The sequence below is a fragment of the Chrysemys picta genome, chromosome 5, assembly GCF_011386835.1.
Source record: "Chrysemys picta bellii isolate R12L10 chromosome 5, ASM1138683v2, whole genome shotgun sequence".
NCBI lineage: Eukaryota > Metazoa > Chordata > Testudines > Emydidae > Chrysemys > Chrysemys picta.
In genome coordinates this window covers 138,552,095-138,613,042 of record NC_088795.1, presented here as the reverse complement: position 1 = coordinate 138,613,042, position 60,948 = coordinate 138,552,095, and the positions used below count along the sequence as shown (strand labels likewise).

At 49.5% G+C, this 60,948-nt stretch overlaps 2 long non-coding RNA genes across 2 annotated transcripts; one reads left to right on the top strand and one right to left on the bottom strand.

Moving 5' to 3' along the window:
• Window positions 1-305: 305 nt before the first annotated feature.
• On the bottom strand, window positions 306-36,787 carry LOC135983828 (uncharacterized). The gene is made up of 3 exons (XR_010601657.1): window positions 36,188-36,787; window positions 3,637-3,735; window positions 306-1,569 (listed from the first exon to the last, which is right to left on the bottom strand). It is a non-coding gene; the product is annotated as an uncharacterized LOC135983828 (long non-coding RNA).
• On the top strand, window positions 8,714-32,739 carry LOC135983827 (uncharacterized). The gene is made up of 2 exons (XR_010601656.1): window positions 8,714-9,809; window positions 32,267-32,739. It is a non-coding gene; the product is annotated as an uncharacterized LOC135983827 (long non-coding RNA).
• Window positions 36,788-60,948: the final 24,161 nt, after the last annotated feature.

Sequence of the window (60,948 nt, the reverse complement as noted above, 5' to 3'; positions counted from 1 at the left end):
TTTAAAGAGCAGCTAGCAAAAGAAACAACAACTAACAGGGGAAAAAAATTAAGTACATCAGAAGCAGGAAGCCTTCCAAACAATCAGTGGGGCCCCTGGATGATGGAGATGCTAAAGGAGCATTCAGGGAAGATAAGGCCGTTGCAGAGAAGCTAAATGAATTCTTTTAAAAAAACCAACAAGGAGTCCGGTGGCACCTTAAAGACTAACACATTTATTTGGGCATAAGCTTTTGTGGGTAAAAAAAACACTTCTTCGGATGTTTTTACCCATGAAAGCTTATGCCCAAATAAATCTGTTAGTTTTTAAGGTGACACCAGACTCCTTGTTGTTTTTGTGGATACAGACTAACACGGCTACCCCTAATACATGAATTCTTTGTATCAGTCTTCACTGCAGAGAATGTGAGGGAGATTCCAACGTCTAAGCCATTCATTTTTGGGGACAAATCTGAGGAACTGTCCCAGACTGAGGTGTCATTAGAGAGGAGGTTGTGGAACAAATTGATACATTAAACCGTAATAAACCACCAGGACCAGATGGTATTCACCCAAGAGTTCTGAAGAAACTCAAATGTGAAATTGCAGAACTACTAACTGTGGTATGTAACCTATCATTTAAATCAGCTTCTGTACCAGATGGTGGGAGGATAGCTAATGTGACACCAATTTTAAATAAAGCCTCCAGGGGTGACCCTGGCAATTACAGGCCAGTAAGCCTAACTTCAGTACTAGGCAAATTGGTTGAAACTATAGTAAAGAACAGAATTATCACACACACAGATGAATATGGTATTTTGGGGAAGAGTCAACATGGTTTTTGTAAAGGGAAATCATGCCTCACCAATCTGCTAAAATTCTTTGTGGGGGTCAACCAGCATGTGGACAAGGGGGATCCAGTGGATATAGTGTACTTAGATTTTCAAAAAGCCTTTGAAAAGGTCCCTCACCAAAGGCTCTTAAGCAGAGTAAGCAGTCATGGGGTAAGAGGGAAGGTTCTCTCATGGATCAGTAACTGGTTAAAAGGTAGGAAACAAAGGGTAGGAATAAATGGTCAGTTTTCAGAACGGAGAGAGGGAAATAGTGGTGTCCCCCAGGGGTCTGTACTGGGCCCAGTCCTTTTTAACATATTCATAAACGATCTGGAAAAAGGGGTAAACAGTGAGGTGGCAAAATTTGCAGATGATACAAAACTACTCAAGATCGTTAAGTTCAAAGCAGACTGCAAAGAGCTACAAAAGGATCTCTCAAAACTGGGTGACTGGGCAACAAAATGGCAGATGAAATTCAATGTTGATAAATGCAAAGTAATGCACATTGGAAAACATAATCCCAACTATACATATAAAATGATGGGGTCTAAATTAGCTGTTGCCACTCAAGAAAGAGATCTTGGAGTCATTGTGGGTAGTTCTCTGAAATCATCCACTCAATGTGCAGCGGCAGTCAAAAAAGCGAACAGAATGTTGGGAATCATTAGGAAAGGCATAGACAAAATATCATATTGCCTCTATATAAATCCATGGTTCGCCCACATCTTGAACGCTGCGTACAGATCTGGTTGCCCCATCTGAAAAAAAGATATATTGGAATTGGGAAAGGTACAGAAAAGGACAACACATTCCATATGAGAACAGATTAATAAGACTGGGACTTTTCAGCTTGGAAAAGAGATGACTAAGGGGAGGATATGATAGAGGTCTATAAAATCATGACTGGTGTGGAGAAATAAGGAAGTGTTATTTACTCCTCATAACACAAGAAGTAGGTGTCACCAAATAAAATTAATAGGCAGCACATTTAAAAACAAACAAAAGGAAGTATATCTTCACAAAACACACAGCCAACCTGTGGAACTCTTTGCCAGAGGATGTTGTGAAGGCCAAGACTATAACAGGGTTCAAAAAAGCTTAAAGAAGAACAGGAGTACTTGTGGCACCTTAGAGACTAACAAATTTATTAGAGCATAAGCTTTCGTGGACTACAGCCCTCTTCTTCGGATGCATATAGAATGGAACACCATTCTATATGCATCCGAAGAAGAGGGCTGTAGTCCACGAAAGCTTATGCTCTAATAAATTTGTTAGTCTCTAAGGTGCCACAAGTACTCCTGTTCTTCTTTTTGCGGATACAGACTAACACGGCTGCTACTCTGAAACCTGTCAAAAAAGCTTAAGTTCACGAAGGAAAGGTCCATCAATGGCTATTAGCAAGGATGGACAATGATGCAAAACCATGCTTTGAAGTGTCTCCAGCCTCTGTTTGCCAGAAGCTGGGAATGGGCTACAGGGGATGGATCACTTGTGATTCCCTGTTCTGTTCATCCCCTCTGGGGCACCTGGCATTGGCCACTGTCAGAAAACAGGATACTGGGCTAGATGGACCATTGATCTTATGTACCCTCAGAGACAGGCAGTTGTAAAACACAGAACATCTGGCCAGGCAGGGCTTCAAAATACTTACTGAAGCTGTAGCTGCAGTATTAAGTGGTGGATTGGTGCAAGGCTGTTGCAACTTTATTTGATCTCAGTTTATAAGCAAATACATACCCCAAAAAATTCCCATTAAAGGTACGTTGAGGTTGCAAAGCCACGTACTCAAATGTTTGGAAATGCCAGAATAAAGGTTTCCATGCAATCTTAATTCAGGCTCCTGCTGCCTATGCACTGTGATTAAGGATACGATTTATTCACGGAAGTCACAGATTCTGTGACTTTACTCTACCTCCGTGACTTCTTTGGCTTTTGCTGTCAGCGGCTGTGGCCAAGGCAGGAGGCGGGGCTGTACCCCCACCCATGGCAGTATTATTCCTCCCTCCCCTTTCCCCTCCCCCTCCCCAGTTATTTTTAGTAAAAGTCACAGAGAGGTCACAGGCTCCGTGAATTTCTGTTTATTACCCGTGACTTTTACTAAAAATAACCATGACAAAATTGTAACCTTAACTATGATACATTCTGTATGCGATCATGTAATTACTATTTTTTCCACTTATTATTTTGTCATTTCCTAGATTTTTTTAAACTGAAAAAACCAGCTATTCCAGCATGTGGAATCATCTTGACCCCAAATGAGTCATCAGCAGGATTGGAGCCGTTAGATTCATAGCACGGACCTCTGCAGCTAACAGAGTACCTGACAACAGGCCAATACCCTCTCTTGTGGGCCAGCCACTGCAAGTGGATGGAACGTTCGCTTTCCCCCACGGGTTTCACAGCTAGCCAGCAGAGAAACACTGAGACATGGGAATCGTGGGTTCTATTCCAGGTTGTGGAAGGGAGTGTGTCCTACTGATTACAGACCCTTCTTTCACCCCACATCTCCAGCCTTGCCTGCCCTTTCAGCCCCTGCCACAGTTCCTGAGGTTTCAGAGTAGCAGCCGTGTTAGTCTGTATCCGCAAAAAGAACAGGAGTACTTGTGGCACCTTAGAGACTAACAAATTTATTAGAGCATAAGCTTTCGTGGACTACAGCATATGCATCCGAAGAAGTGGGCTGTAGTCCACGAAAGCTTATGCTCTAATAAATTTGTTAGTCTCTAAGGTGCCACAAGTACTCCTGTTCTTTTTACAGTTCCTGAGGTAACTGCACCTCTGACCCTGAGGGAACGACATTTATGTGTCAGGTCTCTAGAGGTTACCTTTTCCAGGGTGGAGTCCCACAATTCTCTTCCTCGAAGCCAAGGATTTAGGCTCTGATCACCTCAGTAGATCACCCAATAGTTCAGCGCAGGCAGCCTCTTCCCTCAGGGGCAAGGACAAGGTTAACCAGTGACCAGACAGTTTCCACAAAGTATTGTTTATACATAATAAAAGCATGACAGAGAAAACAGATCTCAAAAACAATCATAGAATATCGGGTGTGGAAGGGACCTCAGGAGGTCACCTAGTCCAACCCCCTGCTCAAAGCAGGACCAATCCCCAACAACTTAACTGCATGTCCAGCTCCCCAGGTGGCACCCACCTTCCACATGCAGACCCTGATGGATTTCAAAGCACTTCAGAACCTCTTGCAGGGCCTGCCCTGATCACAGTCTCGTTGCAATTTTTGGATTGGGAGTGAGCGTCCTCCCTCCCTATAACAGGCTAGTCACTTTATACAGCTTTCAGTTCTTTCTTTGCTAGGCCTCTTGAATCAGGTCAGACCAATCTATGCAATTTCCCCATTCTCCAGACCTGTTACCTGCCTAGGGATTTGCATGAATAACGCCCTAGTGATTTCAGTTCCAGCAGGAAACACCTGTCATATCCCTCCCACCCCCCGAGCCGGAAAACAATCCCTAGCCATGCAGATTCAATTCTGTTCTGTATAGGTTCTCATACCACACTCACTGTAATATCTGAGCACCTCCCAGTCATGCATTAAGCAGGGAGACATATACATGTAACAATGCTAACGTTGATACCATAGTCTTTGAATATTCCATGTGTCCATTGAACTTGTCACAAACCCCTTCCCCCTTCCTCAGAGCTGATATCTGCCCATATGCCTCCCCCCCTAGCATGCTTCTGCTTCCCTTATCCCACCCCTCCCCCCAGCTTATCTTCAGTCCTAATCATAGGCACCGACTCCAGGGCTGGAGCACCCACCGAAAAAAAAATGGTGGGTGCTGAGCACCCACTGGCAGCACCCTATCAGCGTTGACCATAGATCAGCTGTTCCGCGGTGTGCAGGAGGCACTGGGAGAAGGGGGGGTAGCGAGGGCAAGGGGACGGGAAGAGGCAGGGTGGGGACGGCGCAGGGGTGGGAAGAGGTGGGGTGGGGCCTTGGGGGAAGGGGTGGAGTGGGGGCAGAGCCTGGGGAGGAGCACCCCCTGGCACATTAGGAAGTCAGTGCCAATGCTCCTATTCCCCAGCCCCCACCTCCCACACCTCCACATTCCAGCCAGCCAGTGTTCTTGGGACAGCACAGGAGAAACGGTCTCACTGCTCTCAGTTCCTGCGCCTGGTGATAAAGCAAACTCTGGATGCGTGGTGCCCTCAGCAGGTAGGAGCTGCCAGGGATTGGAGCATGCTCAGTGCAGACGGAAGCTTCAGAGAATTTAGCTGTCAAATTCTAACAAGTCTATACTGAGCATGCGCAAAATGAGATTTTTTTCAGACACTTATAACTTGGCCAAATTCGGGTGGATTGTCACAAGACTCGTCCCTGACACCAGGGCAGCTCCTCTGCCAAATTTAAACTCCTTACTCCAAAGCATGGAGATGCTAGAGCTTCTCCATGAAACATAGGGCAGGGATCTCCAGAATCATCACATCCAGTCCCCTGTTATCGCAGGCAAGCCCCTCGTATCATCCCGGCCAGAAATTTATCAAGCTCCCTCTTAAAACTAGTTGGGTTGTTTGTCCCCACTGCTCCTATTTTGATGCTGTTGTGGAGTCTCCCTCTTCTGATGGTGAGAAACCTTCTAATTTCCAGCCTCAATTTCCTCCTGGCTCGTTTATCCCCATTTATTCCTACGCCCAGGAACTTGAGTAGCTCTTCTCCCTCCCTGGTGTTTATGCCACTGATGTAGTTGAAAAGAGCCTTTTATTATATTTTATTTTATTGTTAGGCTAAACAAGCCAAGCTCTTTTAGTCTCCTCTCCTGAACATCCTAGCAGCCCTTCTCTGCATCTGGTCCACTTCAATTTTGCCTTTCTTGAACATGGGTGACCAGAATTGTACACAGTATACCAGATGGAGTCTTACCAGTGCCTTGGATAATGGTATTCCTACTTCCCTAGCTCTACTAGAAATACCTTGTTTGATACGTCCTAGGTTGTACAACTAAACATTTAGCCCGATTTTTTAACATAGACAAAACAGTGTATTTTTCCCTAAGCTTGTTCTGGAATTGTTAAAGTGTGTTGGCTGAAACTCTAATAAAATAAAACAAAATAAATAAATGCATAAATCAGTCTGATCCAGACACCCACCATGGAAAATTTCAGCCCAAATATTTAAAATTTGGAAAAGTTAAAAGCAACTGAAAACAGGGTCTTAGAATGGGAAATGTTCGGCAACCTTAACTATAGGGACCACTACCAGCTCCACCTATACTAGAAATTGCCCATGGCAATTATTTATGTGACCCCAATTGCACAGCATAGCTCTGTCCTTTCTACGGTTGGACCACAGACAGGTTTATGAGTCTGCAACTGGCTTTGAGCCAACAGAGCTGTGTCTTGCCGAGGCAGCGAGACGTACATTTTTTGATCAGAAGATCCAGAATCCAACCCTGGTGCCGCTGACCCAGCCAGGGGTGCTGTGGAACATTTCAGATTACAAAAGCAAAATGCAATACAATCAGCTTACCCCTCCCACATAGTCAGACCCTAACTAAATCTGGTCAGAGTGCTACCATCTCGGCACCTCCCTTTGGGTAAGTCGAGGCTGGAGCTGGAGGGGTAATTCCCGCTCAGGTAGCCATACCCATGTGAGCTTTGATTGAGCTAATGCGCTAAAAAGAGCAGGGTAGCCGTGGCTGCATGGGTGGGAGATGGGCTAGCTGCCCTGAGTACAATCCTGTCTGGACCCCTAGGTGTGACTGGGGATGGCTAGCCTGTCTCACCACTCACACTGTCACCGCTACACGTCTGGCTTTTAGCATGCTGGCTCAATCAAAGCTAGTAAGGGCATGGCTATTTGACCTGGAAATCAACCTCCAGCCCCGGCGTAGGCATACCCTTCGATTCCCGCTGACACACGAATTCTACCCTCCATCTCCCTCCAGGTACTTTTATGACCCCAATCATTCTAGTCTCCGAGTGCCTGTATCTCCCTGGGGTGGGGAGGTGCTTAAGGCACCAACAGGACCTCCTCCTAAAGGAATGTTTGATCCAACCCCTTTGAAGAAGGACAAGTAGATATCAGAGATAAGTAGCAATGAATTCTCAAAGGGCTGCACCCGGGAGGCAGTGTACACTTACCCAGGCTCAGAGTGCTCTGTTGAAGGGGCCCCGCAGATGCCCCGCAGATGTTACTATGCCCCAAAGGCAAAGTGGGGGGAAGTTACTCCAGGCATGTAGCAGAAACTTAGCTGAGTTTTGGCCATTTTATCAGATCTACTTGGAAACTCGAACTGTCACCTGATTTTTTTGAAGCTGGGCTCGAGCCCCCGTGTATGTGTATGGGATTGAGATCAGAGAGCAATCTGTGTGCGTTAAGAAATAGCCTTGAGACTACAGAGGGGTAGCCGTGTTAGTCTGGATCTGTAAAAAGCAACAGAGTCCTGTAGCACCTTTAAGACTAGCAGATGTATTGGAGCATAAGCTTTCGTGGGTGAATGCTCCAATACATCTGTTAGTCTTAAAGGTGCCACAGGACTCTCTGTTCCTTGATACTACAGTGTGTCAAAGTCATCTCCTGTCTGCCTGATACCTCTCATCACTTAGATTCTCCCGTAGTCACATTCCCCAGATTGTCTCGCAGGAGATGATTCTAAGCAAACGTTTCCATTTCTTTTTAATATTCACACCTCTCAGCTTTCTCCTTTCCCCCTACTCAGCTTTCGAATTGGTGATGAGAACTTCTTGCCGTTTTGTGTAGTTGTTCCCTGAGGTCACAGAGCACATATTTTGGCGGGGGGGGGGGGGAGTGGAAACGCGCCTTTGTGTACACCCTTAAAACAAAGCACCCGCATATTTGCAGGACGGAGACCATCAGATGTACAGCACTTCTAAGTTCACCACTACAGAATTGTTTTCAATGGCTTGATTTTCAGCATTGCTTTCCCACATGTGGGGGCTAGGGAGGAAGAGAGAATTTAAGGCTAATTTAAATTAAATTAGGAGTAGGAACCATCCTTTGCCGTATTCTTGCAACATCACCATAAAAGAGTAGGAACAATATTGGAAAACAGTTTTGATTAGTTTATATACAGCATATGAAACCTGACAAATATTCTACGCTCCCTACTGATGAATGCAGTTTTCTCAGTTTGCTACAGAAGAACTTTAAAATGGAAAGGCACACGCTTTTGACAGTTTTGCTTGAATTTAGGCAACTAGAAGAAGATGCATGCAAATTTTCTAGATGTATTTTTGTCAAAGGATGTTGGCAGGTAGGATGATAGCCGTGTGGCCTAATGGACAGAGCACTGGCCTGGGACTCAGGAGACCTGGGTTGTATCTCTGGCTGTCCCACTGTACTGCTGGGTGGCCTTGGGCAAGTAACTTTGCTGCCGCGTGCCTCAGTTTCCCCATCTGTAAAATGGGGATAAAAGACACTGACCTCTTCTGTAAAGTGCTCTGCGATCTACTGATGAGAAGTGCTATATGAGAGCTAGGCGTTATTATAATGATTAAAGGAAGTTTGCAGTGGAGGAATGACAATGTCTAAACACTGACTGTATGACAGGGTTGCTTGTGATGGTAGGAGGCAGGGCTCAGCAACCCTGGGACTCATTTCTGGTTTTTGTCTTATGTTCCTAAAAGCTCATGCTTCAGGATCTCAGCTGCCACCTGCAGGGGTCAGGAAGGGATATTTTCCACCCAATGTATTAATCTCCTTGAAGCATCAGCTGTGGCCAGGGCTGGAGATGGGACATTGGGCGGGGAGGGCCAGGGCTCTCAGGTAGCACAACAATCTACCTCCAGTGGGCTGTACTACTTTGGTCTCATTTCAGCTGGGGATACACAGGAGGTCAGACAGGGGCACTGGAACAGGGGGAGCCAGAGGGTCACGGCCCCATCACGTTTTACTGGCTGTAAGTGTGAGCAACGGGCGGCGGGGCCTCGGGGTGTAGTGGGGCCATGTCAAACCAAACTCATGTCCTTTGACAGGGGAACAAGCCTTGCGGTTGCGGGGTGTGTGATGGGTGCACTCATCTCCTGAGTGCCTCCTAGTGGCTGGGGTGTGGTACTGCACCCTTGTCCTGGTGCCCCCTGTAGGTTGCCAGCTTCGCTAGGCAGGTCTTCAGTGGCCCAGCCCTCAATCAAAAATGGACAAACCCCGGCCAGGGTAGCAAAACTATGGCCTTCACCAGGGTTTTCAGCCCTGTTTCTGGGTCCTTTAAACCTAGCTCCTTTTCTTGGTCTTTTAAACTAGCCGTGTCCCCTTTCTGGGGCTTAGCCCAGTCCAGCACTGGCTGGAGGGAGACCCAGGCCCACCCACAACTCTGGGTCCCAACTCAGGGACCCTATAAACAGCAGCCATGTACTGCTGCCTCCAGTTCGCTGCTGCTGTTCCCTGGGCCTTTCCCCACGTAGCCTCCTTATCTTCGCCCCTCAAGTCCCAGCCAAGAACTGACCTGTTCATGCCCCTGCAGCTCTTTTTATCTGCATCAGCTAGGCTCTGATTGGCTGTTTCCATGAGGCCTGTCTAGGCAGGCCTGGAGGACCCACCTTTGCTGCACCTTCCTGGGGCAGGCTTTGGTAAGACCACAGGGTCTCTAGCCCAGGGCCATGAAAGGCCTGGTGCACCCTGTTACAGGAGGGAAGCCGTAGATGTGATAAATCTCGACTTTAGTAGGGCCCTTGATACAGTCTCACATGACCTTCTCATAAACAAACCAGGGAAATCTAGCCTAGATTAACCTACTATAAGGCGGGTGCACAACTGGTTGGAAAGCATACTCAGAGAGAGTTATCAGAGGTTCACAGACAAGCAGAAAGGGCATTTCGAGTGGGGCCCCGCAGGGAGCTGTCCTGGGTCTGGTTTTATTTGATATCTTCATAAATGGCTTGGATAACGGCACAGAGCGTACATTTACAAAGTTTGCGGACGATACCAAGCTGGGAGGGGTTGCAAGCGCTGTGGAGGACAGGATTAGAATTTAAAATGATCTTGACACACTGGAGGAATGGGCTGAAATAAACAGGATGAAAACCAGTAAGTACAAATGCAAAGTACTCCACTTCGGAAGGAATAATCAGTCGCACACATACCAAATGGGAAATGACTGCCTAGGAAGGAGTACTGCGGAAAGATATCGGGGGGGGGGGGGGTCATAGTGGATCACAAGCTAAATATGAGTCAACAGTGTAACGCTGCTGCAAAAAAAGCAAACATCATTCTGGGATGTATTAGCAGGAGTGTTGTAAGCAAGACACGAGAAGTAATTCTTCCACTCTACTCCACGCTGACAAGGCCTCAACTGGAATATTGTGTCCAGTTCTGGGCTCCACACTTTGGGAAAGATGCGAACAAATTTAAGAAAGTCCAGAAGAAAGCAACAAAAATGATTAAAGGTCTAGAAAACATGACCTGTGATGAAAAGTTAAAAAAAAAACTGGGTTTGTTTAGTCTAGAGAAGACTGAGAGGGGACATGATGACAGTTTTCAAGTATGTAAAAGGTTGTTACAAGAAGGAAGGAGAAAAATTGTTCTTATTCACTGAGGATAGGACAAGAAGCAATGGGGTTAAACTGCAGTAAGGGAGATTTAGGTTGGACATTAGGAAAACATTTCTTAACTGTCAGGGTGGTTAGGCACCGGAATAAATTACTAGGGAGGTTGTGGGACCACTATCATCAGAGGTTTTTAGGACTGGAAAAGACAAACACTTGTCAGGGATGGTCTAGATAATACTTAGTCCTGCCTCAGCGCAGGGGACTGGACTAGATGATCTCTTGAGGTCCCTTCCAGCCCTACATTTCTATGATTCCTGGATTCTCCTTACTCTTTCACACTGCATGCCTTGGTTTATTATGAATCAAGGAGGAGTTTTTGTGTGTGTGCAGATAGCAAAGACATGAAAAAATGCTTAAATGTTTGCACACAAATGACCTTAGCTAAAGTGTACGTGTGGGACCCTGAAAATCAAGTGTTGCAAATGCACATTTTAGAGATAAAACCTTTTTCATGCCTCTGCTGCTAATGCATGCTGGCAAAAGAAAAATCCCCTCCACTGCAGTTCGCTGGGTGCAATCTATGGCCCGTGTTACACTGGAAGTCAGACTAGATCATCAGAATAGTCCCTTCCGGTCCTCAAATCTAGAGATGAGATTTTCACTCTCACTGGAGCCCCTATAGGCCATTGTGGGGCCAGAAAAGTCCTGTGATGGATCTGCAAAGCAGGAGGCTACAACTCCTCTCATCCCCCTTCCCCACTGCACTTCCCTTTACCTGGCCAGGTAAGGGAAAAGATCCTGACTCCCATCCTGAACCAGCAATGACCAGGCTCTCCTTGGGAGTGGGAGCCGCATGGCAGCAGGGAGCTGGAGAGAAGCCTCAGGAACGGTGGCCAGAACCACATGTGGAACCGGCTGCGACTGCCGGTCATCACAGCTGAGCGCAGGTCTTAGCCATGTGTCTGAGCGATTACTGGGACCCACCAGGGCTAGCGCTGCCTACAAGGCCTAGCTGCTAAAGCCCCTACAGGGCTTGCCTCCAAGTCACAGTACCCCGGCGAGCTCCAGGGCACCCACAATAATGACAGCCCCTTTAGCCAGACAGAGGGGAATCCCGCCCCATTGCAGGTATTGCATAGGATAGCTGGGGGTGCAGGGGCCTGCCACAGGCCCATAGCTCCGGGTGGTATGGGGATTCTGAGCAGCACTGCCACACAGCAATCTTGGGACCCCTCTCCTCCTCAGCCCGGTTGCCTAGGGTATGCCGAGGTTGTTTTGGCATTCAAAGCACTGCTGAATCGGGATGGTGCACAGGGGGCTTAAAACCACCTTTGCCTCCACCCCCGAGACGCCCTGATCCAGTTTACCCCCATCCCACAGCCGACAGAGCCCAACTCCCTACCAAACGCAGACATGTCTGATCCCCTTCTGAATTACCTTAAGCTCTTGGGCTTAGTGTCTAGTGGCAATGAGTGCCGCAGGTTTTATAGATTTCGTAGGCTTTAAGATCAGAGGGGACCATTTTGATCATCTGCTCTGACTTCCTGCATAACCCAGGCCATAAAAACATACTCAGTAATTTCTGCATCAAGCCGATAACTTGAACTAGAGCATCATCGTTTAGAGAGACAGACACCAAGTGGCGGAGAATCCACTAAGTCCTTAGACAGGTTCTTCCAAAGGTTAATTATCCTCAGTGTTAACAATGTGCACTTGATTTCGAGTCTGAATTAGCTTAGCTTCAGTGTCCACCCACTGGCTCGTGTTATGTCTTTCCCTCAGCCCTTACTTCCTCCTGGGTCGCTGACACAACGGGCAGTCCGGATTCTCCATTGTTACTGTCGCTCACTAGTTGTAGAGCTTCTTCCCAGGTGATGCCAGTGCATTCAATCTTCTCTGTCACGGTCTTCTGCCCCTTCTTCCTTGGCCTTCCTTGCTTTCTCTTTCCTCCCTCAGGTATCAAATCCGATGCTTGTTTAGTCCAGATGGAGCCTGCTTGCTTTCACAATACACTAAAAAGCTGTCTACAATCAGAAATCTCTTTCCCCAGTTTAGGTTAGACAGAAGTGCCCAAATTCCCTTCTCTGTCCCTTTCATTAGTTTGTATACCTCTGTCACATCTCCTCTTATTCTCCTCCTCCCTAAATTAAACATCCCATCTTTTCAATCTCACTCACTACTTACACAGCCTCCTCCTAGATAGCTTCTGGAAGCAGCGAGAGGTCTGTAGCAAACCCCCTGCTACAGCCATAATCTCTATTCTCGTTATCTCTGGGCATATCTATATTATCTTCATTAATCATTTATATAGCTCCATACATTTACATAGAGTTCTGCATACAGCGTCAAGCAGAGAGAGAGAGAAGCACTCATGCAGGTAATTTTGTATGACGTTAGTCATTTAGGCCAGGGGACACATTTTTCAAAGGAGATTTAGCTCCTTGCCTGAGTTGGCACCTGAACTCATTTGCAGGGATGGGTGCTGGCATCTCGATGTCTGTTTGATTTGTGGGCACAGTGAGGTGGATGTTTAAATTGTCGCCTTTCTACCTGCCGGGAGCTCACAAAGGACTGCAGGCACAACCTAGGAGATTGTCGTTAGCAGAAATTTGGTCTCTAATCTGTGTCTGTTTTATTGCGGGGGGAAAACCCAAAGCATGAATGGAAAGAATCAATATTATGACTCAGCAAACCAGCGGGTTGGAGCTAAGGAGTTCCTCGTCCCAGGTCCAGAGCATGATTTTCCAGGCTGTTCCTCTGTCCTCCCCCGTCCACTTTAGTGTTAGCTGTGAATTTCGCTCTGAGGCTGTTTATTCCCTCTTTTCTGATCATGAATGAAGGAGGCCAGGGCTAACACAGCCTCCTCGCTACCGCCCATTGAATCACCTGTATTCTAGTCCCAGTTCTGCTATTGCCATAAGGGGGTGCAGCATTGAGTTATACTGGCTAACACCAGGGGAGGAGCTGGGCTCAGAAAAATGTTGAGAGCAGGGCCTGTGTCGTCTTCCGTGCCTTGTGCAGCACGAAGCTTATGGCTAGCACTTAAACGGCACCAGCCCCTTAGCAGGGATCTAGTATTGCCTAGTCATTAAGGCCTTGGGGCTAGGACTCCTGGGTTTCTCTGACACTGCCCTGCTCTGTGACTTGAGACAGACACTTTCCTTTGTGGTGTCTCCCTTTCCCTGGTTAACATTTTACCACTTCACAAGGGGGGAGGGGAGGGTTATTGGGTGGTTGCAAAGCATTGAGAAATCCTCCAACAGGTTCTAACTAAGAGCAAAGTGTTGCTATGTGTCTGGGCAAGGGAATGGTCCGCATGGCCTTCCTCAGGCCTGTGGCGGGGAGGGTATTTCCCCTCCAATGGGCTGTGCCGCTGACATTGTGGTTTGGGTTCCACCCAGATGTGGTGTTGGAGGGGGCGGGGGAAGGACAAAAACAGGAAGCCTGGGGGTTCGGTGATAGGCGCTCGTTTTTATGCCCGACAGAGCAAATGCGTACAACCCAACGCACTCCTGTTACCAGATGGCACATACGTGACCGCGCTTCTGCTTAGCAAGAGTGACACTGAGCCAGGCTCAGACAACAGGGCCTCCTTTGTTTCCTCCTCCCTGCTTAGAGGTGGGAGTGGAAAAGAGGGCGAGCGTGGGGGGTGGGCTGGGGAAGTATCAGCTCAGATAGTGCCCGGGTGCTCAGCACGGAATAATGCTGTGTGAAATTAACCCACGAAGGCGGCAGACCTGCGTCCCCCACCACTGCCACCGCACCCCGCAGATTACTGAGGTGGGTTGGAAGCCCCTAGCCCAGGACTTTTATCATGCCTCAGCTCTGCAAAATCCAAACAACAAACCAAACATCCAACCAGAACTCAAACAACTCACAACTCCCCCGCCCCACGCACACACCCAATCACTAACGGCTCAGGGGCCTACTGTCAAAGCATGGGGAAATAGTGCAGCTTTGGCATAGGCCCTGTGTGTGAACATAGGGAGGGGACCCCTATTCTTAGGAAGAGACAGGTCACAGCAATGCGGGATTCGATTATTAGAAATATAGACCGTTGCATTTGTGGAGAGCAGGAGAACCGCATGGTGAATTGCCTGCTGGGGGTGATGGTTGCAGAGCTTTTGAGACATCTAGACCAGTGGTTCTCAACCAGGGGTACACGTACCTCTAGGGGTATGCAGAGGTCTTCCGGGGGCACATCAACTCATCTAGATATTTACCTAGTTTTACAACAGGCTACAGAAAAAGCACTGGTGAAATCAGTACAAACTAAAATTTCATACAGACAGTGACTTGTTTATACTCCTCTATATACTATACACTGAAATGTAAGTACAATATTTATATTCCAATTGGTTTATTTTATAACTATATGGTAAAAATGAGAAAGTCAGCAATATTCAGTAAGAGTGCGGCTGTGACATTTTTGTATTTTTAGGTCTGATTTTGTAAGCAAGTCGTTTTTAAGTGAAGTAAAATGTGGGGGGTACAGAAGACAAATCAAACTCCTGAAAGGGGTACAGTCGTCTGGAAATAGGATGACCAGATGTCCCGTTTTTAAAGGGACAGTCCTGTTTTCGGGTGACTTTTTCTTATATAGGCGCCTATTGCCCCCCACCACCTGTCCGTTTTTTCACAGTTGCTATCTGGTCACCCTATCTGGAAAGGTTGAGAGTCACTGATCTAAACAGCCTGATGTGCAAAACTGGCTGGATAACCGTACTCAGAGAGTTGTTATTAATGGTTCCCAAACCTGCTGGAAAGGCGTAACGAGTGGGGTACCGCAGGGGTCTGTTTTGGGACCGGCTCTGTTCAATATCTTCATCAACGACTTAGATATTGGCATAGAAAGTACGCTTATTAAGTTTGCGGATGATACCAAACTGGGAGGGATTGCAACTACTTTGGAGGACAGGGTCATAATTCAAAATGATCTGGACAAATTGGAGAAATGGTCTGAGTTAAACAGGATGAAGTTTAACAAAGACAAATGCAAAGTGCTCCACTTAGGAAGGAAAAATCAATTTCACACATACAGAATGGGAAAAGACTGTCTAGGAAGGAGTACGGCAGAAAGGGATCTAGGGGTTATAGTGGACCACAAGCTAAATATGAGTCAACAGTGTGATGCTGTTGCAAAAAAAGCAAACATGATTCTGGGATGTATTAACAGGTGTGTTGTGAGCAAGACACGAGAAGTCATTCTTCCGCTCTACTCTGCTCTGGTTAGGCCTCAGCTGGAGTATTGTGTCCAGTTCTGGGCGCCGCATTTTAAAAAAAGATGTGGAGAAATTGGAAAGGGTCCAAAGAAGAGCAACAAGAATGATTAAAGGTCTTGAGAACATGACCTATGAAGGAAGGCTGAAAGAATTGGGTTTGTTTAGTTTGGAAAAGAGAAGACTGAGAGGGGACATGATAGCAGTTTTCAGGTATCTAAAAGGGTGTCATAAGGAGGAGGGAGAGAACTTGTTCACCTTAGCCTCTAAGGATAGAACCAGAAACAATGGGTTTAAACTGCAGCAAGGGAGGTCTAGGTTGGACATTAGGAAAAAGTTCCTAACTGTCAGGGTGGTTAAACACTGGAATAAATTGCCTAGGGAGGTTGTGGAATCTCCGTCTCTGGAGATATTTAAGAGTAGGTTAGATAAATGTCTATCAGGGATGGTCTAGACAGTATTTGGTCCTGCCATGCGGGCAGGAGACTGGACTCGATGACCTCTCGAGGTCCCTTCCAGTCCTAGAATCTATGAATCTATGAATCTATGTGCAATGCTGGGGAGGAGCCAGTGGTTGCAATACATGTAGGTACCAATGACATAGGGAAAGGTAGGAGAGAGGTCCTGGTTTAGGCTGCTAGGTAAGAGATTAAAGTCCAGGACCTCCATGGTAGCAGCCTCTGAAATGCTCCCAGTTCCACGCCCAGGACCTGTTATACAGGCAGGGTCTCACTGTGTGAATGAGACTATGGTTTAGGGAGGAGGGATTTAGGTTTATTAGGAACTGGGGAACCTTTTAGGAAAGGAGGAGCCTATACAGGAAGGATGGGCTCCACCTAAACCAAAACGGAACCAGATTGCGGTCATGTATAATTTAAAAAGTCATCGAAGAATTTTTAAACTAAGGGCTGGGGGAAAGCTGACAGGTTTGGAGGAGCACACAGTTTGGACAAAGACATCCCTTGGGGAAGGATCTAGTCACAGGGATTATATCCTAATAAAGAGGAGAGGATAGACGTTGATAAAGTGCAGTTAGGAATTGAAGAGAAACAGTCAATTACATCACATGAAGGCAGAGAACTAAATATTGACAAATTTGATAAGTTCTTGTATACAAACACTAGAAATCTAAATACTACCCTGAGTGAACTTGAGTGCCTGGTATTAAATAGGGATAAGACTATAACAGGAATCACAGAAATTGGGTGGAATGATGGTAATCCATGGGACACAGTAATACCAGGGTATAAAATATATAGGAATGACAGAGTAGGTTGTGCTGGTGGGGGAGTAGCACTGTGAAACAAAGTCTAGAATCCAATACAGTAAAAATCTTCAATGACTCAAACTGTCCCATAGAATCTCTAGGGATAGAAATTCCATACTTGATGAATAAGAGGATAGCAGTAGGAATAAACTACTGACCACATGACAAGGATGGTGAGGGTGATTGTGAAATGCTCAGGCAGATTAGAGAGGCTATAAAAACAGAAAACCCAATAATAATGGGGGATTTCGACTATCCCCATATTGACTGGGAATGTGTCACCTCAGGACGGGATGCAGAGCTAACATTTCTAGACACCATTAATGACGGCTTCTTGGAGCAGCTAGTCCTGGGACCCACAAGGGGAGAGCAATTCTTGATTTACTCCTAAGTGGAGCACAGGGGGTGAAGATAGCTGAACCAGTTGATAATAGCAATCATGATGTAATTAAAGAGTGTGTGTGTGTGTGTGTGTGTGTGTGTGTGTGTGTGTGTGTGTGTGTGTGTGTGTGTGTGTGTGTGAGAGAGAGAGATCAAAGAAACTCACCCCAGTAACTTCAAAAAGGGGAACTACACAAAAATGAGGAAGCTAGTTAAAGAGAAATTCAAAGGAACAGTCACAAGAGTGAAAAGCCTGCAAAATGTGAGGAAACTTTTCAAAAGCACCATAATAGAGGTTCAAACTAAATATATACCCACCCCACCCCCGCAAAAAAAAAAAACTGTTTAAGAGGAGCTAAAAATGTCACCATGGCTAAACAGAGGCAAAAAGGCATCTTTTAAAAATTGGGCGTGAAATCCAACTGAGGAAAATAGAAAGGGGCATAAACTCTGGCAAGTCAAGTGTGAAAGTACAATTGGGCAGGCCAAAATGGAATTTGAAGAGCAACTAGCAAACGATACAACAACTAACAGGAAAATATATTTTGTAAGTACATCAGAAGCAGGAAGCCTGCCAAGCACTCAGGTGCAGGGGCAGGGGCTTAATTTGTAATGAAAGAGGTCCTGGGGCTCAAGCAATTTTTTTATTGTCATAACTGACGAGGCAAGGCCAGATGTGCTGCCAAGCCTAGAGCACTTGAGTGGGGCCCTTGGACAATCGAGGTGCTAAAGGAGCACTCAAGGAAGACAAGGCCATTGCAGAGAAGCTAGATAAATTCTTTGCATCCGTCTTCACTGCAGAGGAGGTGAGGGAGATTTCCTCACCTGAGCCATTCTTTTTAGGTGACGGATCTGAGGAACTGTCCCACAACCTCAGCCTGGACCAGTCCACACAAGAGATCCACTTCCTGGACACTACAGTACAAATAAGTGATGATCACATAAACACCACCCTATACCGGAAACCTACTGACCGCTATACGTACCTACATGCCTCCAGCTTCCATCCAAGACACATCACACGATCCATTGTCTACAGCCAAGCCCTAAGATACAACCGAATTTGCTCCAACCCCTCAGACAGAGACAAACACCTACAAGATCTTTATCAAGCATTCGTAAAACTACAATACCCACCTGGGGAAGTGAGGAAACAGATTGACAGAGCAAGACGGGTACCCAGAAATCACCTACTACAGGACAGGCCCAACAAGGACAATAACAGAACACCACTGGCCATCACATACAGCCCCCAGCTAAAACCTCTCCAGCGCATTATCCATGATCTACAACCTATCCTGGAAAATGATCCCTCACTCTCACAGACCTTGGGAGGCAGGCCAGTCCTCGCTTACAGACAACCCCACAACCTGAAGCAAATACTCACCAGCAACTACACACCACACCACAGAAACACCAACCCAGGAACCTATCCCTGTAGCAAACCTCGTTGCCTACTCTGTCCCCATATCTACTCTGGCGACAGCATCAGAGGACCCAACCACATCAGCCACACCATCAGGGGCTCATTCACCTGCACATCCACTAATGTCATATATGCCATCATGTGCCAGCAATGCCCCTCTGCCATGTACATTGGCCAAATCGGACAGTCCCTCCACAAAAGAATAAATGGACACAAATCGGACATCAGGAATGGTAACATACACAAGCCAGTAAGTGAACACTTCAATCTCCCTGGTCATTCTATTACAGATTTAAAAGTCACTGTCATTGAACAAAAAAACTTCAGAAACAGACTTCAAAGAGAAACAGCAGAACTAAAATTCATTTGCAAATTCAATACCATTAATCTGGGCTTGAATAGGGATTGGGAGTGGCTGGCTCACTACAGAAGCAGCTTTTCCTCTCCTGGAATTGACACCTCCTCATCTATTATTGGGAGTGGACTACATCCACCCTGATTGAATTGGCCCTGTCAACACTGGTTCTCCACTTGTGAAGTAACTCCCTGCTCTCCATGTGTCAGTATATAATGCCTGCATCTGTAGCTTTCACTCTATGCATCTGAAGAAGTGAGGTTTTTACTCACGAAAGCTTATGCCCAAATAAATCTGTTAGTCTTTAAGGTGCCACCAGACTCCTTGTTGTTTTTGTAGATACAGACTAACACGGCTACCCCCTGATACTTGTCCCACATTGAGGTGTCAATAGAGGAGGTTAAATTAAACAGTAATACATCACTGGGATCAGCTGGCATTCACCCAAGAGTTCTCAAAGAACTCAAATACGAAATTGCCAAACTACTAACTGTGTTGTTTCAGAGTGGTAGCCGTGTTAGTCTGTATCAGCAAAAACAACGAGGAGTCCTTGTGGCACCTTAGAGACTAACACATTTATTTGGGCATAAGCTTTCGTGGGCTAGAACCCACTTCATCGGATGCATGAAGTGAAAAATACAGGAGCAGGTATAAATACACGAAAGGATGGGGGTTGCTTTACCAAGTGTGAGGTCAGTCTAATGAGATAAATCGATTAACAGCAGGATACCAAGGGAGGAAAAATGTAAAGCAACCCCCATCCTTTCATATATTTATACCTGCTCCTATATTTTTCACTTCATGCATCCGATGAAGTGGGTTCTGTTGTGGAAAAATGACCACGCGTTGTGTTTGAATCAGAATCGCCTGAGGCCTTTTTATTTTCATGCATGCATGGGGGGTACCAGTAAACTAGCAATCCCCCTGATTACAGAATCTTGCACAGCTTATATAGCATAAAACTACAATAGACTTAACTAATGTTCAGGTCTGAACCAAAGTTCAGGCCCGAGACAACTAAAGTTTAGGCCCTAGCAAACTTTTTCCTCCACAGTTCTAACCCACGAAAGCTTATGCCCAAATACATGTGTTAGTCTCTAAGGTGCCACAAGGACTCTTCGTTGTTTTAACTGTGTTGTGTAACCTATCACTTAAAGAAGGCTCTGTACCAGATGACTGGAGGATAGCTAGTGTAATGCTGATTTTTTTAAAAGGCTCCAGGGGTGACCCTGGCAATTACAGGCCAGTAAGCCTAACTTCAATACCAGGCAAATTGATTAAAACTATAGTAAAGAACAGAATTACCAGACACATAGATGAACACGGTATGTTGAGGAAGAGTCGAGACAGCTTTGGTAAAGGAAAATCATGCCTCACCAATCTATTACAATTCTTGGAGGATATCAACAAGCTTGTGGACAAGGGTGATCCGGTGGAGGTACCGGTAGTGTACTTGGGCTTTCAGAAAGTCTTTGACAAAGTCCCTTGCCTAAGGCTCTTAAGCAAAGTAAGCAGTCCAGTCCTCTCATGGATCTGGTTAAAAGATAGGAAACAAAGGATAGGAATAAATGGTCAGTTTTCACAATGGAGAGAGGTAAATAGCGGTGTCCTCCAAGGATTTGTACTAAGACCAGCGTTGTTCAACATATTCATAAATGATCTGAAAAAAGGGGTATACAGTGAGGTGACAAACTTTGCAGATGACAAAAATTATTCAAGATACTTAAGTCCAAAGCTGACTGCAAAGAGTTACAAAAGGATCTCATAAAACTGGGTGACTGGACAACAAAATGGCAGATGAAATTCAATGTTGATAAATGCAAAGTAATGCACATTGGAAAACATAATCCCAACTATACATATAAAATTATGAGGTCTATACCATACTATAGCCATTACCACTCAAGAAAGAGAACTTGGAGTCATTGTGGATAGTTCTCTGAAAACATCCGCTCGATGTGCAGCGGCAGTCAAAAAGCTAACAATGTTAGGAACCATTAGGAAAGGCATAGATAATAAGACAGTAAATATCATAATGCCACTATATAAAACCCTGGTATCCCCACACCTTGAATACTGCGTGCAATTCTGGTCGTCCCATCTTGAGAAAGATATATTAGAATTGGAAAAAGTACAGAGAAGGGCAACAAAATGATTAAGGGTATGGAACAGCTTCCATATGAGGAGAGATTAAAAAGATGGGACCGTTCAGCATAGGAAAGAGACGACTGAGGGGAGATATGCTAGAAGTCTGTGAAAATCATGAATGGTGTAGAGAAAATGTTCTTTACCCCTTCGCATCACACAAGAATCAGGGGTCACCCCAGGCTATTAATAGGCAGCAGGTGAAAACACAAACGTAAGGAAGTACTTCTTCATAGAACACACATTCAACCTGTGGAACTCATTGCTGGGGGATGTTGTGAAGGCCAAAAGTATAACTGGGCTTAAACAAGAATAGGTCCCTCAAAGGCTAATAGCCAAGATGGTCAGGGACACAACCACAATCTTTGGGTGTCCCTGAGCCTTTGATTTCTAGAAGCAGGGACTGGATGACAGGGTATAGATCACTCGATAAATTGCTCTGTTCTGTTCATTCCATCTGAAGCATCCGGCATGGGCCACTGCTGGAAAACAGCAACAACAGACTAGATGATCATGATGGTCCCTTCTGACCTTAAAGTCTATGAGGATACTGGGCTAGATGGACCATTGGTCTGACCCATTAGGTTCTTAATAGATCCCAGTTCAGGCAGAGCAGGCAGGAAATGAGCCCCAGAGATTAAAGCCCAGATCCACAAAAGGTATATATAGGTGCCCAAATCCCATTGACATCATTGGGATTTAGGCGCCTAAACCCTTTTGAGGACCTGGGCCTAGAACCCTTCTGCACCAGCCCAGTCAAGAGGCTTTCGGCTCAAGTGCTGATCTCAGGAGGCGTCACCCACCTATGACTGACCGGCTGATTCCAAAATCCTCTCTCCGTATTCTGACTCTCCTCTGGTGCAAAGGGCACCGCCAGGTTAAGCGGAGCAGAGGACAGTGACATTGGGGAGGTGGAAATGACCCAGAACGGTACCTCCGTCCAGTTTAGAGCAGCTGGTAAAGACCTTGACGTCTCTGACTCACAGGGCCGGCTCTGGCTTTTTGGTAGGGCCCCCCCCACCCAAAAAAACCAACCTGCGGTGTGGCCAGAGCCAGAGTGCAGAGGGAGGGAGAGAGAAGGAGGGCGGCCAGGGATTCAGCGGGGCGCTGCCACGCGGTCCCTCCCGCCCCGCTGCCTGCCAGGAGGGCTCTGCGCCGCTCCGGTTGGCTGGGAGGGAAGGACGCAGGCTCCCCTGCCGGGCTTGCCGCAGGGCGCTCCCATCCTCCGCGCCGTCACCCCCTACAGGGCGGCCGGAGCATAACACACACACACACACACACACACACACACACACAAAAAGCGGCCATGCCGCCCTAGGATTGGGCAGAATGCCGCCTCCTACAAGCTGCCGCCCCAAGCACCAGCTTGCTCGGCTGGTGCCTGGAGCCGGCCCTGCTGACTCAAAGCAAGGGACACCGTGGTCTGTTCATTGGCGAGATGATGGATCTGCTGTGGCCGAGCAGGATTTAATAATGAACAAAATCACTTAGCAGCAGCGATCAGACCCCTACGGCCTGATCTGTGAAAGTTACATGCTAGTAAAGCAGTGTGTGTGTGTGTGTGTGTGCGCGCTTGTGCTTAGTCACCACCTTGGCTTGAACCCGACACCATCAGCGACCAAAGCAGGCTCTGCTACTGTTTGAACTAGGGGAGGGGAGCGCTTGGCTTGTAGCCTCACCACTGATTGCAAGCAACAGGCTGGTTAGCGAACCGCCTGGGGGTAGATCTCACCCTGGCTGAGTGTGGGTCTTTGGCCCCCTCTAGTGGCTAGTCCCCATAAGGGATTAAGAGTCTACTACAGCTGCCAGCGATTACTGCTTTTGCTCAAGCAGAAGAGGCTTGTGCTTTGGGTGTATAACTCCAGCCCCAGCTGAGAGTGGTTATACTGGCAAAGGGTTGGGGGAAGGTGCACTGGGGTGACGGTCAAGCCATCCCTTTTCTGGAGCTGCAGGAAGGGAAGCAGAGACACTCAGTCGCCTTGAGGAGAGTCAATGGGGGGAAGCTGCAGGGAGAGGGCAACCCTCTGAGCTGTGATTTGGCCAGGATATCGGCCTTAACATTCGTCTGAGCCCAGATCCTCCCCTGGTAGAGATCAACGCTGCACCCACTTACGCCACGGCTTTACACGATCCTTATTTTACACTATACTTCCAGACTCTTGCCGCCTCCTCCTCTATGCCAGTCGATTCCCAGGCAGCCTGGGCAAAACCACTACTGCTTTAACCACCAGCCAACACGCCGAAGAGTCAGGCCTCCTGGCTATGCCACAACTCTCGCTCTATAACCTTAAGTAAGGCTCTTGCCTGTGTTTACTGCATGACTCCCCAGCAGAACCTCTCTTACCCCACATTCATCCTGGCCTCCACTCAGAGAAGAGGACTTAGGAACCAGCGCCAACGTTCGGGATTTATGGGAGTTTCTCTGAGAATTATGGGAGTTTCCTGTCTTCCCCCCACAGTCCCCATCAAAATCTCCCACAATCCACTGCCTCCAGGGAATTACAATGGGATAGGAAACTGTTGTATCGATCTCAAAGCTCAAAAGAGTTAACAGTGTTATAAACGCTTTCACTCTCCAGCACTAAAGAGTGTTATAAAGGTTTGGGGGCAACGGGTTTCCAGAGACCTTGGTTTACTCGATTTCTCGGCCAACACCCAAATGCATTCATTCTAAAATCAAAAGTTTATTGATCAAACACAAGAAAGAACAAGAAATGAAAACAAACATTTATACTGAAACTGAAATTGAGTGATAGGGCAAAACAATCAATCAAAACCTTTAATGTCTCCCTCCTTCTGGAGGCATATCGGTCTCCGATTTTCAGAACCACCTTTCTTTGATTAAAAGGAAAGGGTTGATTTTCCTTTCAGTCCTAATGTGGAAAGGGTATCCACTTCCCCTGTTTGTAACAAACAAACAGACAGACAGACACCAGGTGGAGGAGAGAGAGGCTAGAACCGATGGGAGAAATACGCTTTTTGCTGATGGATGGCAGGTCAGTCACGAATGGATACTTTGGCTGGCAGGTTGAACACAGCCTCTGTTGCTTGAACCCAGGTTCACAATCCCATCAGGGCAGTCATCTGGTTGGGTCTTTTTTCCTTAGACAGGGCAGGGCTGTGGTCCTCTCACTGCGCTGATGCAATGCAGGGTTTGATGAACAGCGGAGAGAATAAGAGAGGATAGAAGGAGGGAAGTGAGGAGGGGGGAAGCAACACAAAAGGAAGGGGACAGAAGAGGATTTTACATAACTCTGCAGGGCTGGCAGTTCGGTTTCCTCACTGATGGGCCGAGGACTGGATGTCACGACATGATTTTCAGGACTCACAAATGAAAAACAAAGTTCTTTGAACAAGAGCAAGGCTCACTGGCCTTCTTCTTAGGCAGAAAGTCTCCTAGTCTGGTCTGCTTCTTCTGGCGTGGGGTCAGGGAAGATGAGAGGAGGGGGGAGACAAGGTGGATGGGAGATGAGAGGTTTTTTTCCAGTCTCTTTTGAAGAAACCCAAAAAGGGGGGAAAATGGGTGCCATAGTTCATCCTCCTCATAATTTGATCCACTCATTATGCCTACTATCCATCACCCCAATTTCAGTCCATTGACTTCTAGTTTACCAGCCATGCTTTAAACAGTCCTTGAATCATCTCAGCAGGCCTTTTTTGTTTGGGCCAATCCAGTTCCTTTGTCTGGTTTTCTTCCACCTCTTTATAACATTTCATCATTGAAAGCAACTCGACGCGTTTCCCTCTGTTCATTCCCAGGCGGGCAGAAGGCTAGAGCCACATTCTAGGACCTTGCACGGACTTTTAGGTCTGGTAATCCCAACGGTGCACCGAGGGCAGTGCAAGGGGAAGACCATACAGAGCACAGTGCTGCAATCCAAACAGCGCGGCTGGTGCAGACACACTGCACGGTTGGTGCTACACATCCCAGCAGGCGTTCAGGTGCTGGGAGGGGCCATGCAGATCTCAAGGTGGAACGAGATCTTTCGGAGACAGTAAGAACCGAGCTGAAGCATCTCCTCCAGCCAGACCTGAGCCCCGCTTTCCCCCTTTGTCTGGGGCTGCAGAAAGCACTTTCCATTTCTCTGGGTTTCCTTTTCATTTGTCTTTGAACTCCGACTCACTTGCCACCCAGATGGCTTAAGTGAGTCGGCTCCGTGGCGTGCCCCGGGATACTCCGATGGGAAGGGGCTGTAACCTGCAAGCAAACAGGCTCCCCGTTGCCAGAACTAAAAGGCTCCTGCCCATTTCCAACCCACGACGAGACCCCTGCACATGTACTCAGAGGCTAAGCCGGGGAGTGTATTTACCAGGAGCACACACCCCAGCACAGAGTCTAGGCACTAAATTTAGGGCCAGTTTACTGGTACTGACGCTTTCGCTGTTGATACCTGGCTGGCTGGCTGACCTCCCCCTCAGCTAATGGTTCTTACTGCAACTGTAATGCTGATGACTCACCAGTGGGCAGGATCGAACCTGGGAACCTGTGAAACTAAATGCATGAGTGAAAAACCACATGGCTCTTAACTAAGGCTGTAGCAGACTCATTAATCTCTATATGGTCAAGGTGCCACGGGTGGGGGGCAGAGTGCCACATCGAGCTGGCGTGGGTTACACAACGCCCTCCCTTCCTCCTCTGACAGGAACTCCATAATGACTTGTACCGCTTGGCAGCCCCAGCCACAGGACCCCCATGGTGCTAGGCGCTGTACAAACATGGAACAAAGAGACAGCCCCTGCCCCAAGGGGCTTCCAATCCAAGTATCCAGCCGCCGCTGCCCATTTCTCATTCCACTGGGCTGCCCCAAATCCCGTAGCATGCCCGCTGGGGTCTGGGGGCGTGACGGGTGGGAGCACGTGCAACACAAGGGCAGGCAGGAAGGGCAGGCTTGTCTCAGAGGTGCCCCTCGTTCAGCCCCTTCAGCCCCACGCTGGGCGGAGGTTGTTGGTTTTATGAAGTTGACAGAAGTTTTGTTGCTGGCGTTAAGGAATGGCCCTGGCGTTAGAAGGGGAGTCTTGGGTGATTATTTATTATTCGTACGGGGGGAGGGCTTAGGAGCCCCCATTATGGACCAGGACCCATTGTGCCAGGCACTGGACAAACAGAACCAAAAGACAGACCCCACCCCACAGAGCTGTCAGTCCAAGTGCAGCGAACTCCCCCTTATCCCGGGTGGAGTAACGTGGATTTTATTCCCATAATTGGGAGTCTGGATAATCAAGAAGGAAGGAGCCCTTCAGCCATCCAGCTTCCCCCATGGGCAGGGGCTCATAGCTCCTCCTAGCGGTCCTGGCCGGGGGTCTCTGTTCTGTCCCGCTCACTCACTCCCCTGACGGGGGGCTGCAGAGGGCTGACACCCAATCCCGGCATGGCACAAGGTGTGGGGCAGAGCAGGGACCCTCATCAGGACTGTGCTTGGCCCTGCCTGGACCACGGCCCTCCTGCCACCTTGTGCCTATGGGAATTGGGTGTCAGCGGCCCTGCAGCAGCGCAGGGATCCCTCTACAGCCCGCTGTCGCAGCCCTGCTCGCTCCCATGACAGCAGGGCTGCAGAGGGATCCCTGCCCTGTCCCAAGAGCCATTTTGCAGCAGGGCAGCCTCCCCTGCGGCCAGGGGCTCATCTTCCTGACCAGGGGTCTCCGCTCTAGTCTCCAACCCTCCGTGTTATCCCAGTTCCTTCCTTGTCCCCCGTGTATCTCATGCTGGGGGCTAAGGAAGCGACTGGGATAATTCAGAGGTTTGGCTCACAGGGTTTTGGCTAAACGGGCGGATACGGTGTAAGACGAGAGACAACAGGTGGGTACTGACAGCTGAACAGGGAAGACCAAGGAAACGGCCGGCAGAAGACAGATTAGCGGCGGAAGGGCCCCCAGAAATGCCTCTCAGGAATCCTACCTTACGTCAGCCCAGGCCTATAGAACAGAGACTGCAAAGCAAAACAGAGCCTACTCTGCCAGCCATCCCTCAGGCAGGCCCTGGAGGGGGCCCGGGCCCTGTTCAGTACAAGCCAGCGGGTGCGTTAGCTGGGCAGGGAAACAAAGTGTCCTTGAGAATCTCTTCCGCGGGCAGCAGCCTTGGGGTTAGAGATGAAGCCGAAGGAGTCGCGCCGCCTGGCAGGAAAGAGTCTGTGTTTCCAGTAAGCAAGAGTGAGATGAGCTGGTGTTTTGGTTTTGCTTGCAACAAGTGGAGCCAGCCTGTTTGCCTGGCTCTGATCTGGGCAGAGAGTGTGGAAGTCGCGAGGGGCGCGGCCGTGCAGAGCGGGGGCACAGGACAGGAGTGTGTCTGGGAATAGTTCTCCAGCCTCTGCCCAGCTGGGCTTAGGCCCAGGTGGTTTATGTTTTTAACATTTACTTTTGTTTCTTCTATATAACGCAGATTTATGGTAAGGGTACTACACTGAAAACTGACAGCTAACCTACACTGGTAGCTTCCGATCTCATTGCCAAGTAGAAAGAACACTATTATAGATGCCATCACCTGGGATACGGCGGACTGGTCTGATCACCCCATCTCAGAAAGGCCAGAGCAGAGACATTTGGGTTTGTCTACATGGGGAAATGTACCAGTCTAACTATACCTGTAGTGGTACAATTATACTGATATAGTTAGACTGACAAATTTCCCTGTGTAGACAATCGAGTTCGTAGATAGGTGTTGAGAATGACTAGGGGTCAGGAAAAGTCTCACGTGAAGAGAGATTGAAAGGACTAAGACAAATAGAGGGGACATGGTAAAAGAATACGGGATAATGAATAGTCCAGAGAAGGTTGATCAGGAATGTCTGTTCACCCCATCTCCTAACACAAGAGCATGTAAATTGAAAGGTGGCAAATTCAAAATGGATACAAGGACATTCTTTTTCATCCTATGCACAGTTAGTCTGTGGAACTCCTTGCCACAAGATAATGGAGGCCAAGAATTTAGCAGGATTTTTAAAAGGATTGGCCATTTATGTGGATAACAAGCACATCCAGAGTTAGCACAGTAAAACGAGAGTTCTGGCAGGGAGGTAAATCCTTCTGCTTCAGAAAACAGGCTAACTATTAGGGGTTTGGAGGAACGTTCCCTGCGGTCTGGCTATCCCAGAACTTCCCTCTGTGGAGTTTCTTGTACCTTCCTCTGAAAGATCGGGTACTGGCTAATGTCAGAGACAGGATACTGCAGTCGATAAGACGTCTGGTCTGATCTAGTCTGGCCTTTTGTATATAACACCAATCATACCTGGCTCTTCTACAGTGCTTTGCACCAGTAGATCTCAAAGCAATTTACTAAAGAGGTCAGCATCATTCTCTCCATTTTAGATGGAGAAACGGAGGCACGGGGAGCTGAAGCGACTTTCCCAAGGTCACCCAGCAGGCCAGGGGCAGAGCTTGGAGTAGAACCCAGGTCTAATTCTGGGGCTTTCACTGCAATGCGACTATAATAGTTACACTTGCGTAGTAGGAGAACGTACTGAATTGCAAGAGTAAGGGAGAGTCAGGGCAGTACGTAGTTGACAGAATCAGAACTTTGTGATTCTACCCTGTTATTGGGGGGCATTTCTTCCCCCTGTTCGGCTTGTGTTCTGGATTTAAATAAAGTCATAAGAAATGCTAAAAACATGAGCTGCAAAGACCTTCTAGCTTTTCTAGGCCCTACACCAGCGAATGCTTATGCACATGGGTGTAGCCTTATTTAACTCCATCAGCGGCATTACTCATATGCTAATAGATAACGTGCCTGGAGAGGGGGATGTAGGGAGATTTTTTGTCAGGTCCGCCCTTTCACCAGGTCAGTGGCCCCCTGCTCCTGCCTTCATCAGTCTCCCCTGCTTGCCCCTTCAACACCTTTGCCAGGCCATAGGCTCCCCTTCTTCCTGGTTACAGGCCCCTACCTACTTCCGCCTTGAAATCACAAGCTGGCCAGCTCCTGGCACCATTTGCCTCAGTTTCCCCAGCTTGGGTACCCCCCTGTGCACCTGGAGAGGGGAGGAAAGAGATGCATCTGGCGACTATGGGAGGTTGTGCTTTTAAAGAAAATGATTTAATGGGCAGGCCTGTGCTCCATTCGCCCAAATTACCCCCTGCCACTCAGCACACGCCTAAAGTGTTCACAGGATGGAGGCCCTCATCAATTTCCCTGCAAGTTTAGCTTTCACGCTCCCCCTAGGAGAAGGATGGGGTATTAAACTGATATTACTGTGTCTTAGGAAGCTGTTAAGAAGAAATACACCTGTTTAACAATTCAATATTGATGTGTCTCTTCCCAGTAAGATAGAATAAACCCTGTGTGCCTCAAAGTCAAAGAGCCAGCAGGGGCCGAATACAGGCCTTGGCCCCAGTCCCACTTAGCACATGCAAAGGATCAGGGCATTAGATAACACGGGATTGTCAGAGACTTGGCAAGAGAATGTTTTTTCTTTTGTTGGGAACATAGAGTCCAGCAGTTTCAACACAGCCTCCAGTCTGCCTGTGTGTCATTTGGTACGTACTGCCAGCCTTGAGTGCTCAACTGTCAGGAGTCAGGCCTCAACATACCACAGAGAAACAAACTCAAACAAACAAACTTAAACAAAACACAAAAACAACCCCCCACCCCAAGCGATTGACTTAAAAAACTCATGAGATTTTTTTTTTTAAATTAGGTTCTTTTTCTTTGCCTCCTCATTTCTGAGCCTTAGTGGTCACTCAGGTCATGGTTTAGAGCTTTTCTTTGCAAATGTGAGGGCTGGGAACTTCCTTAAAAAAAAAAAGGGGGGGGGGGGCGAGATTCTCACATAATCATAAGACTCCAGGAACTGAGGCTTCAACAACAAAAACCCCCACACAAAGTATTGTGGGACTTGCCATATTTTGAGAGTTGTCAGCTCTGGTTTAATTAACATGTGGTGGGAACACTGTTTCATATGTTGACGACTCTGGAGTCTAATGATGATCATTTAAATGACAACATTAATTCTAGCATTCTCACCTCCTTCTTCCAATGCCAAGGCTTGGCAGGGCTGAAGTTGGTTGCTTGGCTTGAGTAAGTGCCTAGACTGCCAACCACCTCAAGTCTAGGCAGCACCCTCCTATTTGCTATCCACTAAAGGTACCCAGGTTGCATCACAAGGGGACCAGAGTGGGACACTGGATTTGTGACCTGGTTGAGTCCCCGCTCCCACTTAAAGCGCCACCGGGTTGGTCCTGCCACTAAGATCAGCTAGGAGGAACTCCACTCATCCTTTGCAACCCATCAGCTGTATCCATGCTGATTATTTTAGCTGGAGCATTCAGCTATTCTGAGCAGAGCATGAGTAGATATTCTCACATTTCCCTTCCTTCACTCTGGGCCTGGCCTCTGCTGTACCCACATGCAAGAGGCTCCTCCCCACAAGGCCTTCTACACACCTGCCTGGAGTGGAAGCTACAGGACTTCTATTGCCTGCACAGCAGCTTGTTGTACTTGATCATTGGCTGAGACTGGGGCATCCCGGGACATCAGACAGCACCTACCAAACATGGATTGTTGGCAGCTCTGTACTGTATGCCCCTCTGTGCTGATCTGACATAGCTCTTCTGTAAACCCTCAGACTGGCTGGTGATTTGGTCACCTGTCCATGAGCAATGGTGCCACGACCATCCTTCATTCCCGCGCAGGCTGGATTTGAACCTGTGACCTCGGCTTGGTAAACTCTGTAGCCTATTGCCAATTCTCCTTCAAACATGCTTGAAGGAACTTTATGGGATTCTAGGGACTGTCTGCAGCCATAGGAATTTAGGATTGGAAGGGACCTCCTTGATCATCAAGTCCAGTGCCCTGCTACTGCGGACAACCCCGGCATATTATTGCATATAATCCACTGGCACTCTAGCCAGAAACAGGTCCGTTAAAACAAACCCAATTGTTGCTAGGAAAAGCCAGAGCCGCAGTACCTTGAGCGCCCACGCAGGTCAAGGACTGCATGAAAGTGGCATCTACGGCTGAGACTACAGCTCCGAAGGAAGCAAACCCAGCAACGCTTGCAGTATCAGTGTGTATTTAAAAAAAAAAAAAAAAAATCCTTGCTATAAATAATCTGACCTGAGGCTTTAAAAGCCTATTCTTCAGAATGCAGCAAGCAGCGTAATGACAAAAATCTTCATTAGCAGCCATTAATTGGGTATTTGGTTAAACACAGCTCAGGCAGTGAACACAAGAGAGCAGGTTCTGCTCTGAATTATCCCACCTTAAATTCGGAGGCACCTTGCTGATAACTGAGGCCGGGGATTGGTACATCAATCAGCTGGTAGAGGTACCTGTAGAGCAGACGATCAGCTGACATCTCAATTTAACTTCAGGCTGATGATTACAGCTGGACCCGAACAGGCAAAGGGCTCCATCTGAATCTGATCTCTATGGGCCTCCTCGCGTTAGTCACAGACTATCAGCACAGAATTCAATCAAGAGCAGGAAGGGATTTCATTAGCGTGCTCATTCTACATCACCCTGTTACATCCACTGGCCAGATTCTGTTCTCAGTCACACCGTCAGGGGAGTTACGCCAGCTGTGAAGCTGGCCCAGTGAATTAGGCGGAAAATTACTCCTGATTTACACCCTTTGTAAAACATCCCTTTGTGCTGAATTTGCCTTACAAGGCACCTCTTGGCCTTCAAGGGATTAAATGCCCGAATGAAGTCTCTGGTATGCACTGCCCAGATCTATACTGTTGTGAAATTCCCCAGGGAGTAAATAAAGCTTCTAGGATTGGGACCTGAGGGCAGAATACTGCTCGTGGACCTGCACTTCTCTATTGCATCGTCTGCACTTGGGGCCCAATCCAAGGCTCACTCATATCAACAGGAGTCTTTCCATCGGTTTTAACGGGCATTAAATCCAGGCCCTTGATTCCTGCCCAGAATTCACCCTGCCATCAATGCGCGGTCTGTGGAGGGACCAAAGGGAGACTGAGACGCTTACAGACTCAGCCCCTCTGCGAGCGCAGGACGAAGTTCCTCCATCCCTGTAGGATAGGGACGTGCAGGGCCCAGCTGCTCCTCTCACACCGAGGCAGATCTGGAGTGTTGTCACTGAAGCCAGGGCAGTTACTCTGGTTTAAAACTGGTGTAAGCGAAAGGTGAATCAGGCGCAAGGTATTGCAAAGGGCTTTGATGCCAAGCCACCACCCTGACTGGGAGCGTGTCGGCAAACCGCAGGGGTATTAATAGAGACGGGGCAATAACTGATTTTTCTTTCACTTGCAGGGACTGATTCAACTCAACTTTCATTGGGATTGTTTGAAGTTCAAGATGGCGTTCCTGGCTGCAAGAGAGCTCCATCCTGGAATCGCCAGTTGTCTGATGGCTTGGGCTCTTGCCTAGGACATGGGAAAGCTGGATGCAAGTTCCTGCTCTGAATCAGGCAGAGCAGGGCTATTGGTCCGTCGCTTTCGCTCTGGTTTTTCACTGCAAATCCCAAAACGTCACCCTTCGGTCCCGGCCTAGGTGCCACTTTTTTTCCTGCGCCGGTGGGTGCTCGTGCCCTTGGCCCCGCCCCTGCCCTGACTCCACCCCTTCACCAAAGTCCCGCCCTAACTCCGCCCCTATTGGACCCCTCCCCAAATCCCTGCCCCAGCCTCCTCCCCCATGCGTGCCGCATTCCCCCTTCTTCCCAGGCTTGCCGCGCGAAACAGCTGTTTTGCGGCGCAAGTGCTGGGAGGGAGGGGGGAGAAGCAGGACGCAGTGGCGCACTCAGGGGAGGAGGCGGAGGTGGAGGTGAGCTGGGATGGGGGAGTGGGGCGGGGAGGGGAGCTGCTGGTGTGTGCAAAGCACTCATCAGTTTTTCCCCGTGGGTGCTCCAGCCCCGGAGCACCCATGGAGTCAGCGCCTATGGGTCCCGGCATGGAACATTGCAAAAATGTTCACAGGACAGGAAACCTCTTTCCCACCCAGGTCTAGTGTCATTGCACGTGAACGATATCTGGCTCTTTTTCTAGTCATACCGATTCCTCGGTGGAGCTTTTTTACGATATCTCTCAGTACATTCCATGGCGTTTTCCATGTTCCCTGTGGGCAAAAATTTACAAACTTTGGTGTTTCGGCTTAGCAGTGGTGATAAAGAAGGGCCTGATCCTACCAACGCACTGCCGTTAGAAGTCCCGTTCAAGGTAAATGGGACTGTGGCGGGTTGGATCACAGAAACCCCCTTGGGAGCTGCCACCGGATGTACCAAGACTACCTCTGCTCCTGTTTTCCCTGCCAGCTCAGGACTCCAGCACCCTGTCTTGCTGAGCCAGACACTCCCGTCTGCTCCAACACAGACCCAGGGTCTGAATCACTTGTCCCAAAGCTGCAAGTTTACCTGAAAACAGCTCCCAGAAGTGTGCTTGTCTTTAGCACTCAGATGCCCAACTCCCAATGGGATCTAAACCCAAATAAATCCGTTTTACCCTGTATAAAGTTTATGCAGGGCAAACTCAAATTGTTCACCCTCTATAACACTGATAGAGAGAGATGCACAGTTGTTTGCTCCCCCAGGCCAGGGGCTCGGCCGGCCGTGTCGGCGGTGTCGGGGGCTCGGGGGATGGGCCGGGGGGCCGGGCTGGGGACTGGCGGTGTGGTGCCGGGGGCGGGCCGCGCCTCCTCCCCCCACACTCCCCCTTACCTGCTTCAGGCTTCCCGCGACTCAAATGTTCGCGGGAAGCAGGGGAGGGGGCGGAGACTTTGGGGAGGGGGCGGAGTTGGGGAGGGGGCGGGGCTAGGGCCCCGTGGAGTGTCCTCCTTTCGGAGGCACTAAATATGGTAACCCTACGGGAACCCTTTGTCCCTCTGGGTTTCCACCCTCTCCCCCCGCCCCCTGGAAAAGCACCAGGTTAAAGATGGATTCCAGGTCAGGTGACATGATCACATGTCACTGCAAGACTTCATTACCCACTTGCCAGCACACACATATACAGGAAGACTAACATGTAAACACAGCCATCTGCAGACAATGGTCCTTGTTAATGGGAGTCAAGATTCCAAACTATCATTAATGGCCCACACTTTACATAATTACAATAGGCCCTCAGCGTTATATTTCATATTTCTCGTTTTAGATACAAGAGTGGATGATCACACTCAGTAGATTATAAGCTTTGAAATGATACCTTACAAGAGACCTTTTGCATGAAGCATATTCCAGTTACATTATATTCACTTATTATGGTTTTATAAAACCATATAGACTGCACAACGTCACAGGGACGACCGGGGATATTAAGAACTACACCTGCAGTAAGTATTTGCCTAGACTAGGCTCTGATACTTCACAGTCTCATGCAGCGCCTTTCACTTGAGGATCTCAAAGCACTTCATAAACATTAGGGAGAGTAGCTGCAGCATCCCAGTACTCTCACCCAGGGCAAGTAAATATCACTGCTCCATTTCCAGATCACAACTGAGGCACAGAGATTTTAAGTGCCGTGTCCAAGGTCATGGAGCCAGTCAGTGGCAGAGCCAGGAACTGAACCCAGGAGTCCTGATTTCTAGTCCCCCAATGTGGTCGGTAGGAGCCAGCCGGGGAGCAGGGTCCCACAGCTTGCCCCGCTCTGTGCTGTGGCTCCCCCAACAGTCCAATCAACACAAAAGTGATTTCTAACAAAACGTGATTGGTGCCTCACCCCCCAAAGTGCTCAGCATTGGGAGTCAAGTGCTGAAATAGGGGTTTCTGCAGGGAGAATTGGAACAGAGGAATTGCCAGACTGGATCAGACTCAAGATCCAACTAGCCCAGGAAGGATCCCGTCTCTGACAGCAGCCAGGACCAGATGCTTCAGAGGACGGTGCTGTGTGGTAATCTGCTCCCATAAACGTCTTGTTCTGACGATAGGCACCGACTCTATGGGTGCTCCTGGCCTGGAGCACCCACAGAAAAAAAAATAGTGGGTGCTCAGCACCCACCAGCCACAGGTGAGGCACTGCCAAACAGCTGATTGGCAGCTTGGGGAGAGATGGGGTGGGCTTGGAGAGCAGCGAGCAACCGGTGGGCAGGGGCCTTGGGAAGGGGGAAGGAAAAGGTGGAGTGAAGGCAGAGCATAGGGGAGGGGGCGGAAAGAGGCAAAGCAAGGGCGGGGCCTTCGGGGAAGGGGCGGAGTGGGGGCGGGGCCTCGGGACGGAGTGGGGGTGTAGCACCTCCGGGGGAAAATGAAAGTCGGCACCTGTGGTTCTGACCCCTCTGTGCAGGACTGTCACATGGGACTTTAAAAACGAATGTCCTCTCCACTTTGCAAGCCCTTAAAAGGGCGACAATATGTTCTGCTAAGAGGAAGGGACTGCCCCAGACCTTCCCATTGTGGGCTGGCTGGCTACCTCCTCCCTCCCACTCAGAAGTGGGACAATATATCCAGAGCTTGTAAAGCACATTGGGATCCTTTGAGATGAGATTTGCAATATACAATCATAATACTACTAGAGTCTTGTGCACTTCTCTAGGTCTTCCAGCCAAGTATTTCCCAGCAGCCTGCTCCCAGTAATGCATTAGGTACGCAAGTATTGTTCTCCCCATATGGGGGAACTAAAGCACAACGCCATTCAGCCCCACAGGCTCAGATCCTGGATGCCTCGATTTTAGGGTGCCCAGCGATAGAGCACCCACAGTTCCAATGGGAACAAATGGACCACAGCGCCTCTGACAAAAAAATAATAATACATGGAGATATACCTATCTCCTAGAACTGGAAGGGACCCCGAAAGGTCATCAAGTCCAGCCCCCTGCCTTCACTACAGGACCAAGTACTGATTTTGCCCCAGATCCCTAAGTGGCCCCCTTAAGGATTGAATTCACAGCCCTGGGTTTAGCAGGCCAGTGCTCAAACCGCTGAGCTATCCCTCCCCCCTAAAAAACCAGTCCCTACTTGCGGGAAACAGGGATGCCCAAAAATGCGCCGTCGTTTTTGAGAGACTGAGCAAGATCACCCAGCCAGTCTGTCAGCAGAGCTGGGAACAGAACCCAGTTATCCTGAGCCCCCACTCAGCATCCTGGCCCCCAGAACGCCCCGATGTCAGCCGCCAATAGCGTTCGACGTACAATATGAAAGATCGCAGGGGCTAGGACTTATTTGTAACTCGGGTGAACTGCCTGTCCCTGGAGAAAAACAAGCAGTGATCAGTGTCCCGTGTTTAAGGAGATTTTCTGTGGTTTACTGACCAGTTTGCTCTGGAGAGTCTCTTTCTGCACCCGCTCGGATTTTTGCTTCCCATTTAGTTCGTGTTTTCTATGAACTCGCCCTTGGCTGCATTCACATGTGGAGGCCAACAGCTCCCCCTGCTGGTAGTGGAATGATCAAACCATCTCCTTGACTCCCCCTGAACAGCTGGTTAGCTACCGACATTCTCTAGCCTGGCTCTGCTGGGACTTGGCTACTGGCAGCTGCAGTTGATTTTCTTCCTGCCATTGCAGCCGGAGACATCAGGAAGTCTTGTATCTAATCCTGTACCTGGGCAGCATAAGGCATCGCCCAAGGAAACACAGGTCATCGCTCCAGAGGTGTTAATAGTCGCATATGTACAAATTCACATGGGATGATGGAAGAGGAGAGTCTTGCCTTCCCTGTATTCCAATTGCACCTTGGGGAGCTTTAAACCTGCCCTTTAAACCCGCTGTTGTGCTGTGCAGACCCATGGTGTCAATATCAACTCACGGTATCAGTAATAAAAGGTCAGTTTAAAGTAAAAAAGCAAAATAAATGTCCTTTGGGTGAAGTTGAGGTCCTAAAAGGAGGGATGAATAAACCCGTGAGGCACAGGAGTTGGGCGATCTGACCTGTTCCTGACACAGATTCCCTGTGTGACCTTAGACAGGTCAAGGGCCAAAGTTTAGAGCATGGGTGCTCAGCATTTTCTGACAATCAAACCCCTTTAAGGTGTCTCAACTTGGGGCAGCCAGAAGTTGAGGCACTCAAAGACCACTGGTCACATTTTGGTCTCTCATCTGTGCCTCAGTTTCCTCAACTATCAAACAGAGTTAATAGCATCACCTGCCATCCAGGTGGCTAACAAGCATACCTACAGGGTTGTTATGCGTTCAGTAACGTTTGTAAAACTGAGAGCCTCAGACCTGAGATAGAAGGGCAAAGTCTTCCTGTGACTTTCTCTGTTTCCCCCGCTCCCCACCTCCCCAGACACAAAGGAGATCGATCCTGGATTCGGGAAAGCAAGTGGCGACTGCTGTAGAATGGGGGTGACCCGCTCCCACTTTCTGGCCTGGCTGCCTCTCACCCAGACACTGTTTAATCCCTTAGCTGCCAACCGTACCATGATGGGCAGCTGTGATATCTGCGTGGTTGTGAGTGCTAGTGCCCTTTTGGAGCCCATGTGATGGTCCAGCAGTGTGGTACCCAGTGGGATTAGGTGTTAAAAATCTTCCTGTTTAGTAAACTGTGGCAACTCTGTCCAGGTCTCTCTCTCATTATTAAGGCACAGAGAAAAGAAGTGAAGGTCAGGACAACAGAGTGAGAAACAGAACCCAGGTGTACGATATCCAGCCAAGTCCCTACCCACTAGACCGCACTGCCTTTCTTGCTAATTAGGTGCTGTAGCATGGCATGTTCCTTGGTATATTACCTTCCTGAGGAGACCCAGTGAGGAACACTGATAACACAATCACTGCACCCCACAACCGGCACACTGGGCTTAGGTACCCGCTGGCATTCCTGGAGATCAGTCTTTCCAGCTTTGGAAGTGACTATCTTCTAGTTCAGGGACAGCAGGAAACTCCCCAGCGCCATGGCATAAACTGGCACCCATAGGGCATCTCCCCAGAAAGGCTGAAAGGTGCCCAGAGACAGAGCTCTCTTCTCTTCCCCAGAGCTTGGCCCTCCTGACCAGGGTTGAAGCACGTCGGCCGGGTGATGTAGGGGAAACACAACGATAAATAAAAATACCTACTTTGGATGTAATAACACCTAGTATTATCAGTAGATCTCAAAGCACTTTACAAAGGAGATCAGTTGCAGGATCCTTATTTTACAGAGGTAAAGTGACTTACCCGAGGTCCTCCAGTTGGCCCGGGGCAGAGGTGTGAATAGAAGCCAGCTCTCCTGCATCCCAGTCCAGCGCACTAACCACTAGGCAATGCTGCCCCCACCTTGTGTGTTTGCTGCCTCTTGTTCTGCTGGGTGAAGAGGCTGTCGCTCCCCAGCACTGCCAGGCTGGCACCTTTCCCTGGCACTTGCTACTTGGTGCTTTGCATCCAGACCTTTTGGAGACAGCTGCTCCCACTTGGCCCCTGAGCCAGCAATAGCTCCATGAAATATTGTATGGTTACAATACATTTCCTGCCTAACACAAGCACAGCCATCCTGGGTCAGACCCATGGTCCGTCTAGCCCAGTGTCCTGTCTTCCAATGCTGGCCAGTGTCCGCTGCTTCAGAGAGAATGAACAGAACAGGGCAATTATCAAGTGATCCAGCCCCTGTTGTCCAGGCCCAGCTTCCGGCAATCAGAGGCTAGGGACACCCAGAGGATGGACTTGTATCCCTGACCATCTTGGGTAATAGCCACCGAGGGACCTATTCGCCATTAACTTATCTAGTTCTTTTTTGAACCCAGTTCTACTTTTAGCCTTCACAGCATCCCCTGGCAACGAGCTTCACTGTGCATTGTGTGAAGTACTTCCTTTTGTTTGTTTTAAAGCTGTGGATGTGGAATACTTAGACTTTAGTAAGGCATTTGATACGGTCTCACATGATATTCTTATCGATAAACTAGGCAAATACAATTTAGATGGGGCTACTATAAGGTGGGTGCATAACTGGCTGGATAACCGTACTCAGAGAGTTGTTATTAATGGTTCCCAATCCTGCTGGAAAGGCGTAACGAGTGGGGTTCCGCAGGGGTCTGTTTTGGGACCGGCTCTGTTCAATATCTTCATTAACGACTTAGATATTGGCATAGAAAGTACGCTTATTAAGTTTGCGGATGATACCAAACTGGGAGGGATTGCAACTACTTTGGAGGACAGGGTCATAATTCAAAATGATCTGGACAAATTGGAGAAATGGTCTGAGTTAAACAGGATGAAGTTTAACAAAGACAAATGCAAAGTGCTCCACTTAGGAAGGAAAAATCAATTTCACACATACAGAATGGGAAAAGACTGTCTAGGAAGGAGTACGGCAGAAAGGGATCTAGGGGTTATAGTGGACCACAAGCTAAATATGTGTCAGTGTGATGCTGTTGCAAAAAAAGCAAACATGATTCTGGGATGTATTAACAGGTGTGTTGTGAGCAAGACACGAGAAGTCATTCTTCCACTCTGCTCTGGTTAGGCCTCAGCTGGAGTATTGTGTCCAGTTCTGGGCACCGCATTTCAAGAAAGATGTGGAGAAATTGGAAAGGGTCCAGAGAAGAGCAACAAGAATGATTAAAGGTCTTGAGAACATGACCTATGCAGGAAGGCTGAAAGAATTGGGTTTGTTTAGTTTGGAAAAGAGAAGACTGAGAGGGGACATGATAGCAGTTTTCAGGTATCTAAAAGGGTGTCATAAGGAGGAGGGAGAAAACTTGTTCACCTTAGCCTCTAAGGATAGAGCAAGAAGCAATGGGCTTAAACTGCAGCAAGGGAGGTCTAGGCTGGACATTGGGAAAAAGTTCCTAACTGTCAGGGTGGTTTAACACTGGAATAAATTGCCTAGGGAGGCTGTGGAATCTCCTTCTCTGGAGATATTTAAGAGTAGGTTAGATAAATGTCTATCAGGGATGGTCTAGACGGTATTTGGTCCTGACATGTGGGCAGGGGACTGGACTCGATGACCTCTCGAGATCCCTTCCAGTCCTAGAATCTATGAATCTATAAACTGTCTGTCTATTAATTTCATTGGGTGACCCCGTTCTTGTGTTAGGTGAAGGGGTTAATAACATTTCCTTATTCACTTTCTCCACACCAGTCATTTATATAGATTTCTATTATATCCCCCTTTTGTCATCTCTTTTCCAAGCTGAAAAGTCCCAGTCTTTTCAATCTCTCCTCATATGGAAGGTGTTCCATGCCCCTAATAATTTTTGTTGCCCTTCTCTGTACCTTTTCCAATTCCAATATATCTTTTTTGAGATGGGGCGACCACATCTGCACACAGTATTCAAGATGTGGGCGTACCATGGATTTATATAGAGGCAATATGATAGCGTCTATCTTATTATCTATCCCTTTCTTAATGGTTCCCAACATTCTGTTCGCGCTTTTGACAGCCCCTGCACATTGAGTGGGTGTTTTCAGAGAACTATCCACAATGACTTCAAGATCCCTTTCTTGAGTGGTAACAATTAATTTAGACCCCATCATTTTGAACATATAGTTGGGATTATTTTTTCCAATGTGCATCTGTAGAGGTCCAGACTCACCCCTGCAGCGCCTCCTGCTGGTTGCTTCGGGGAAATCAGCTCGTCCAGCATCTGGAGCGCCCTCTGCAGGGCAGTGATCCACCTGTCCTCTTCTGGTGCCCGTGTCCCTCCCAAGACCCAGTGCCCCTATTACTGGGATGCTGCCCCCTGGCACTACCCCACAGATCTGGGTCTCCCCTCCCTGGGGAGACCCCACCTACTATCCCCACCTTGCCTCAGCACTAGGCCACTGCCAGTCACCAACTAGCCCCCACTCCCTGGGGCAGACTACAGTATAGGCCACACATCACTAGCCAGGGGGCTTTGGACCTGCTGCCTTGGCCTAGCCCTGGGCTGCCCTCTGCAACCCCCAGTACCCCTTGGCCTAATACTAGGCCGCAGCCTGGGGCTATCCAGGCTGTAGCTCCCCAGCCTGCTCCTAGCCCTGCTCCACTACAGGTACCCTGTGTCTAGCTCCCTGCAGCCAGGCCCATCTCTCTCTGAAGGCAGAGAGAGACTACTAAGATCCTGGCTCCCAGACTCTTATATAGGGCCAGCTGAGGCCTGATTGGGGCGTGGCCCCAGCTGCAGCCACTTCCCCTAATCAGCTCAGCCTTCACGCTGCCTGCTCCCTGGGCTATCTCAGGCCCTTCCAGGCCGGAGCACGTGTCCACCCTGCTACAGCATCACTTTGCATTTATCAGTGTTGAATTTCCTCTGCAAATTTCCTCTCAGCCTAAAAACTGTGTGCGACAGGCACATAGCAACCGAACCAAATCGTAACAGCAGGGTCATTGGCAGCCCCTTAGAGCATGGGATGCACCGGCCTCTGAGTGCAACAGAAAAGTGAGCCGCTAGCCTCCTGAGCAGTAATCGGTGAAGATCAGGGGCTAGAGATAGGTGGAATAAAGGATCTTGCAGTGTGGAGAGTAAGGATTGAATAGCTTGCATTGGGGTTATCACCCACACGTTCCTGCAAGATATGCATACCAAGGAAAGAGAGGAATTGTTTTCATAGGTCAACGGAAGGGTGTCGTGCAGCTAAAGCGCTGAGTTCAATTCCTGCCTCTGCCACAGATTGTCTCCAGGACCTTGGCCAAGTCATTTAATCTCCCAGTGCATCAGGTCCCCATCTGTAAAGCAGGGACACAATATACTTCCTACGCTTTCTGGGGTAGGAACCATTTCTTACTATGTGTTTGAACAGTGCCCAGTGAAACAGGACTCTGACCTCAGTTGGGGTTTCCAAGGACTGACTGGGAACTAAGCGATACTGGAATGGAATGCTTTTCCCCATTGCCTTTACCCGCCAGGGGCCAATTCCCAGCCCCACCCCTGCCTCCCTGTTCCCACCCACCAAGCACCTTCTCTTTTTCTCTCACGTACAGGCACAAACAGGCCCCTTCAGACATGGAGACTGGGTGAAACGAAGGTCCGATAAATCCCCAGTGTCCTGTAATTCCTTCTGCCTCGTCTCCAGAGCTCGGGATACAATTACACCCATGGTGTCTCGGACCCGTGCTCTGTCAATAGCTAAACTGCAGCTGACTAATAAACCAGCCGGCCTGAACTCATTGTCACCAGATGAGCGAATTCCTCCCTCTCATAACCATCCTCCTAACCCACGATCCCGGCTTACAGCCCACAGTGGAGAGTTAATTAACCAGAGGGGCTGGAAATCCAGGCAGGATTCAAGAGAGATTAGAAGGGACTCGATTCTCCCCAACACACATCCAGTAGCTCCCCTCTTCACAGCAGTGAACTTGCCCCGCTCCTCTCCAGCGGACAATGGTAGGGGTGGAGGGAGGGATGTAACCGAGCCTCTCCTTGCTATCCGCCTCCTTGCTTCAATTACATCAGCCAATTAATTTGCAGGAGAAAGGTTAATAGAGGTGAAGTCGCCAAGGAAGTGATTGCTCAGGAGGTCAAAGCCACAGGACCTGCTGCATGTAGGAGTTTGTTTTTAATTAGGCTGGGAGGTAAGTGGCTGGTTATCAAGACATCAGGCAGTTGACTTGTCAGTCAAAGGGCTCATGGAAGTGCTGCCTGATGAAAGAAAGCTCTGTGCAACGGGATGGTCTGATGACACCTGCCGCCCAACCACGTCTTGAAAGGAATCAGCTGGTGCAGGGGGCTAGAATCTGCCTCCAAATCTAAGGGTTCTTGGGCTCCACTCCCAAGGAGAATAGAGCTGCAATTGGGGGTCCAACTGATTGCCGTATTTGGGGTTGGGAAGGGAATTTTCCCCGAGGTCAGATTGGCAGAGACTCGGGAAGGGAATTTTCCCCGAGGTCAGATTGGCAGAGACCCTGGACGGGGAGGGGAGGGTTGCCTTCCTCTGCAGCGTGGGGCACAGGTCACTTGCTGGTTTGAACTAGATGAAATGGTGGATTCTCTGTCACAAAGTCTTTAAACCATGATTTGAGGACGTCAGTAATTCAGCCAGAGGTCATGGGCCTATTACAGGAGTGGGTGGGCGAGGTTCTGTGACCTGCGATGTGCAGGAGATCAGACTGGATGACCATGATGGTCCCTTCTGGCCATGAGTCTATGAGACACAGAGGATCAGGCTAGAGATGTATCTTTCACTAGCATTTTATTACAAGTGGTCAGTTCAGCTTTACTGGCATGACGGGGGGAAAAACAAGTGTTGCCCTAACTGCAGAACACAGATCTGACCAGGACAGGCCTTCCCTGACCTATCTAATCAAACCCACCATATGCTAGGGCTCTTCCCTTCTAAGCCAGAGGCAGGTGAACATGTCCTGTGAGGTGCTTCCTTTCGCTTCTCTCCTAGAATGGTACTCAGCCTTTCTGCCTCACTGAATTTAAACAGTGCTGCCAACTCTTGGCATTTTATTGTGACTGACGCTCTATTTAGAGTTGTTCGTCAAAGCCCCAGCTCGATGTCTAGTTAGCAGCCCGTATCAATCGGAGTGCCCCGGGGATCGGACCTGGGGCTGGTTTTGTTCAACATCTTCATTAATGATCTGGATGATGGGATGGATTGCACCCTCAGCAAGTTCATGGATGACACTAAGCTGGAGGGAGAGGTGGATACCCTGGCGAGTAGGGATAGGGTCCAGAGTGACCTAGACAAATTAGAGGATTGGGCCACAATAAATCTGATGAGGTTCAACAAGGACAAGTGCAGAGTCCTGCACTTAGGATGGAAGAATCCCAGGCACTGCTACAGGTTGGGGACCGACTGGCTAAGAGGCAGTTCTGCAGAAAAGGACCTGGGGATTACAGTGGCCGAGAAGCTGGATATGAGTCAGCAGTGTGCCCTTGTGGCCAAGAAGGCCAATGGCATATTGGGCTGTATTAGTAGGAGCATTGCCAGCAGATCGAGGGAAGGGATTATTCCCCTCTATTCGGCACTGGTGAGGCCACATCTGGAGTATTGCGTCCAGTTTTGGGCCCCCCACTACAGAAAGGATGTGGACAAATTGGAGAGAGTCCAGCAGAGGGCAACGAAAATGATTAGGGGGCTGGGGCACATGACTTATGAGGAAAGGCTGAGGGAACTGGGGTTATTTAATCTGCAGAAGACAAAAGTGAGAGGGGATTTGATAGTAGCCTTCAACTACCTGAAGGAGGGTTCCAAAGAGGATGGAGCTCGGCTGTTCTCAGTGGTGGCAGATGACGGAACAAGGAGCAAAGGTCTCAAGTTGCAGTGGGGGCAGTCTAGGTTGGACATTAGGAAACCCTATTTCACTAGGAGGGTGGTGAAGCACTGGAATGGGTTACCTGGGGGGGGGGGTGGAATCTCCTTCCTTAGCGGTTTTTAAGGCCCGGCTTGACAAATCCCTGGCTGGGATGATTTAGTTGGGGTGGGTCCTGCTTTGAGCAGGGGGTTGGACTAGATGACCTCCTGAGGTCCCTTCCAACCCTGATATTTTATGATTCGATATGATTATAGGAGACACTCCACTTTCATTTTTAAAAGAAATAAGTTCCTACCCTCCTGGTTATGGAGAAATGCTTGACAATGAGATTCCGGTGCATGCTACAGACTCAGAACTGGACGGTAAACACAACCACCACCACTCCAACATTTATTATTTTTTTTAAATCTCATGATATTTAAGCCAATTTTATGATTTTGGGGGGCCGGATTCATGATTTTTGAACCCTTGTCATTGGTTGTACTAGAAGTTGTTTCTTCTTTTGTCTAATGGAGACAGAGCTGAGGAGATGGGAGGAGGAAAGGCTGCCAACGTTTATATTGGCTTTCAAAGCAGAACATTTGTCCTTTAACTTGCCCTCAGGGTTTCTAGTCTATTTATCAAAGTTCTTATCTACAGATGGGTGAAAAATTTCACCTCAAAAAAGTTTGAAAAATGCAGAATCAGGTGAAATGGTTCAGTTGACAATGGTTCAGTTTCACTGAATTGTTTCCCTTGAAAAAAAATAAGAGTCTGAAAAGATCAATAACGTTTTGATTTTTCAATTTGAAGGGAGTTTGGTCTCCATATTCCCCTTGATTTTATTTTAAGCAATTAAAAATTAGGGCTGTCAAGAGATTTAAAAAAATTAATCACAATTCATTGCAACTTTAGTCGCTCTGTTAAATAATATTAGAATACCATTTATTTAAATATTTTGGTTTTTTTTCTATATTTTCAACTATAGGGTCAGGGCTGGTGGCTCTGGGCTTCAGCTCCCCTCAGGGCACGGGGTTCGGGGCTTCAGCCCCTCTTGGGCTGTGGAGCTTCAGCTGCTCTTGGTCACGGGGCTCCAGGCCCCCCACTGCCTGAGAAGCTGTGGGCTGCGGCTTTTCCAGCCCCCCTGCCGCCTCTGGAGCTGTGGGCTGGGACCTCTTCAGTGCCTCCCGCCCACAGATCTGCGATTAACGCATTACAAAAATTAACACGTTCATTTTGCTTTCAGTTAATTGCAGGCGTTAACGGCGATTGATTGACGGCCCTATTACAAATATGTTCAAATTGCGCAGGATCTAACTGAAAAATTTTTGTTTCACCTGAAAAACAATTGATTTTTAAAACTTTTCTCTTGGTGGAAAAGTTTGAAAAATTTCAATTTTGGGTTGACACCCCGCCCCATTTTTTTTCTTTTTGAATTGCCAGGGATCAGAAAAATCCATTGTTCACATGGCTCTGTTCTTATTCCCCCCGCCCCGCATCACTGTAATAGCTAAGTGTTTTCCGATGGGGCATTAAATGTCAGGACTAACATCTGTCATGGGGGGTTTCTCGCACCTTCCTCTGAAGCAGATGGAACTGGCCACTCCTGCTTAACAGGATGTTGTATTAGATAGCCCCTGGTCAGATACAGCAAGTGCCTTCCCCACCCTGCTCTAAAACAATGTCCACACACTGGGGAGAGTCAAAACACCCCTGTTCCTAGTGGTTGGCTTTGTAATCAAAGAAATTAACACAAGGATCAGCTCCAGCGTTCTCCCCAAGTGTTGGTGATCCTAGGGCTCCTCCCTCAGGACTACTCAGCCCACACCTTAGATCCCCTTTCACAGAAAGCCACACCCTCTTCCTTTATATCTGGGCAGGGGAACGAGCCACCTAGCTGGATGAGTCAGCAGACCCTGCGGAACCCTTTCCCAGGAAGAGTGACACCTGGCAATAGGGCAGTGTTTCCGACAAGCCCCGTCAGACACACCTGTACAGCATGAGCCCTCATGGACACGGATGCTCCAGACAGTCTGCAGATTTTGGTTTAGGTTGGGTTGGTCATGCCCCGAGCAGCCCAACGTTATCATCATCTTTATTGTACATTATGGCAGCCCCCAAAGGCCCCACTCGAGATCAGCACCCATCGGATTGCGTGCACTGCAAACACAGAAGGGACTGTGACTCGCCACGTGGCTGGAGCTAGTGAAGGCCTGGGAAGCTAATGCTTTTCCCCCACCGCACTCCCAGCTAAAGCTCGGGTGGTAGATGGCAAAGTTAGTCCAGGTCTTAGGCCGTCCTGTGTATGTAGTGGGCACAGGCTCTATTAATAATAAAACCTAGCTCTTGCACAGTACTGTTTATCAGTAGATCCCAAAGCACCTCGCCAAAGAGGTCACACTCCCCATTTAACAGATAGGGAAACTGAGGCACAGAGCAGTGTCACCACTTACTCAAAGTCACCCCGCTGGCTAGAGGCAGAGCTAGGCTCTAGAACCCAGGTCTCCTGAGTCAAGGTCGAGTGTGCTAGCCACTAGGCCACACAGTCTCCCCCTACTAACGCCCCTATTAGGCAGTCTGGGAGTTAGAGAGCCAGCGACACCCACAGGGTCTAAATGTGTTTAGCTGCCCCAATCAAACTGTCAGAGCCCGGTCTCTGGTGTCTTGTGAGGACGCTTGCCTTATGGCCCCCAAATGGTTTCAGACAATACCCTCAGAGTACAGGGCATACTCCTTGCTCTGCACCAAGGGAAAACCTAGCTGCAGGGCCTTCCTCACTGTCTGCTATTGACAAATTGACTCATAAAACAAATCACCAGCTGTTGTCAGCCTCCCTCCGCTCCCAGCCTCTGACCTCTCTTGCTTTGAAGTAGGCGGGGAACACCTGCCCGTCCATCTTCAGAGACAGCTCGGCATTGTTGGCGTGGCCAGGCTGGGAGAGGTGGGGGAGAAGGTTTCCTGCCTGGCGAGATAAGCCCCCTGTAATCAGCGTCCTGGAGAGCAGCCCTGCATACCACCCTCACCTTTACTGCGGGCATCACAGGTGCGAGAAGCCCACCCCCAATGGCGCCGGGCACGTTGCATGGAGCCTTTCCCTGCTGTGCTGGGGGCCACCTGGATCTCTTGTTAAACTATCTGCCGAGAGGGGGATTTCTTGGTATTTATTTGGGCCTTAAATCACAGACCTATTAGGGCAGCCATCTGATCTGTTACCCCACCCCTCTCGGCCTATGCAGGCTTGGGGGATTATATTTTGGGGTTGGGAAAAGACTTTCCATATTCTGAAAAAGAAAAAAAAATCCCATTGACAGTTGCCCTTCCCCCTACTGAAATGGCAGCCCGGAGAGGGGATGTAATTCAATGATTACCCTCTGTGTATAGTCTCCTTGACTAGCCGATAAGCTGTGCAGGATCATACCCTGCTGCCAAGTCTCCGGGGCTTTATTTGTAAGCTTGGGGGTCGGGAGCAGCTTTTTGTTCTGTTTGTACAGCACCTTGCACAGCAGGGGCCCAGGCTGTGACAAGATCATAGAATCACAGAATCAGGGCCGGCTTTATGAACTGCAGGGCCCGATTCGAATACTCGGCGGCGGTCCGGGGCTTCGGCGGCACTTCGGCGGCAGGGGGTCCGCTCTGGGTCTTCCACGGCACCGAAGGACCCCCTGCCACCGAAATGCCACCGAAGACCCGGACCCCCCCACCACCACCGCCAAGTGTGTAAAACAAAATTAAAAAGGCACCCAAGGCATGGGGCCCTCTTAGGCCCGGGGCCTGATTCCAGGGAATCGGCCTAAAGTCGGCCCTGCACAGAATATCAGGGTTAGAAGGGACCTCCGGAGGTTATCTAGTCCAAGCCCCTGCTCAAAGCAGGACCAACCCCAACTAAATCATCCTAGCCAGGGCTTTGTCAAGCCGGGGCTTAAAAATCTCTAAGGATGGAGATTCCACCACCTCCCTAGGGAACCCATTCCAGTGCTTCATCACCCTCCTAGTGAAATAGTGTTTCCTAATATCCAACCTAGACCTCCCACAATGCAACTTGAGATCATTGCTCCTTGTTCTGTCATCTGCCACCACTGAGAACAGCCAAGCTCCATCCTCTTTGGAACCCCCCTTCAGGTAGTTGAAGGCTGCTATCAAATCCCCCCTCACTCTTCTCTTCTGCAGACTAAATAAGCCCAGTTCCCTCAGCCTCTCCTCGTAAGTCATGTGCTCCAGCCCCCCAATCATTTTCGTTGCCCTCTGCTGGACTCTCTCCAATTTGTCCACATCCCTGCTGGGGGGGGGGGGGGGGGCAAAACTGGACACAATACTCCAGATGTGGCCTCACCAGTGCCGAATAGAGGGGAATAATCACTTCCCTCGATCTGCTGGCAATGCTCCTACTAATGCAGACCAATATGCCGTTGGCCTTCTTGGCCACAAGGGCACACTGCCTACTCATACACCGCTTCTCATCCACTGTAATCCCCAGGTCCTTTTCTGCAGAACTGCCGCTTAGCCAGTCTGTCCCCAGCCTATAGCAGTGCCTGGAATTCTTCCGTCCTAAGTGCAGGACTCTGCACTTGTCCTTGCTGATCTCCTAGCCACTACCAGAATACACCTAAGAAATACTAATCCTTGGAAAGCATACAACAGACTTCTACTCCCCCTGAGTGGAACAGTCTTCCAAGGGCAGGGAATGTTCCCTGATGCGCTGGCTAAGTTTCCCTTTGCTCAGTTTCATCCCATCACAACTAGTTCCCTCCCACTTGGCAAATGGGCTAGCTCCTCCACAAAAAGACAGGATCAACCTAACAGCTCCTTACCTGCTGGAAGAAAGACCGGTAGAAAACAGCCACCTCAGAGCTGTAGGCATTTGGCTCTACCAAACTGAAAGGGCCAGCCCCAGAAAAGCATGCTGGGAAAAAAGGTCCTTTTAAGAGGATAAGCCAGCGGTGGGATGGATTCGCAGAGAGCAGGAAGTCATGAAGGAAGGAGCTGTTTTGGTGTGGTGTCTGTCATCCTTATATCACACTCGCCCTAAACACGTCCGCTCTCCTCCTTGTACGCCCTTCAGACACGTCCTGGTGCCCCTTAATCAACCTATTCCTAGGGAGCTCTCTGACGCTTTTCCTCCCAAATCACTCCCTCTAGGACCTGTCTCACACTTGACAACAACGGCACCTTGGCGCCTGCAAAACACCCGTTCTTGGGACAATGAATGAATACAAAAAACCAGCTCCCGTGACCTTTAGCCAGGAGGATCTCATTCCCTACCAATCCACCTGCAGGCATTGACGGAGGTAACTGCCATTTAATGTGAGCGGCAAGAATATGTCTCAATCCCCCGACGGACAAATGGTGGAGCAGAACTCCATAACAATCTAATTAATATAAGGGTAACGCCTAGAGGTCGCTAATCAAGGACCAGGGCCCCGTTGTGCTAGGAGTTGTACATATGTATAATGAAAACGGAGCCTATATTCTGTCCTCCACGATCTGTGTGTTTGGGAAGAAGGGATTAGTAACAACACCCTATAGCGCCTGTTGCAACGTGCCCATCACCAGGGTATCTGTGTGCCGAGGAGGGCTGGCTGAAAAATTTCCCTCCAAACTTTTCTTCAGGAGCAGGCTGGGTTTTTAACACAGCAAACGTTTTCACATATGATCACTAAAAGGGGCTGCTTTCCTCACACGTTCAGGACTTTTTGGTTAGAAACCCCCCCAAAAAGAATCCTCAAACTAATTTTTTCCCCGTTTTTAGCCCAACATATTTGTGGTTTGATTTCTCAGTCGCTGCAAACTGAAACCTATCTAGTTTTGGGACAGAAAGTTGGAAATGTTCATGGAGAAACGCTATTTTCCAAACAGCTCTAGTGCCCAGCGCAAGAGGAGGGATGGCCCAATGGTTAGGGCATTCAAGGCTCTGCCCTGCCACAGTCACTTAGTTGCTCTGTGCCTCAGTTTCCCCATCTGCATAATAGGGATAATTGTCCTGCCCTGTCTCACAGGGGTGCTATGAGAGTAAGTAGATTAAAGCTTGTGAGGTGCTGAGGTACTACGGCGATGGGGACCAGGTACCTTAGATAGTGCCTCTGAAAGGGCGCTGATGCTCCATGATGCTGTGATTACACTTGCGTGGGGGATGAGTGGGTTAAAAATGTTTCCAAGAGGGAAGGGAAAGGATGAGAAAGAAAGAAATCACTGAAGGTACAAAGGACTGGGGACAGGAGGAGAACAGCCACACAAGGAAGGAATAAACAGAGTGGGGGGGAAATCCTTGGAGAAAGAAGGAAAGAGCAAATATATGGAACCAAGAAAGAGTGTGAGGGCAAAGGTGGGAGCAGAGAAGGGGAAAGCAGAGGCTAGCAAGGAAGCCAGTGAATGGGGGGATCCCAGGGAGAGGCCCTGTAGGAGGACAGTAACCCCACTTCTGGGCTGAAGGACCTTAAAAGAGCTCTGAGAGCGGGCTAAGGCAGGGAACCAGTAAGAACAGGCTGATTGGGGGAAGTAGCCACAGGTGGGGCCACGCCACAGCTGGCTCTATAAAAGGGCTGCTAGGCAGGCACAAAGCCAGTCTCCTTTTAGGTTGTGAGAGAGAAGGGCCTGGCTGCCTGAGAGCAATAGGGTGCCTGAGTGGAGCAGGGCTGGGGAGCTCCATCTGGGCAACTCCCCAGGCTGCAGGCCTTGAGAAGAGCCTAGAGAAGGCACTGGGGCTGCAGAGGTCCAGTCTGGGGGTTAGGCAAGGGCAGCGGGTCCCTTGCCTACGATGAGTGGTGTAGACACTGCAGTCTGCCCCAGGGAATGGGGGCTAGTTGATGACTGGCAGTGGCCATAGACTGAGGCGAGCTGGGGGTAGCGGGGTGGGGGTTCCCTGGGGAGGGGAGACCTAGATATCTGTGGGGGTACTGCTGGGGCAGACCCCCTAGGCAAAGGGGGTCTGGGAGGGACACAGGGCCAGTGAAAGGCGAGACACCGGCTGGCAGAGGGCGCTCTGGAGCTGGAAACAGCTAATTCCCAGGATAACCAGCAGGAGGCACTGCTGGGTGAATCTTGCCTCACCACAGGCCCCCTTTGGGGAAGGGGAGCAGCTGACAGATACGGGCTCGGAGCACGGTGCTCTCACCTCTGACCTCAACGATCCCAGTGCACCGTCTTTTCCCTACAGAGTGCACCGTCTTTTCCCTCACTACAGAGCGAGGCCATAACGGGGGTTACAGGACCTGCCTTGGCTTCTGTAAGCCGCAGCGGGAGCAGGCCCATGTTGTCCACATTCCCCCAGCCAAGGTCTCAGGGTGATGGGCCTCTGTGGGTGCCTAGCCGCCAGCTACCCAAAGTGGCTGGGGAGGAGGGAGGGCCGGAGCCCACCCTCCTAAGGGATGTCACCCGTGTGTGCTGGGAAGCTCCCACTGGGGCAGTGCTGCGTCTGGAGCCCCCTGAGGGCCACGGCTCCCACTCCACATCTGTCCTGTCAGGGGCGGCTCTAGCTTTTTTGCCACCCCAAGCACAGCAGGCAGGCTGCCTTTGGCGGCTTGCCTGGGGGAGGTCCGCCGGTCCCGCAGCTTTGGCGTACCCGCCACGGGACCGGCGGACCTCCCACAGGCATGCCGCCGAAGGCTGCCTGATTGCTGCCCTCGCAGAGACCGTCAGGCCGCCCCTGCACGCGCTTGGAGCGCTGGTGCCTGGAGCCGCCGCTGTGTCCTGTCCCCCGGCGGACAGGCCAGCTGCGGCTCCTGTATTATTTTTCTCCCCGTCTGCAGAAAACTGCTGCGTGAGGGGCCCCTGGTGGCAGCACTGAGCAGCTCGGCTCATTCCCGAGAGGCTGAGGAGCCGGCCGCGCGCCTGGCCGGGAAAGAGACGCTCTCTGCTGTCCAGGCCGCTGTGAAATGAGGCCCAGCCCCGTGTTGCAGTGCAGAGAGGAGGGGCGCCCACGGGACTCTGAAATACCAGACAAGGGGGTGGAATGTGTAAAGCCAACGCTGCCCCAACGCCCACCACTGAGCTGGGGTTCAAAGTGGTGCAGGGGTTCGAAGGATCAGGGCAGCGAAACGCCCACAGTCTGGAGCTCTGCCCAGGGTGAATAAGCGCAATGCCAAGCACTGGGCTACACTTCAAACGTTATAGGGTCACAGCTGCACCACGGTCGGACTTCCCAGTGTAGACACTACCTATGCCGAGGGGAGGGGTTTTCCCATTGCAGGTAATCCCAGGCAGCTAATTGCAGGGGGCGGGGGTAGGTAATCCACTTGCCCGCACAGCGGTAGTGAGGTGGAGGGAAGAATCCTCCCCATTACACAGGGACCAAAGTCGGCTTAACAATGCTGCTCAGAATGGGCATTTTTCTCACCCTGACTGATGTAGACCAGGCCTAAGAGCAAAAACAGACCCTGTGGTGGCAGGCACATTAAACACGCCTGATATGGAGCTAGTTCAGGTCAGACCAATCAGCCTGGCAAACACTGAGCCTGCTAGCTCCGTGGGTCGCCCCGGGTGTTTGCGCAGGGCCCGGCCCAGCGGGGAGTGATCCTGAGGGAGGGCCGCTGGACGCGAGTGCTGCCCATCTAGGGGATGCCTGTGTAATGCAGCACGTTGTGGAAAACCAGGGCGTCGTTTGTTAATAGCGACCTGAGCCAGGACTGGAGAGACAAGAGAGCTCATCAGAGTCACCAGCTCTGCCCCCTTGGGGAGTCACTAAATCAAACTTCATAGCACGTGCTATGGAAGTCCCGAGGCTGGGGGAGCGTGGAAACCCTTTCCTCTCCAGCTCCCTCCCATTCCAGTCTGCCCAGGTGCTGACGAGCAGATTCAGTGCCCCCCAAAGCATGGGCTATGTGCCTAAGGCAGTGTCGCTTGTCCGGGTGCAGGAGGTGGGGTAACTTAACCCCCTTATTTAGTGGCCAAAACGCCCTCTTTCGGGAGTGCAGGGCTCAACGGGGGGAAAAAATCCCACCTGATTTGTCATATCCACCTCCTCCCTCCCGCCCCGTCCCCTGCCCTCTGGCTCAACCCTGCCCCTCCCCCATCTCCCTCTGCTGCTTTGCTCCCCAGCTCGGCCTTGCCTTGGGGGGCAGCTTTAAATCCTCCCGGGGGGGCCCTGCTAGTGAAAGCTCCTGAGGAAAGGCAACTGCTCTGGATGGATCCTTCCCCCCGCCGGGCAGCACGATGCCATTTTTGACCACGCCGCCCGCCCACCCCCGTTGCCTGCCCCCCTCTTGGGGGAAGACGAGCCGTGGCAGCAGCTGCCTCCTCAGTTCCATCAACCCCCCCTTGCCTTGGAAGCCGGTGCCCCCAGCACAGCTCCCTGCCGCTGTCTTGTCCCCAGCTTGTACGTCGGTGACGTTTTCATTTACAAACAGCCCAAAGGGGCTGACGGGAATGGGGGAAAAAAAACAGCAAAAAACCAACCGAACCCACCAGAATAATAAAACCCGGCTCTAATTCCCTTTTAACAGCCACACTTTCAATTACAGGGCGGGAGGCCTTTCCCATTTAGCAGCCCAAGATCAAACAGGACGGGGAAGGGAAGCGAAACGTCTCCGATAAGGCGGCCAGCCGAGCGTGGCTGGGGAAGTTCTTATTAAGAAATGTAAAAAGCCGCCAATGAGGCTAATAATGAAAATAATGAAATCCTTGATTGTGCGGTGTTAGCACGTCAGAATCACATTCCCTTCAGCCCCCAAGCAAGGTCACGCTCGAGCCTCTCCCGCTGCTTTTCCGGCAGAGGAAAATTCCCAGCGTGCAGCAGCCACCGCTGAAGGGCTCGCGCCGCAACTGGGGGCCTGATGTCCCTGCGTGTCTGGCTGCTGGCTCCTAGAAGCAGCAGAATCGGGCTCTCTTTGGCTGTGTTCATTACAGGGCATTTTGCTGGCTAATGTTTAGCCCCTGCATGGCCGGTGGCTCTCCCTCTCCCCGAGCTATCTTGTTTCGATCTCTGCCCCCTGGGAAAAAGGCACCTGCTGCTTTAAAAAACGGCCTGATTCAAACGAGATAGAGGGGTGTTTAGGGGCTGTTTTCCTGGCTCTGACTAATAGGACTGGCCCAGAACATCATGCTTTATCTGTTCCATCTGGCCTGGCTTAGCCACCTGAATAAAAACAGGCTCATTTTCTGTCTAATGCCTCCTCCTGTTCTTTCCTTCACTCCCCAGCCCTGCGCCCATTTGTTCCACTTGGGAGCCCTGAGATAAGGAGCTGGGGGCCGCGGGGAAGGAAGCCACCTTCCATTTTTAGATTGAAATTTTGTGCCCGCTTTGCTCTGATTATAAACTTAAGAGGCAGTCCCCTCCCCCGCCCCGGAGTAAACCTCTGGCCCATCCTGCTTTAATTACCTGTGGCTTTCTCAAGAGTGAAGGTGCGTAGGGGATGGTGTGAGCAGATCACAGGCATGTGTACGTACGTACACACACGCACAAACATGGGATGTGCTTAGCTATGGTGGAGGCAAGAGACGGCTACTTACACCCCCCTGCAAACATGTATGGGGAAGATTTCGGAGGTGGGGGCAAACGACGCAGAAGCATGGGGACACTGCTTAGACTCTGAGCTCTTTGAAGCAGGGCCCATCTCTTTATGATTTTGTACAGGGCCTAGCACAACATGGCCCGGTGCCTGAGCCACTACCATAGTCCAAAGAATTAATAATGATAATAAATGCCCTCGCCCACATACATGGAGTGCAAGAACACACACACATGTCAGCAAATAGAGACCCTAATAATATCTTTAGGGCATCCTACCATTGTAAAGCAGTCCCTCTGGCCATCCAGTTCCACTTTTTTTTTTTTATATAAAGAATAGAGATATCCTATCTCCTAGAACTGGAAGGGACCTAGGAAGGTCATTGAGTCTAGCCCCCTGCCTTCACTAGCAGGACCAAGTACTGATTTTGCCCCAGATCCTTAAGTGGCCCCCTCAAGGATTGAGCTCACAACGCTGGGTTTAGCAGCCTAATGCTCAAACCACTGAGCTATCCCTCCCTTCCACTGCCATAGGGAAGCCCCGCTTCTTTCTAGTTTCAGAGACACTACACAGCCAGGGTGTAGTGTTCTTTTGCTTTAACAAAGTATTGTCCCTTTAGGGGGGCCAGATGTCCTGATTTTATAGGGACAGTCCCAAGTTTTGGGTCTTTTTCTTATATAGGTGCCTATTACCCCCCAACCCTGTCCCGATTTTTCACATTTGCTGTCTGGCCACCCTATGTCCCCTCCCAGCTCATGTCCCAGAGGCTGGGATTATTCTGTATGCACATACTGCCCCCTAGTGGTCTCCCAGAGCTAGCCTCTTCCACTTTATTGATCTCATTCATTTTATGGCATTTCTGAAGTTTTATTCAGTGGCCCCAGAAATGTCTAGTGACTAAAGGGCTAGACTCCTGGGTTCACGGCCCAGCTCTACCAGTCTTGGGTGGCCTTAACCTGTAAGGTTCTGTGTAAAGTAGGACTGGTTACACCTTACTGGGGTGCAGGGAGGCTTGCAAAGAGCTTTTAGACTCTTACTGTTATTGCTTTAAGTTTGGAATAACCCCCCCCATCTCATATTAAGCCACACCTAGAATAATATCGAAAGCCACATGCATGGGGTCATTCTCTAATTCAGCCACTGCTATTCACCCTAAATACCTATAAACCCCCACCCCCTCGGCACAGTATCTGAGCACTTCACAATCCTTGCTGGACTTAGCCTCATTGCACCCCAGGAGGTGCTGTTATCCCCATAGTGCAGATGGGGAACTGAGGCACAGAGATGAGGGGGCTCACCCAAACTCTCCCAGGAAGTCTGTGGCAGAGCTGGGCTCTGTGACAAGTGCCCTAACCCCTAGATCATCCTGCCTTCCTCTTGAAGCATCCCCTAGAGTATGTATATGTTTGGTCCCATCTAGTTTTAAGTGTGCCAGCGTGGGGCTTCCGGCACTCCCCTGGGAAATGTATTCCACCAGGGGCCAAGGAGGGGGGGGAAGCCGGTACAAATTACCAGGGCCCGGTGGTCCAGAAAGGGGCCCCAGGCCCAGCTTCCCCCCCCCCTTCTCGTCAGCACTGTTTAGCCGGTCCGCCCTTGCTGGGGGGCCCGAAAAAAATTTTTCACTGGGCCCCGAACCCACTCTCGGTGGCCCTGTATTCCACCAGCCCATGTGGAATGAACTGCTCACCAGCACAGTTGCAGTGCAGCATCTTTTGGTGTTACTGGTATTGCAACGCCAAGCGCATGAGAACTCCCTGCAGGCTGAAATCAGTCCTAGATCTTTATGACCCCTGGCTTCTGCTGATATCGCAGCCTCATGGTGTGACTGAACCAGTTAAAAAGGTGCAGGCCATTGAATTAAAACCCTTTGGCAACAGCCCCATCCTGGCCAGACCTCCCCCACGTCCTGGGCACACGGCAATCAAGGCAAACGGCCACTGATCAGATAGAGATTTACCCCTTGGCCTCTCCCAGCCATGTTCAAACAGACACATCCTTTGTACTCCTGTATTTTATTACTGGGGAGGCATGTGTGTGCGAGTGTTTGTCAGAAAGGGCGTTGTCCGTGCACCCATTGCTGGCTTGGGCTCCATCGGGACGTGTTGGTAGGACGCGTTAGCTAACAGGTTCTAAAAGTGTCGGATGAGGGGGAGGGAGCCAAGACTGAGCTGGTGTTAAACTCCACACTGCCTCATCTACACGGAGCATCTAACGCGCTCCAGCCACACGCCCAAGCCTAGACAAAGCCAGAGTGTGTGACAGCGGCTCAGCACCTATCATTGTGCGGGCATAGCTGGCTGCAGATTGCCCAGTGGCTGGAATTCATGCCCTGTGCGGAGACCCCGCACGTGGCCTACGCGCCATGGAAGCCCTGAGGGTACAGAGATCTGCGCCCATTTCACCAGTACATTCACAATGAGAGCTCAGATCCCAGGCTGAGACCTGGTAGTATTGCTTCGTCTTTCTGCTAGCCCTCCGCACAGGTGTGAATTTCACCCAGGAAGAGAGACCACCACCAGCCTTATGGCAGCAGGGCCCCACACCTTACGGGGAGTCTAATTGCAATGGGAACATTCGCTGTGTCTGGCACGTGCACCGGACAAAAGGACACCGCAGAGAGAGAGGTACCAGGACCAAGCCCACAGGAGATTAAAGCCCTGGCCCATCTTAGTGGGGTGACATGTATTTCCTCGGAGCAGATTTGTCCTAGGACAATATTGTCCTGACTTGATCTCTTCTCCCCTTTTCCGAGGCCAAACAATGCAGCGACATGATTCACTCATTCCCTGGCATCTGCTTGCTGGGGGCTGCAAATCCCAGCCCTCCTCCCCAGCACCTCTCGTCTGGGAAGGAAAAGCCATCAGTGCCGATGAGTTAAGCAGCAAGCAGATCTCCTCCCTGCCTGAGATGACAAGTTGGGCTGAAATGATCCCCCTGCCTTTGCTCATGTGACCACGCCCGCCCGTTCCTCTCTCCCCCATCACTCACTGTCCCGTCCTGCTGAGAAATGACGCTATTGTCAGTTGCTTGATGACACTTTGATTCATTAGGAAATCCACTCAAGAGACCAAATAACCACCGTCAGTCCGGTTTATTATGGTACAGGCAAAAGGTTCTATACGACACCAGTGTCCGAAGAGCCGGCGCAGCGACGCTGCATTCGCCTGACGCAGACGGTGTGTTCCCCAGCTGCCATTTCGGCTGGTAGTACAGTATTTATAGGGTTTTACAAGCTACACATCTCTTTACGCCTCTCTAAGATCCAACCCATTGGACTGTTATCTGCAGCTATTGCGAAGCTGAGGTCCAATACCACAGAAGTACTTGAAGTCTGCAGTACCGCCTCTGTGCTAAGCATGCTTTTGCTCCAGATCTTGTGCTACAGATAACTCACCACCCATGGGCGGCAGGTATCGGGGGCTGGGGCCCTCCAAACAGCCTGGCGTGGCGGGGTGGCTCTAGCTTTTTTGCCGCCCCAAGCACGGCAGGCAAGCTGCCTTCGGCGGCATGCCTGCGGGAGGTCTCCGGTCCCGCAGATTCGGCGTACCCGCCGCCGAATTGCCGCCGAATCCGCGGACCTCCCGCAGGCATGCCGCTGAAGGCTGCTTGACTGTCGCCCTCGCAGGGACTGGCAGGGCGCCCCCCACGGCTTGCCGCCCCAAGCACACGCTTGGAGCGCTGGTGCCTGGAGCTGCCACTGGGCGTGGCCCTGCCCATGCTCCGTCCCCATTCCCCCTCCTGCAGTTCCTGGCACTCTGCCCTGGCCTAGGCTGGCTGGCCTGCCTCCCTCTGCCTCCTGCTGCGGCTGCTCCACCTGGCTGCCCGATGCACCGGGGGTGGGGGTGGCCGCCCAGTGCGCCGGGGCTGGCCTGGCCACCTGGCTGCCCAGTGCTGGGTCTGCGGGTCCGCGAAGAGGGTGCTCTGGGCTCCTGTGGGGCGGGGCGGGGTGGGGACAGAAGGGGGGAGAGGGGCCAGGGGCTAGCCTCCCCTAATGGCCGGGTCACCAGCCGCCAGCAAATGAATCCAGCCAGCCACGACAGTGAACGATTACAGAGTTTCAGGATCGCTACAAACCCAGGGATTAAACAAAAGTACAACGGCTTAACCAATGCTACTGCAAAGTGGATAGCTATGGACTGCAGACCACTCAACACTGAATGACAGAGGGGTAAGAGATGTTATTCAGATTGCATCTTCCAATCAGTCATACACCTTGCCCTCCCGAGGAACCACTGCATCACGAATACATGACCTATATGACAATAAGAAGACTACAAAGTTGGAGCTTCTGAAAAATGCACTCGCTGTTGCTTTGACTGGCGATCACTGGACACCCTTGAGCAATCACAGCTATCTTGGAGTCCAGGCACATCTGATTGATGCTACATGGACACCGCAGCAGGGCCGACGAGACGGGGGGAAGCCGGTACAAATTACCGGGGCCTGGCGGTCCGGAAGGGGGCCTGGGGCCCGGCTTCCCTGGCTTCATTGGCCCTGTTTAGTCAGTCCGCCCTTGCTGGGGGGCCCCAAAATTTTTTTTTACCGGGGCCCGAACCCACTCTCGGCGGCCCTGCACTGCAGTTGTTTGCTGTAACAGTAACGCATACTGAAGAGAGACATTATGCCGAAGCATGTGTAGAGCATTTCTTGGAGGTTGCAAAAGAATGGACTATTCCAGAAAAGGGAACAGCAGTTAGTACTGACAGTGCACATAATATGGTAAAAAGAACAGGAGTACTTGTGGCACCTTAGAGACTAACAAATTTATTAGAGCATAAGCTTCCGAAGAAATTTATTAGATGCATCCGAAGAAGTGGGCTGTAGTCCACGAAAGCTTATGCTCTAATAAATTTGTTAGTCTCTAAGGTGCCACAAGTACTCCTGTTCTTTTTGCGGATACAGACTAACACGGCTTCTACTCTGAAACCTGTCATAATATGGTAGCAGCTTGCCTTTTGAACCGATGATGTGCATCGCTGTCTGCACTGATCCATCACAGTAGTGCTCAGAGATGGTGGCTTTGAAAACATGCTGGCAAAATGTAGAAAACTTGGGAGCCATTTCAAGCACATTCCAGAGCTAGGAATACAACAAGCTGCAAATGGACACAAACAAAAACCTCTTGTACAAGATATTTCGACCAGCTGGAATTCCACATGGGCTATGATTCAGCACCTGCTTTGCAATAAAGCCGCTATCACAGCCACATTAGCTCTTCAAAAGCATCGACAGAGAAGGATTTTGAAAAATTGCAAAAGCTAGAAACACTACGTGAGTCCTGCAGGTTTGTTACTGAACTTCTTGGGGGAGAATTGTATGTTTCCTGCTCCGTGGTTTTACCTGCATTCTACTATGTATTCCATGTTATGGCAGTCTCGGATGACGACCCAGCTTCCGTTGTTCGATTTAAGAACACTTTCATTATAGATTTTATAAAACACAAAGAAGGTACCAATGTGAGATTTCTAAAGATAGCTACAGCACTCGACCCAAGGTTTAAGAGTCTGAAGTGCCTTCCAAAATCTGAGAGGGATGAGGTGTGGAGCATGCTTTCAGAAGTCTTAAAAGAGCAACACTCCGATGCGGAAACTACAGAACCTGAACCACCAAAAAAGAAAATCAACCTTCTGCTGGTGGCATCTGACTCAGATGATGAAAATGTACTTGCACTTCTTTGGATCGTTATCGAGAAGAAACCACCATCAGCATGGATGCATGTCCCCTGGAATTGTGGTTGAAGTATGAAGGGGCATATGAATTTTTAGCCCATCTGGCAGGTAAATATCTTGCGACATCAGCTACAACAGTGCCATGAGAACACTTTCAGGTGACATTGTAAACAAGAAGCGAGCAGCATTATCTCCCACAAATGTAAACAAACTTGTTTGTCTGAGCGATTGGCTGAACAAGAAGTAGGACTGGGTGGACTTGTAGGCTCTAAAGTTTTACATTGTTTTATTTTTGAGTGCAGTTATGTAAAAAATAAGAAGAAGTCTACATTTGTAAGTTGCACTTTCATGACAAAGAGATTGCATTACGGTATTTGTATAAGGTGAATTGAAAAATACTGTTTCTTTGGTTTATCTTTTTTTATTGTGCAATTATTTGTAATAAAAAATAATAATATAAAGTGAGCACTGTACACTTTGTATTCTGTGCTGTAATTGAAAATATATTTGAAAATGTAGAAAAATCCAAAATATTTAAATAAATGGTATTCTGTTATTGTTTAACCGCGCGATTAATCACGATTAATTTTTTTAATTGCTTGACAGCCCTGTTAAATATATGTTCCCCATGTAGACGCTTAGGACTGTGATCAAGTCACCCCTTAACTGTTATAATGGGTCAAACCGAAAGCCTGGCTCTCACCCCCTGTCGGAACTGTGCAGTGTTTGACCCTTTTGGTGATGCTCCGTAGGGCAGAAGCTCACATGGGATGGGAGGTGATGGGGGTGGGGAGTCTTATTTGTTCTGACAGCAGCTGACTGGTCCCTGTGGGG